At 47.8% G+C, this 64,617-nt stretch overlaps 1 protein-coding gene across 3 annotated transcripts; it reads left to right on the forward strand.

The window, feature by feature from the left end:
• The first annotated feature begins 10,630 nt into the window (after positions 1 to 10,630).
• Positions 10,631 to 41,044, forward strand: KCNJ1 (potassium inwardly rectifying channel subfamily J member 1). Of its 3 annotated transcripts, none has more exons than XR_011075480.1 (2): positions 10,631 to 10,743; positions 29,500 to 29,583. XR_011075480.1 is itself a non-coding variant. In XM_068556424.1 (2 exons), exon 2 carries the CDS (start codon positions 38,680 to 38,682, stop codon positions 39,796 to 39,798), a length of 1,119 nt encoding a protein of 372 aa, XP_068412525.1. In that variant the 5' UTR covers positions 10,632 to 10,743; positions 38,660 to 38,679; the 3' UTR covers positions 39,799 to 41,044. The 3 variants fall into 3 exon arrangements, 2 of the variants coding, with proteins under 2 accessions (XP_068412525.1, XP_068412526.1); XM_068556424.1 differs by lacking the exon at positions 29,500 to 29,583 and adding an exon at positions 38,660 to 41,044 and having other exon boundaries at positions 10,632 to 10,743; XM_068556425.1 differs by lacking the exons at positions 10,631 to 10,743; positions 29,500 to 29,583 and adding exons at positions 24,938 to 25,056; positions 38,660 to 41,044.
• The last annotated feature ends 23,573 nt before the right edge of the window (positions 41,045 to 64,617 follow it).

The raw sequence follows: 64,617 nt of genomic DNA on the forward strand, positions 1-64,617 counted from the left end.
GCTTAGTGAGCCGGGAGGATGGGTGAGGTCAGGACGGGAGGGGGCTTGCACAGATGGGGGTGGGGATGGGAATAGCCCGTATCACCTCTGCTCCAGGGCAGCTGGGGTAACAAGGACAAGACTATTAACCGGACACGGAGGCACGAGGCCAGGAGCATTACCCACCTTCTTCTGCAGCTACTCTCCCTTGTTTAAGTGATCACATAAGGTCATGTTAACAAAAGTGCTTTGCAAAGGACCAGACAGAAAAAGGGAGGCTACTGTGATGGTTGTTTTATAGGCAGTGCTGAGACCCTTTTAAAGAGCAGAGTTCACCCTCGGGATTCTTTCGCAGGAAGGTAGGAACAGCCCTGCATCATGGTCCCCAAGCCTAGGTCAGGCCCTATCTGTGCTCTCCGATCTCCAAAGAGTGTCCCAGCCGCCCGGCACCTCCAATTCCGCAGCCCACGCAGCCCCCCGGGGCCACTGGAGACAGCTGACTCTATTCCCACGGCACAGTCTGGGGAGCACGGCGTGGCCTCTGCTGTGCATTCGTTGGTGCAGGACTTAGAACTAAACCCAGGATTCCCAGTCTCTGGTTCTATTTGACCTTGGTATTCCGCATGATGATAAAACAGCAAGTGATGTTCATATAGCGTTTAGCAATAACAAGACACTGTCACACAATACCGTGTAAGGCAAGTGTAATTTGTCCTTTTTCAGATGAGGAAGCTGAGACTCAGAGAGGTTATGTAACTAACCCAAAGTGACACTGCCACGAAGGGGCAAAGGCACACATCAAACCCAGATTTTTCTGACTGCAAGTTCAGTGTTTTTCCTACTAACTCGAGCTCCCTGAGGCTGTCGCCCTGAACTTGAGGCCCTTATTCTAAAGCATGTTTCCTCCCCCTGAATGAAATCTTCATGACCTTGCACCCAAAGTCACTGAGGGGCCCGAGAGACAGCAGGGACCCAGGCCGGAAGGCCAGTGAGACCTGCTCTCTGGAATCCAAGTTCTTAATATTCTGGGACGGCCTGGGCGTCGTGGCTTGTTCTGTAGGCACCGCGAGCTCTGACGATTGTCCTAGGGCATTCCTTGTGGGTGGATCTTTGAGCAACCAGGTGCAGGGCTGGTCACCGCGGTAGGAAATGATTGTCACATCGGCTAATTTGGCTGCAAAAGCATCAACTTCAAGGTCACTGGACTGGCCCAGGGCACCTGTGCTTCGTCACTGTAGAAGTTGGCAATTTCCAGAGCCTGGGTTTGCATGCCCGAGTCGAGAAGCTGACCCCCATAAATACGTGAGCCTGGGCCAAAGTGCCTGCCAAGTACCGGCTCGAGGGGCGTCTGGTCCCTGCCCAGCCCTCCCTGCTTCCCGGGGCATTCAACGAACAGAGGGGTGACTAGCTGGGACCGTGTGAACTTACTTGTCTTGACTTTTGATTTTATGGGGACACATGTGAGCAACTGAGAATCTGGAACAAAGTGTCTGAGACACTGAACTGAAACTCTACAAAACCACAGGCCAGTGTTGCTCCCACCCTTCCCTCTACCTTCCAAAGGATCCCAGCAGGACCCCCTGGTCCTATGTCCACCCATGTCCCCACCTCACACCTGCTCCCCAAACAGACGAGCATGAAGGGCAGGCATCCACCATCCCTTCCTGCTCTGGTCTGCTGTCCTGGCTGGACCTGCATGCTCTGTGGGCTTCCGGTGAGTCTGGGCATGCCTGAGGGAGTTATGGGTGGTCCTCTGAGAATCTGTTGGTTGCCACAGGGATTGTAGCTCTAAGAGAAAAGCATCGGCCAGACTACGTGACCAGGGAGCCACCCTTGGTCTTCAGAGTGGAGGCATGATTATGACCACCACGTGGCAGGGACCGCTCAGCCCCGTCCTTCGCTCAGGCCCCATGGATGTGTGGCTGGGTCCTGGCAAGGCTGTCTTGGTAGCTTTCCAGCAAACAGAAGTCCCCACCCCTACCCCAAATGAAAATTGCCTCCTCTGCTCACTTGGCCATAGCATGGCGCAGAATAGGGACCCCTGTCTGAGTGGCCCCGAGGGAAGGAAGGCACAGGCTGCTCTGTGGATATGATGTCACCACTGGGTGCCAGGGCAGCAAACAAAGAAAAACCACAGGATGCCCGTACCAGCTGGGAACTCCAAGAAGTAAATGTCTTTTGTGGGATGGCGGTGATTTGCAGGGGAACAGGCATCCTGTGTTCGCAGGCTGTGCACAGCAAAGGGGAGGGAACTCCATTGCGGTCGTTCATTCATTCTTTGGACAAGGTTTCAAGCTTGGGAGCTTGGGAGCTCAGAGAACTCGGGGGATCAGGAACCCGTTTCCTGGGAACATCAAATCAGCGACAGAGAAAGCCATGCTGAGGCATAAAAGCGGCAAGAAAAGTTCCCCAGAGACTGCGCAAGTTAGGGGAGAAAGACTTGGCCGCTGACTGGGGTCTGGGATTCTTCGTGGAGATGCCCAGGGAGACAGCCTGGAGGCAGCGCCCTGTCTTCCCTGCGGCCCCCTGGGGACAGGAGCCAGGGAAGCGGTGAGGCTTCAGAACGCAGGGCAGGGTTTCTGTGAAGCCACCCCTGGACCTCTTGGGCTGTCTTCCTGCCCTGTTTGTATTCACCACTTCAGTCCACGAGACAACCTCTCTCTCCCAAGTGCTAGGATGACCTATATATTTCATCCTTTCCCAAAGATTTATTTATTTTTTATGATTTTTTAAAATTGAAGTATAGTTAATTTACTGTGTTAAGTTACTTAGTTAATCTACTAAGTATGTTAATTTACTAACAAACTAATGTTGTGTTAGTTTCAGGTGTACAGCAAAGTGATTGAGCTTTATGTATATTTAATATGTATATATGTGTGTGTATACATAAATATACACACATATATACGTTCTCTTTCAGATTCTTTTCCCTTATAGGTTATTACAACATAATGAGTATAGTTCCCTGTACTATACAATAGGTCCTTGTTGTTTACCTGTTTTATAAATAGTAGTGTGTATATGGTAATTGCATACTCCTAATTTATCTCCCCCTCCCCTCCCCTTTGGTAGTCATGTTTATTTTCTATGTCTGTGAGTCTATTTCTGTTTTGTAAATAAGTTCATTTGTATCATTTTCTTTAGATTCCACATATAAGTGATATCATCTGCAAAGATTTATTTTTATATGCTTATTCTTTTAAACTTATAGTAAGTTACTCAGGTTTGTTTTCTTCCAGGAATTCTCCCATTAAACAAGCACACACTGCAAAAAGAAGAGAAATGTGAAAGAAATTTAAAAAAAGAAAGAGGGCGCTGTCTATAACCTGCGTTTGCAATTTCACCATCAAGCCCAGGGCGGTCTCCCCCAGGCACTGGGAGAGGGAGTCTGGGATCCTCCTTGAGTGTTACCGTGTTCTCTGCCCGGTTCCTGGATCCTCAAAGACAGGAAGGACACTGGGGATGGGGGGGGAATTCTGTTGATGAGATTTGCTCGGTATTTACACCTCCACAGCACCATGGAGTTAGTCTTGGATTTGAGTTCCGCTTCCCTGGAACTCATGGTCTGTGCAAGCCAACCCCAACTGAGCCATTCCTGTGCAGGCTGGGGGGATGAATGGATTATTTCCATTTGAAGACAAAACAAAAGTCAGCTGTAGCTCACCAGGAATCACCCTGTGAGTGCAGAGGGACATTGAGAAGAGCATCACTTTCCAGGCTAAACTGGCTTCCTCTCCTCCTTTCCCCAGCCCCACCACTGTTAAGTATTGAATGTACTTTGTATAATTTTAGTGGAATTATTACTGTTATTAAAGAGAATAAAATTTTTACAATCCCAACTGGCTTTTTCCAAGTAACTAGCTGCAGACTGAAAGGAACAAGTCCCCGGCACATACTGTGTGGTAGCCTGCCCCTAATTCCTGCTCTGATTTTTTGTACTGTGACCATGTTCTATTTGCTATACCCAGGGTAATAAAGAAGAGCATCACATCTAGAATGACAGAGGTGATGGTCCTGTCCCACGTGGGCTGGCTGGAGGGCAGCTCTGCAGAGCTGGGCTCCAAGGGCCAGGTTCTTAAGAAGACTACGGGCAGGCTGGAGAGTCTGGGTGGAAGTGGTTGAGGAAGGAAGCTTGGAAAATGTGGGCAACAAGGAGGTGACCTCTAGGTTCCCTTTCAGTGCGGGAGGTTTGCGAATCTATGAACCTCTCTTTCCATTCCAAGAAGGCAGCTGCCCCGGGAGATGGGGGTACAACATCTTTCAGATTGATGGTCTGGTGTCTAGTGATCAAAAATACGGGGCCAGCCAAGTTCACGTAGGAGCTGAGCCTGGTCTCAACCCCAGTCTATCCTGGGTCCCTTTAGGAAGGGCATTTGAGGCCCTGTGGGAACTGATCTTGCTAAGCCTCTGTGTCCTCTTCTCTAAAATGAGGGTTAGAAAGATACATCTCTGCCTCCTTCACAGAGACACAGACAAGACCAAACAGCAAAGTGCCTTGAACTGCAGATCAGAAGAGATTACAGTAAGTCCCCTACATAGAACGAGTTCCGTTCTGAGAGCGCGTTTGTAAGTCCAACAAGGTTAGCCTAGGTACCCAACTAACACAGTCGGCTATAGAGTACCATACTGTAATAGGTTTATAATACTTTTCACACAAATAATACATAAAAAACAAACACAACAAATAAAACGTTTTTAATCTTACAGTACAGTACCTTGAAAAGTACAGTAGTACCAGCTACATCACTGCTGCTTTTACGCTTGCTTCTCGACATCCTGGGCTTGAAATAGAGATACTGTACTACTGTACTCTACACAGTACTGTACAGTAAAGTACACAAAAGCACAACCACTTGTAGAGGATGCACGCACGTGAAAATGTATGCCAGACACGTGAACTAACTTACGTGATTGGACATGTGAACACATGTTCGCATCTTTGAAAGTTTGCAACCTGAAGGTTCGTATGTAGGGGACTTACTGTGTTACCTTTACCCAAGTGCTCCCTGCCACACCTCTCTCTTGGGCTCGTCCCGAGTAACAGCTGTCACAGAGCAACCCCTCCACCATGGGACCAGGGACCCCGACTCCAGCCTGCTGATGGAAGACATGGGGACCCACAGGGTTCAAAGCACACGGCCCTGGGGAGGCGTCCATTCTCAGGGGAGGGACAATCCAGTCCTGGGCGTTACAGGGAGCCCACCTGAAGGAACCCCCTGCAGCTGTGCTCTATGTATCTCAGGGGTTGGGAGATGGAAAAATACATTGCTGCTGAGTATTGAAGTAGCACTTGCTTCAGGGGAACTAACATCTATTTATTCTTGGGAGCTTTCCTGAGGGGCAAGAAGGCCTCGGGGCACGGCTGAAGGCTGGCTCCTTTTCTAGAAAGCCTGGCAGAAACAGAAACAGGGCAAATCTGCAGCCTCTGGGTATCTTTTCTTCCTCGTTTAATGGTATGAGTGGCAGGGCTCTACAAGGAACACGAGTGAGACTCTGTGTGTGAGATTTGGGTTTCCAGGATGTGTCCCCACTATGTCTTAGAGGAGGAAACATTTTACATTTGTCAGAAATGTGCTAGAGATGTCAAAATAGGCAGCAATATACATAAATACAAAAGTCTGGATAAAACATGGCAAAATTCCTCAAGATAGAAAATACAAAACAAAGAAGAACTCTCAGCATCATCTTACGTTGAGACCCATGGCTCTTGCATTCTGAGTGTCCGTCCCCTCACCCTAGAGCCAGGTGACTCCCATGGAAACGTGGAAAAAGGTCAAATCCAAGCACAGCCTCTCCCTCTGCCATCTTGTCCCCATCTGCCCCTCTTCTGCCTCATCCGCCAAGACGTCTGTTCTTAAACCAACGTGTCTCCCCTCGAGTCCTCCAAGTGCTCCAAACTCACTGTTGTTCTCCAGCCTCCAAGCTACTTCTCCTTCATCCACTTCCCACCTTCCACCAGCTAGTTGCCAAGTAGCTAGCTGCAGACTCCAAGGAGTGAGTGTAATTCTACCCTCCTGATAGCATCCAGCTATACATCGCCATCTATATGAGGCTCCCCCAATTCCTCCAGCCAGAAGTAACCTCTTCTTCCATTTATTCATGACACTTCCCATGAATTTATGCCTTATTGTGTCTGTGATGTCTTCTCCCCTACAAAGCATTAAACTCTTGAAGGGCAGGGACCATGTTTTATTCATGTTGTAACTTCCCCAAGTGCCTGGCGCTGTGGCTTTTACAGGAAGGCCCTCGACAAGATTTTAGTGAATTAAACGGAATCATCAAAATCCTCCCTTTGTTCAATCCTATTTTTTTTTTTAAATGTCCCTTGACCTGGAATTTCTCACAGAGCCATGGATGCACTACCATCTTCAAAGGCAGTAAATGTTTCAGAGGGAAGCATTTCATCTCTTGCACACAGATTTCTCAAAACCTTTCCATTGTGAAGCCCTTGTAACGGTGTTCTTTCCTTTTTGTCACCTCAGTGGGATTACCTAGTTCCCCTCTGAAGCAAACATGTTCAGACTGTACCACATCTCTTTCACCAGACACTTGTTCTCCGAAAAAATCGAGGCACAAAGATGAAAGAACACGTTCCCGCAAAGAGTCCCTCTGTCTTTCCCCATTTAGGAACTGGAGGCCTGTCTGAGGGGCCATGTGTTCGCTTGTCAGGGAATCACCTTTGCTGCCCTTCCTAAACCAGAGGACACAGCTCACATCTGTAGGAAGGCGGTGGCCTGGGACACAGGAGATCTCTCCCCTTATGTGCAGAGGGGCGACAGCTTGTAGATTAGTGGCTAGAAAAGTAGATTTCAACTCTGTGTTAGAATAACATGTCCATGTGCTTGTTTTGCAAAAAGGACGTGTGCAGGAAGGGACTCATGGTCTCCCACTCAGTGCAAAGATCTTCCCACAATCCCCCTTCTGTCTCCAGTACAGGGCTTCACCCCCATCCTCAGCTACATTTGAAGAACCCCAGTCTACACTCTCCCTGGCTTTCTCAAATCCTAGGAGTGGGGATTTTGTTCCTGATAAGGAATTTCAACCGGTTTTCCTGTCTTCCGCCCCAACATGAGCACTGCCTCCAGGGGTGCCTGGGCTCCCACGCCCTGGGCTTTGAGAGCTCAGCTTGCCCCTAGACGCCGGCTGACTTGTCCCTCGGTGGGTACTTGTGTTCAGCCCTTGCTGCTCTACCCTGTTCATATATTCTCCAGCTTCTTGAATTCTGTACAACTCTCTTGACCACCTTTGTTCCCTTTCCTGTGCTCTTTGTCTTTGGGGATTTTCACCTTTTAAAATTCCTTTACCCCCATTTTTGTTGAGTTCAGGAGGGAGCAAAAATAAACATTTGTTTCATCTACCGCATTTTCATCTTACAATTCTTTAAAATTTCCTTTCCTGATTCCCAAAATGATGAGTTCAGTGCTCTGCGAAGAATATATGCTCTACCCAAAGTGTGCAGTTAGAACTGCTTTTTAACTAACCAGAGCAGAGGCAGGACAAAGACTCGCACCTCTGTTTCCCCCTATGGGAAACTGTGTCCGCCTCGTGGTCGATCATCTCAACAAGGCAGTGGTTGTCAGGGCCTGAGCTTCTCATATAGGCGTGAATTTAACCTCCACCTGGTCACATACTTAATGTGTCCCCAGAGACGAGTCTTTCCCTCTTTATCTGTGTGTTGATTAAAACGACACTTTCCCAAACGTTGTTAGGATGACGTGAAGTGACACGGCACAGACTGGGAGCCCACCCCGGGTCAGGTTCCCCCTTGCTCCGCGCAGACCAGGAAGAATTCGTCTTGGCAGTGTTGCTGTGATTTGCTGCTCTCACCTGCTATTCATCGCATACCCACTCCTGGGACCCAGAACTGGCTCCGTTTTGCAAGGCCTGCCTGCCTTCCCTGCTGTGTGCTCTGCACCTGGTCCCAGCCTTGCAGAACTCGCTGTGAGCTGCCCTTCGTTGTGTGAGTGGAATGCCGCACATCCCCTAACCAGACGGGCACCTCTAAAGACCGACTGTTTATCCAAATTGCTCCCATTGGAATATTAGTTGTGAATGGGATAATATCTTTGAAATGTTCCAATTGTCTTTAAAGAAAAGAAAAAGAAAACCAGTCCGTCGACTCTGGTCCCCCAGCTCAGGTGCAGAGGTTGGGGCTCCTGGCTGTGTCTGAGGAATAAATGCCTGTGAACACCAGCGGGGTCAGCGCAGCGGGACCAAGGCAAAGCCCGGGGAAAAGGCACTCTGCTCACTGTCACAGGCTGCCAGGCCCAGGAGGATTGTCTCTGTGACTGCAGAGGTGGGAGAAGCAACGGACAGTGGAACAGGAGCAGAATTTCTCCATGAAGACCGTGGGTAGGAGGAGAGACTGAGAAAACGAATCATGTTGGTTTCATGCAAGATGCAGCGTTCTATCAGATCAGGCGCCTTCACTGGCACCTTATAACCAAGGCTCCTGGAGCTGGGGGAAGCAGCCGCCCTGCCCTCCCTGTTGCTTAGCAACAGACTCTTTCTTATTCCCAGATGGTCCCCAGGGGCTGTTCTGATTTGGGGGGCAAGGAGAGGGAGGACGGAGGTAAGATAACTACCTGGTCTCCATAATAATGAGACGCCTGGCTCCATCCTGCGAGGGACCTGACTTGCAAATGAATGAGGCACTTAAGAAAATGTTTATTTTCCTCATTTTGGGTCTGTTCTGCGCTGACTCCGAGAATTAATGCTTTCCAGTTGTCTGGAGACTGATTGGAGAATGAAAGGCACATCTGTGGCTCACACTGGCCCGGAGACCCACCGTGGCTCTTCGGGCCCCTGCTCTGAAATTGAAGATGAGAGCCCTTTTCCTGGATTGCCCTGTGTGAACCCGGTGCCTGCCCTGCAGTGGCCCTGACAGCTCCCGTCCTGTCTGAACAGCCCAGGAGAGAGGGAGGGGAGGTGGAAGCACCCTAGGCTGCCCTGGAGTCTAAGGAAGGTTCCAGTGGCCATAGGCGAGTCCTCCAGCCACGGCTGCTCTGGAGGAGCCCCCTCTCCACCACCAGCTCCCTGGGTGTGTCCTGTGCTCAGCCTTTATGGGGCACAACTGCTAGGGCCCCCGGTCGCCCACTCTCCCTGCACTGGGCGTCTGCAGGCTGCATTCCTATGCTCCCCACACCCAGACTTGGGGCGATGTGCTGCTCAGGGGTGGGGAGGGGGAACCTGGGGTGGGAGGTTATCCCCCGGGTGGGGTAGGGATGCCAGAGAAGGTAGGTGGAGGACCACACAGTGGGGGATTGAGAAAGGAGGTAACTTTGGAGAGAGGGCTGAGCCTAGGGAGAGGGGGCAGGGACTGCTTGCCCACAGGGGACCTTCTGTGAAGGGAAGAAGTCGTATTTAGCGCAAGCTTTGGAACTCTCCTCTTGTTCTGTTTCCCGTGGCACTGCTGCGCCCTAGAATAGGTCTCCTACAATCAAACTTCACATGGGAAATGCTCCTATAAGTTCTTTTACTTACACCTACTCTATTCTTTTTGCTTTATTATAAAACTGATGATACTTACACAGGTTTGAAAACACAATTTCCTTTCCTCATGTAATTATCAGTTTCTATTTTATCGTCTTTACGAAAATCAAAATGTATACCTTCTCCTGGTATTCCTGTGTCAGAATCACTGGAACGTGGCCTCCAAACTACAGTCCAGCTCTGCAGCTTCTCCTGTTCTTTGAGTCACTTAGACTGGAGTGAAATCTGATACTTAAGATCATCTCGTGAGGTGCCGAGTGGAGACCCGCAAGAAGGTGAAGGTGAAGGGTGCCTGCATTCACCCTCCAGCCCCGCGCGGCCCCCCGACCGCTACTCCACGAGCACACAGTGACAGCTTACTAGGGGAACTGTTTTCTGACGCTCCAGTGGTGACTAGCAGTGAAATGAGTGAGGGTCCACAGGGGCCACTAGGACAGGGAGGAACCCTGACACCAGAACGGCCCAAGAGGGCGTAAGACACCAAGTATGAACCAGAGGGAGATGACCCTAAGGGGTGGGGTGGGGTTGGAAGGAGGAAAGAAAGCAGATACTCGGGTGTGTTGATTTCCCGAGCCTTCACTCAATGCCAAGTACGTGCCAAGTCCATTCCATCCATCCCCTCACTACCCACGGCAGACCTTGAGTGAGAGAAGCTAGGACCTTACCCCCAGTGAGACGCTAGTGCCGCTGGGCTTCCTTGCCTTTACAGGGCTCTTCTGTAAAGTCTCGGCTGCAGAGCTCTGCACTGAACTGGGACCAGAGTGGCAGATAATGGCCGAGGGAAGGTCAGGCCAGCCTGACCTGTGGTCACTGAGGAGCGTCCCTGAGCAGGAGACATTTTGGAAGGGCTCCTCGGGGACCCCGGTGTCCCCATCCGGGAGCATCCAACCTTCACGCATGTATTTGGCTGGGACCCTCAGCAGGTACACACTGGTTCCAGCACGGCTCCATAAACAAATCCCTCATAATTAGCCCTGGCGGCTCAACACCTCTGCTGTATCCGGCCCACTTACCTGCCACGCCTCCTCTTATTGGAACCGGTTCTAAGTAAACTGTGTTCTCTGAGAGCCGTTGCATACAGATGAGTCGGCAGCCGGTCTGAGCTGACCCACAGACTCATAAAAACGAACAGGGCCCCGGGCCCCGTCACCTGGGCCATCCAAACTCTTGAACCAAAGGTGCAAGGACTCGCTCACGTCAAGGACCCGGCTGCCTTCTCGGGGACCAAGAAACTGGGCTTTTGTGTCTGTGTTCACGCTGGCAATCCATGAGGTAAGGGGAGAAATGCCACACTGCTCCTTTGGGGAGTTAATGAGAAAGGAGTTAATTCTGGTGGAAATTTAGCCTTCTTTTCCCCACCTCAAATCTAGACAGACTGTCCACTGTTCCCAGGGGATAAAAGTGTGCTTTTAACTCCCTTGCTTGATGCTCTGTATCTTTTGGTTGCATGTGGATGACAAGCCATGAGCTTCCTCCTGGCCACCCTTGGCCATTCCATAGCCCTGAGCATCACGCCTGGTGCCACCACCTTCTCCTCGTGGTGGTGGAGACAGACGTGCGTGGACTTCTGTTCCTGATGGCTTCAGCTCCTGCAAGGGCAGACCTCTCTCTGCCTTTGCCGTCATTCAGGTAGAGGGTAAGGGTGCTAGTGAGGTCCACCGTGGAAAACGCTGAAGGCTCGACTGGGTGGAATGCGTTAGGAAGACTCTTTGCTTACCTGCACCAAAGTACCCTTCCTTCATTTGACGCAATGCTGCGTGATTCCGAGTGGATGCATCTGGACTCCTCACTGTTTGTTCAGCTCCCTAAATACAGCTTTGACAGATGCTCTGCACAGTGAATGGCAGTGTTCCCTGTGTTCCGCTTCGTACGAGCCCGAGAATGAACAGGCGTGGAGCCCCCTTCTCCAAACATCCATGTCGTATAGATGCTATGCATAGTTGCTCAAAAGATGTCTGTCTTTTGCGATTGGCAAGCTTTAGGAAAATTGTGTTTGCTTTTTTCTGTAGTTGGGCGAACAAAATGAAGCCAAGCATCGTGATGGGAAGGACAACATTGTCAACAAGGACTTACCCAGCCCACTGGCAGGTGCCCTTCAGTCATACACTTAGCTTGAGTTGTCTTAATCTGCCCTGTTTTGTGAAAATGTATCCCCACTAAGTTAGCTTCAGTTTTTGAAAACACAGTGGAGTGGAGTGTCTGGGAAGGTGTGAACCATCAGAAAAGATTTTTTTGAATACATAAGGCATGAAGATGGCTTTTCTCCTGGGTAAGAAGGACATCAAATCAGCTCAGGTGCAGGGCTGAATTTGCAAATCAGCACAGGGAGCAGATGATTTGTGAATGGTTCTTGGAGCTTTGATGCTGTTGGTGGCTTTGGTTTTCCGTGATTTTTTCCCAAATACATAAGATGCTGTCATTGCCAAGAAACACCCTGCAGAGTTGAGACTCAGGATTTCTCAGGCATGTCTTTTTTCCTTTTCCCAGCAATTCATTTTTTCTGTGCTGGGTTACAAATCTACCCTGGACCTTTTCACAGCTCAGTGATTTTCCAAGGATTCAGCTTTGATCACGTGCTTTGCCTCTTACCTGGCATGTGGCTTCCGTGGAACGAATGCTTCTGAATTCCTCCGCTTACAGTTCTCACTGGGATTGCTTATATGTCCTGAGGCTGATCCAAATTTCACGCCTCCTGGTTCTACAATTTAAGATGCTAATCATGACCACTGCGTTCTTCTCTGCATTATTGCCCTTTCCATTAATATTATCATTAGGCATCCAGGTTTTTTTCCCCATTTGCCTTGCAACAAGCTTATAATGAGCACCCACTGTCTTCTGGGAACTCTCTGAAGTCCTGGGAAATTACTGAACGGCCCCTGTCCGCGTGGAAGTTACAGTCTTGGGGGGGTGGGTTGTGCACACGGAGGTAGACTGTTCCACTCCAGCAGGATAAATGCCGCAGTGCAGTCGTGATGTAATCGTTGCCTGCACGGGAAAGACTGCCCAGTTTGCCTGTGGAAGGCCTCCTCGTGGAACTGTGACCCTCAGCTCGCGGGGTGGGCAGGATGGGGCCGCTGGAGACGGGAGGAAGGGCATTCCAGAGTAAGGAAACAGCATTTATAAAACCGCAGAGGCATGAGAGGACATGGCGTATGCAGGGAATACTGAGCTGGCACGGCTGGGGTGGGTGGACGGGGAGGGGAGAAGAAGGACGGAGCTGCGGCGGGAGAGCTCACCGCGAGGGACCTCGTGCGCGATGCCCAGGAGCGTGGCGGTATCTTGAAGGTAGTGGGAGGCCACGTGAGGTCATATGTACAATTTAGAAAGGCTGCTCTGTCTGCAAAGTGCAAAGTGGGTTGAGCTGGGGTACGACCATTGCCAGGAAACCAGTTAGGAAATTACTAAAAGGCAGAACACACGAGATCTAGGACAGACTGGCTGTGACAATGAAGCATAGCCCTGACACGGGAAACTGAGGGTTGGCTGGTCTCATTCTGGAAATTTCCCCAAAGTCCAAACGATGAGCAAACTTTGAATGGAAAAGAGCGTTTTCTCTACACTGAGCCTCACGCACCCACCACGGCTTCCTGGGCCCAGAGAAATGAGTTAATGGGCCCGGATGTTACAGGAGGCCGGTGCTGTGTAGGGCAGAGGGCTGGCCTTGCAGGGGTCCCCTCCTCAGAAATGTAGCCTCCGGTCATTTGCTTTCCTCCGGCACTGAAGTAAGTGCCTGCCTGTCTGCGGTGAAGGTGTATCTCTTTCTCCTTCTCTCCTTGTTCACCCGGCCTAGATGATGTGTCGCCCTGGATCTCTGCTGAGCCCCAGTGTCACCCCTTAGGAGGCAGGGCAGAAAATGTGTCTTTCCCGGCGGCGGAGCTTAAAGTGGAGACAATATCAGAAATAATAACAGAATTGCTGAGCGTTAGAGGCCCTTGTCACTGTTAGAAGTACCGGTTACAAGTACCGTTACAAGCACCATTAATTGCCCCAAAGTATTCCCTACTCACACTGAGCAGATACTGAGCTGAATCTTCCTTGTGGGTCATTCCTATGAGTAGGTGCTCTTTTCTTTTTTTCTTTTTTTTTAAATATAGAATAATCTTTCTTTTTCTTTTCTTTTTTTTATTGGAGTAAAATTACAATGTTGTGTTAGTTTCTGCCGTGCAATGAAGCGAATCAGCTGCATACATACCTATATCCCCTCCCTCTTGGACCTCCTTCCCACCCCCCTATCCCACCCATCTAGGTGGTCACAGAGCACCGAGCTGAGCTCCCTGTGCTATACAGCAGGGTCCCACTAGCTATCTATTTTACACATGGTAGTGTATTTATGTCAAACCTAATCTCCCAATTCATCCCACCCTCTCCTTCCCCCCTCTGTGTCCACATGTCCGTTCTCTACGTCTACGTCTCTATTCCTGCCCTGCAAATAGGTTCATCCGTACTCTTTTCCTAGATTCCACATACATTCATTAATATACGATGTTTGTTTTTCTCTTTCTGGCTTACTGCACTCTGTATGACAGACTCTAGGTCCATCCACGTCTCGAGTAGGTGCTCTTTTCAGCCCCATTTTGCAGGGAGGTAAAGATGACAGGGACAAAGGGAAGGGAACTTAAGTCCGTGTCTCCTGAGTTTTTTCTAGGGGGCCACACGGAATAGGATGACGTTGATAAGACAATCACCCCGTGCTGGGGTCAGTGGAGAGGCTGCCATCTCAGGCCTGGTCACTCACTCCAGCCCCACCCCAGGGCAAGGGGACAGCATCTGGGTCCACGTGACCCCTGTCCAGTCACAGCGTGTGAGACGCTCTGGGCAGGTCCCACAGGCAGAGAGTGACAGAGCTGGGATTCAGACCCGTGTCTATCTGACCCCAGCATCCACCGTATATCCCTCCTCCTTCCACTTGGCAGGCGGGTGACAGGTCCCGGATAGTGAGATCTCACAGTTCAGAGGATCTGGAAAAAGCAGCCCGCTGGGGTTTAAGTGAGGATAGACTCATGTCAGACTAGCCAACTTCGGGTGCCCCTAGGACTTTTCTGCCTGGACCTGAAGTAACTCCTGGGATCCAGACAGGACTCAAAGTGTTCCAGTTTAGTTTCTGCCAGGCCCGAGAAGAAGAATATGCCAGAATATGTATCGTGTTGCAAGTTCAAGTCACAGCCGAATGAATTTATTGGCACAGAAATCAAAGTTTGCCCAATAATTAATTGAGGATAGTTGAATATATTAATTAGTTTTAAAGACTCTGCTTCCCACTGTCTCTTTTCCCCACATCAGCTCGCCGTCTTCAGAGGTGGAGGTGATGGTCAGCCTGATAAGGGGGTCAAGAGACAGCTCCAAGGGACCATCCATCTACCTTCATCTCAAGGTCAATAAAATCATTAAAATTTCATAGGTTGAGAAAAGAAAGTACAGGGCAGTGATGACTTAGGCTAAAGCCAAAAGTAAAGAAAAAAGGACCAGACCTTCCCAGTCTGTTCTGTCTCCTGGATTATATATGATTCATGAGTAATATTAGCTCTGCTCCAGACAGCAAAAGTGGTTGGCTTGATTATGTAGTTCATAATCTTCATGAACAAGCAGGGAGTGTGTATGGAAATGGGAGAAACAAAACAGAATAAAAACAAACAACTTCAAAAAAAGAAAAAAGATGAAAGAAAAATTCCTGGGGAGACATATAGGAGGTAGACCTAGAAAAGTCAACAATAAGCAAAAAATAACCTAAGGTCAAGGGGCTCAGAAAAGTCCATTCTCTGCTCCAGATGGAATGATCCTAAGCCATCCTCGCTGGTTTTGTTATGAAGGATGTTCAGAGAACTTTCCCCATCCTCGCTGCTGCCTTGTCAGAATCCACGAGCAGACAAAGGGAGCGATGCCCTCGCCCCTGAAACTCCCTGGGTCTGTTTGAAAAACAGCACAAAGGAACCAAGAATAATGCAGACAATGGGCAACTTCAAGACTGCTGAGAATCCAAAGATGTTCTACCCCAAGTAGTTCCTTCTCGAAAACTCTAACTAAGGGCTTTAGCTGTTAAAATAAAACTTAACCCAATACCATCCCATTAAAAAACAGAGCATTGAAACGAATTCTTTTTTTGGCAGATTTTTACAAGATTTTAATTTTATACTGGAGTAGTATAGTTGATTCACAATGTTGTGTTAGTTTCATGTGTGATTCAGTTATACATATACATATATCTACTATTTTTCAGATTCTTTTCCCATATAGGTTATTACAGAGTATTGAGTGGAGTTCCCTGTGCTATATACCGTAGGTCCTTGTTGATTATTTTATATATAGTAGTGTGCACAACTAATTTTAAACAATCATTCTAAGGGTTCATTAGAACCCTCGCTCACTCATCGTAGGAAAGAAGAAACTAAGGGCTAGAAGGGTCCAAGACTTTCCAGTGTCCCCAGGTAAAGCAGGAACCTGAATTCACCCAACAGGGCTTTGGATCTGTAACTTCCTCACTCAAGGAAGCCTGTTGTTTGTTCCCTGTTCCTGTTGTTTGTTCCTAACTCAAGGAAACCTGTTGTTTGTTCCCCAGTGTGTGGTCTGCCCCGGTGGGCATGTGTCTGCCCAGGTTCCGACCTGCAGTCATTCAGCCTTGTAAACATTCATAGAGGTAGGTGACCCATTTAGGCTTTAAGAGAACATTCTTTTTGAATACTCTGAAATATACAAGCCAGAAATCTCCATGTATTCAGAATTTTCCAATGTCCATCCGTGGCCTTCCCTCTCTTCCAATTGCACAAACACCTATGTTTTTTAGCTCAGGTTCAGGAATTGCATCTACCAGGGGGTATAAATGTGCCACCGTATCCCCAGGCAGCAGATTTAAATATGCAACACAACACGGTTGAAAGCAACAGGTTGGTACGTCTTTGCAGCGGGAACCACCACAGCTCTCTCAGGTGACTACCCTAGGGGAAGACTCATGATTCACTGCCCTTGATTAAACGCTCGGGAGCTTTCTGGCTCCGTCCAGATCTGCCATTTGTCCTTGAGGAGCTTGACAGAGCTTGGAAACTATGAATAACTGTTGCTAGATTCTCGCAGGCAAAGACTCCCCGAAATGTGGCCTTTTGGGGTCCGAGTCACTGATAAGATGTTGGGAGAGATAAGAGTAATCCCTGGCTTGCGTTGGAAGGCAATCAACCGTGTCGGGGATCAGGGGATTCAGAGGTTCTGAGGGGTTGGACCTCTGATGAACTATGCATGGGGTGGAGAGGGCAGGAATCGGATTCAGAGAGAAGTCACAGGAGTGGTCAGGGGATCAGCCGGAAGACCTCTGGGGAAGCCCATGCTGTGCTGGGCTTTCCAAAGTGGGAGGTCCCTGTCCCTACCTTGCAGAAATTTCAGGCCCCTGGGAGGACAGACAGGTGGGAATGAGAGAGGCTTGGGAGGGGCACATTCTACCCGACGGGGCTGGGCTCTCCCCTCCCACCCAGTCTGCTCCCAGAGTGGCCCCAGTGGGATGGGTGGGGGGGTGTCGAGGAGAGAAGGCTCGTCCCCTCTCCCAACTGCTCCATCCCCTTAGATGGAGAGGAGAGGGCAGCTCTGAGAGATCCTAACTCAGACTGCTTACCTGGACCATTCCGAGCATCCCTTTAGAGCCTGGGGCTCTTGCGCTCCTTTATCCAAAACCATTGTGAGTGAGAGCACGGGGTTTCCTTCAGGCGGTGCGGGCGCTCACCGCTGTCAAGACACGGACAGGATGGAGTCCCCTGGGGCAGGAGTCCAGCTGAGAAGTGGAGAGAACTGTGTCCAAGATTTGGATTTTATTCACCTTTTTATTAATACATGATTTCCTTTGGCCTGTGGTGCTATTTGCAGTTTTGGACTTCTACAGACAAGGATGTTTCTTTAAGGACCTGGTGGCAGTGAGAGGGGGGTGTGGGGAGGGTAGGGAAGGGGGCCCAGGCCAGGCTTGTGCCTGGAGCCATGTGAGCGGAGAGATTCGTCACTCAGGGCATGAAGTGGGCAAATTCCTTCCCGGGAGTTGACTCTCGTGACAGGGAAGGGAGGCTGAGAAACAGGCTGTCATTTGAGAAGGTCGCCGAGGGATGTGGGCTAAAATTGCTCCCTAACATGGGAAGGGCTGGTTTTCTCATACCTGCTGAAGGCAAGAGGAGAGTAGATTCAAATCTCAGCCTGAGGATGTGGGTTAGGTATCAGGGGGAATCTGGGTGCTGAGAGGCAGGAATGGGTTTCAGAGCGTCCGTCTCTCTGGGGGAGGGGTTCAGGGGCTGCCTGCCCACAGGCAGGGTGGACTTGGAGTCTTTTCCCACCCCAGGTCCTGGAGGGAGCAACCATGAGCCCCTCACTCTTGGTCTTGTGTTCTGGCAGCAAGGAGGCGAGTCCCCAGCGATCCCACTGCCTTTGGTGGCTCGAAGGGGCAGGTATCTGATTCTTAGCTTAAGTGTGGACCCGGGACAGACACTTCCGGCCACCTCCCCTGGCTAAGCCTTTCTTCAGGCCGCCTGGAAGCACCCCATAAACCAGCCGCCTGGAAGCTTCCTTCCTGCCCAGGCCCCAGAGACCCCAGAGGTACCATAACCCTGGCAACCAAGGGGTCAAGGCCCCATCTCTTCCAAGCATCCCCTCCTCTCCCTGCTGACTCCTTACTTGTACTCTTGTTCTTTCCCCACCCCCTGCCTGATCCCTGGTCCCCACCTGCAGCTACCAGACAGAGCTGCTTGGGGAAGCAGGCCTCTTTAATCCCCTCGGCCGCCTGCTTTACTCGGGACAGAGCCTGGGCGGAAGCTGGTGGTGCAGGGGGTCCTGTCTCTGCCGGCTTAGCCCTGTGGGTGAGGGGCCGCAGGGACTCCAGCAGCCAGACCGCAGGCAGGCCAAGCTCCCAAGACAGACACAGTAAACGCCATGCATCTGGTGACTAGCGACCAGATGCTGAGCCATTTCCAGGCCCAGCTGTGACGGGGGATGGAGAGAAGGCACGACACCCACAGAAAGATGCTGGTTTTGCCTGTGCACTGTGGACGCTCCCTGGTCCCCGGCCCGGAGTTAATGAGAGTAATCCCGGGCAGGGTGTGCAGTGGGATTGCGGCGCAGGTGCGGGGAGGGCTGGGGAGGGGCGCAGTCGCAGGAGCTGGGTCAGCTGGTCTCCAGGGTCCTGTGTGCATGGGGTCCAATGGGCGGTGCCTTCACTTTTGTTCAGAGAGAAGCTTCTGGAATCCCTGACTTAGAACTAGCAAAGAGACTTCTTGAGTTCTTTAAGCTGCCTCTTCCTGCATTTAAAAATTCATCCGTTTCTACATTTATTCACTCCACACAACGAAGCCTATGGAGGGTCAGGCACTTATCTGAGACAGATAGTTATCACTTCTATTTTATTTTTTAACTTTTTAAAAATTATTTTTATTTTAATTTTTAAATTGAAGTATAGGGGATTTACAATGTTGTGTTAATTTCTGCTGTACAACAAAGTGCTTCGGTTATACATATATATACACTCGTTTTTCCATATTCTTTTCCATGATGGTTTATCCCAGGATATTGAATATAGTTCCCTGTGCTATACAGTAGGACCTTGTTGTTTATGCATCCTGTATATAATAGCTTACATCTGCTAACCCTATTGCTTCTATTTTAGATGGTCAATATAGATAAGATCCTTCATTGGAAACCTGCTGTGCATCATATCATCCTTTCCATCAGAAATTTCTTCCTTGTGTCTAGCTGAACTCCCTCTTGCTACGATTCCAGCTCACTTTTCTATAGTGTGTCACTCATTCGTCTGAAATCTCCCAAACGCTCCGTCATTTAATTTGTATGATGGCCTCGGGAGGTAGATATGTTATTATTGTCATCTGACAAATGGGAAGACTGCAGCTGGCTTTGTGCCCAGCCGGGGGTGCAGGCAGGGCAGGTTTCCTAGGTCTGCCTGAAGTGCTAAAACTCTCTGAGCAACGCCCTGGGTAGGAGCCAGCAGGTGCGGCTTGGGAGGAGGCCGAGTTCGGCTCGCCTCGGGCCTGGGGGAGGACCTGCCCTCTCTCATCGTGGCATTGCTTCCCCCCACCATCTTTAGCTCCTGGTGCCCTCTACTCACTGCCACTTGTCAAGGTCACCCCTTGTTGCCATGGCTTTCTCAGCCCTTATCGCCATCTATAATTACCCTGTTTATTTGGTTCCTTTTTGTTATCTGTCCTGTTCTCTCCACCTCCCTGAATACCAATCTCGTTCCTGCTCTATCCCCAGCTCGCAGCACGGAGCTGGGCATGTGATAGACTCTCAGTAAATATTTATTGACAGAAGGAAAACAAGGAAGGAACAAGCAGAGAAAGAGCAAGCAAGGAAGGAAAGAAAGAGGGAAACAGAGGAGGGCCTGTCTTTCCCCAAGGCCTTCCTGCCTTTCCTCCCTGACCCTAGACCAGAATTGATTCAATCTTTATGGAGCTTCTGGTAGAAGGATCCAAGAAGACTTGGGTTCCCATCCCAGCTCTGCCTCATCTGAGCTGTTTAACCTCTCCATACCTCAGTGCCCTTCCTTGTAAAATAGAGATAATTATACCTACTTCATGGGGTCGCTGTGAGGATTGAATGGACTAATTTCTGCAAAGCCCGCAACACAGTCTCTGGCATGTGCAGACATGCAATAAGCGTTCATTCTTTTTCCTCCACAATGATTTCAACCCTTCCGCCCCAATCCTGTAAAGCAAAATCAAACCCTGCAGCGTCCCTCCAGCCACGTGTGAGAGGTGCTCTGCCTGGCTGGAAGGGGATCTTTTAGGGAACACACCGCCCGCCTTCCGTCTGTGCCAAAGAAAGTCACATTGGAAGGGATGCATTTTAATGAGTTTCTTCCAATAACTAAGCGGAAGGTGGACACATATCCCACCAGAGGAAGCTACAGTAGGCTGAATTCTAACTTCCTAGCTCCGGGAACATGGGTCAATAACTTGGCTTCTCTGACCTCTGATTTTCTCCTCTATACCCTGGGAATAATGATGATACTGTGTAAGTCACAGAGCAGCTGTAACTGTTGAGTTTACACATGGAGAGTGCCCAGAACATAAATGTTCGCTATTGTTGATCTGTGGGTTAGAGGAAAAACTACCCTCACACTAAACTAGATTCAAGAAAGCTTGATAGAACTTTCTTTCTTTCTTTCTTCCTTTCTTTCTGTCTCTCTCTCTCTCTTCCTTCCTTCCTTCTTTGTGCGAGATCTTAGTTGCAGCAGTCGTGCTCCTTAGTTGCGGCACGTGGGCTCCTTCGTTGTGGCATTAGAACCCTTGGTTGCGGCACGCATGTAGGATCTAGTTCCCTGACAAGGGATTGAACCCGGGTCCCCTGCATTGGGAGCACGGAGTCTTAACCACTGCGCCATCAGGGAAGTCCCTGATGGAACTTTCATTAATCGCCAGTTACTTTTGTACATCTTATCTCCTTTTCTCTTCAGATAACACGGGAAGATTGACCCGCTTCCCATTCTTCATTCATTCATCAGTTCACTCATTCAACAAACACTAACTGTAGCCAGAGAGACAGATAGCTTTCTGACAGTGGTTAACTATCCATAAAACATGGTGGTGTGCAGATGTAGAAAACAAACTTATGGTTACCAAAGGGGAAGGGTGGGGGAGGGATAAATTAGGCGGTTGAGATTAACAGATACACACTGCTATATATAAAATAGTTAAACAACAATGACCTACCATATAGCAGAAGGAACTGTATTCAATACCTTGTAATAACCTATAATGGAAAAGAATAAAATATTTAGATATATACATATATACGTATAACTGAATCACTTTGCTGTACACCTGAAACTAACATGATACTGCAAATCAACTACACTTTAATTAAAACAAACAAGCAAACATGGTGGTGTGTAGGTGACTTCTTTAACAGCCATTCTCCTGTGTCTTTTTTTTTTAAAATTTTTATTTATTTATATTTTATTTTTGGCTGTGTTGGGTCTTCATTTCTGTGCGAGGGCTTTCTCTAGTTGCGGCAAGCGGGGGCCACTCTTCATCGCGGTGCGCGGGCCTCTCACTGTCGCGGCCTCTCTTGTTGCGGAGCACAGGCTCCAGACGCGCAGGCCCAGTAGTTGTGGCTCGTGGGCCTAGTCGCTCCGTGGCATGTGGGATCTTCCCAGACCAGGGCTCGAACCCACGTCCCCTGCATTGGCAGGCAGATTCTCAACCGCTGCGCCACCAGGGAAGCCCTTTCCTATGTCCTTTATTTCAGGACTCACCACTGTATTGCTTGTTCCCTCGGAGCGGGGGTTTTCCACTGGGTACCCCTGCTTGGTCAAGTGTCCCCTCATTTCCAGCTGCTCTTGCTGGCCAGGGCTCCCTACCGTCCTCTCCATCACCCAGACTCCCTGAGCCTTGCACTTCATTGGATCTATCTCATTCACATTTTCGTCAGAGCCTCTGAGCTTTGAATATATTTCAGCTGCTTCTACACTTTTAAAAACTTTAAAACCCTTGACCAAGTAAATAAACGCTAAAAATGGTAAAAAAAAAATTTTTTTTTTTTTTTGGCCACGCCATGTGGCATACAGGATCTTAGTTCCCCGACCAGGGATGGAACCCACGCCCCCTGCATTGGGAGCACAAAGTCTTAACCTCGCAACTTCCAGGGAAGTCTCCAAAATGGGTAGTTTTTTGATCATGGAAACGAACACTCAGAAACACATCTATTTCTTACACACATTTCCATGCACAATATTGAGTTCAAAATACATGAAGTTTATGTGCCACCGCACACTGTAGAAAACCTAAACTTAACTTTAAAAGATTAGGGGGGAAATGCCCACAAATGCATATGATAGGAGCATGCACTATCTCCCTGTCACCTCTTAGACTTGGCATTTATGAATTCACCACGAGTTGTTTTCATACCATCATTGGATGTTTACTTCGTCATTAGTTGCATGAACAAGTAAAAATCATGTTCAGCTGCATCTTGGAGGAAAATAGCTTCTCTCTCTCTTTCTCTCTCTCTCTCTCTCTCTCTCTCCCCCCTCTCTCTCTAGAGGGGCAATGGAGTCCAGTGGGTGGCACTGGATATAAAGTTGTGAACAGATCACACCACGTCCCCGTGCTTGTGCACTTCCAGCCAGAGGAGGGCATGAACTTTTACTCTTTTGAGAACTATTTGTAGAGTTTCTCTAATGGTGGATCTGGGAGCTGAGAATTCAGAGGAAAGCAAGACAGGCTGCTTTCGTGGAGTGGATATATTCGACTAGAGGGGAGCTAGACAAGAAGTGAGCACATAATAAATTGGCAGATAAATGAGATGACATCTGATATTGATGAGATGCGAGCAGCGGGGTTGACTGAGGCCACGGTGCTACCTGGGATTGGATGCTGAACGGCCCTCAGAGGAGGTGACCACGGAACTGAGTCCTGACGGACGGAAAGGAGCCAGGACAGCCCCAAAGGAGGGAACAGCAGGTGCGAAAGACCAGGGCAGGGGTAGTGTGGCACGTGGTCTGAGCAGCACCGTTGGTGGAAGCACAGTGACGTGAGGTAGGTCTGGGCAGAGCCCGGGTTATACAGGACCTTGTGGTGGTTAGGACGAGGGGATGCCAAGGAAGGCTTCCGCCAGGCAGCAACACGATCTGATTTACACCAGAAATACCTGCCTCTGACCTGGCGAGTGTGTCCGGGTGAGGAGAGAGAGACAGCAGAGACATGAGTGAGCAGGTGGTTTCTGCAGCTAAAGCAGGAGTGATGGTGGTTTGGACAGCAGTGGCAGTGATGGAGATGGAGCCAAGGGGACAAAGAGCTTCTGAATATACTTTGTAGGAAGAGCAGAGAAGACTTGCTGATGGATTGGATGTAGGGATGAGAGACAGAAAAGAAACAAGATTGAATCAAGTTTTCCTCAAATGTTTTGCCATTGACAGAGCTGAGGAAGGCACGAATTCAACAAAATAAATATATAATAAACTCTATTTGGTGCTAAGAAAGAAAAGAAGAGGGTGCTAGGGACATTTTTTAAGAGTAGAATCTCAGCCACAGATGCCCGGTGGAGATGCACCTCTCAACCCCACCCAGGGCTCTTGGGGTCTGAACTCCTGCTAAGAGCTTTTGGAGAAAGGATTGTGCCAGGTGCCAATCACAAGCCCTGTGCTCCAGCAGCCTCTGCTTCTGGAAGGCTGGTCATGCTAACCTCAGAGGAAATTCAATTGGTCTGGCATAATTGGATCTTCGTGGTCTAATCTAATCTGGTCGTTTTATGGGCAATCTTTTTCTTTTTGATCGTCAATCTTTCCCCCCAGCTTTGTTATTTTTCCCTAGCAGCCAGATAAACAAAGTCTTCACCCTTTGGGCTTCATGTTTGCAAACACGCTCCTTACAGGCCCCCTTAAAGCAACCAGGAGCCCGCTGCCTTCCCCTCCCAGAGGTTCTGGGGGGAGAGCCTTCTTGAAGAGCCAGGCAGGACAGGGCTAACAGAGGCAGAAGAATACTGCCCATGGCCTGGCATCTCCCCCCGCGGGGCCACACGCCCGCCCCTGCATTTTCTCTGCAGCTCACGTGGGCCCTTCCGAGTCTGTCCTTGGATCTGGCAGGCGAGCCAGCCGCCTCCTCCAAACCAGACCCGGGAGTTCAAATTATTCCTCAAATGCCAAATCAACACTGGCTGTCTCTTCATGAAGGCTCCTCAACTCTGCCAAGCACGGAAGGAAGCTGACCTCACTGAAGTCCCCACGTGCTGGACTCTCTGCTGTGTGTTCTTACACTGAAGCCCGTCTCAGCTTGTGAAACAGGCATTCTTATCTCCATGTTCATGGAGAACACTCAGGTTCAGAGAAGCAAAGTCATTTATCCTGTTGACAAGTGGAAGGAGTGGGGTTTAAACGGAGTCCACACCACCTTCCAGCCTGACCTTCACTACCTTTATGACACCTGCTGAACCCCCTCTTTGCTTTGCCAGCCCCACCTACTGGCCTTCTGCAGTGATGTTCTCAGTCTTAGCGCCCACAGCTCGGACCCCACACCCCACAGGCACCGGGGAGCCAGCATTTCGGTCAGTGCTAAGCCCACTGGTCTTTGCAATTCCTAGTGGCCTTCCTTCCATCCTTGCTTCTCCATCTGGCCCAGGGGAGCCCGAGCAAAGGGGACCAAGCCAGGACTAGGGTGATGCTGTGAAAAACCCATTGCTGAAAATGGGTTCAGTTATTGGGAGTGTGGATGGACTGGAAAAATGAACCAGGAAACAGTGGCTTTGGCTCTGCAATTTAGGGCTGTGCAGAGCAGCAAGATACACAGACAGAAAAAGAAAGGAAGGAAGGAAGGGAGGAGGGAAGGAAGGAAGGAAGGAAGGAAGGAGGGAAGGAAGGAAGGAAGGAAGGAAGAAGCAAACATAACTCACCACAAACTCCAGGGTCTTTATTGATCCTAAGCTTTTCTTAGTGACTTTCCGTTTTGTCTTGTTTATTTCCAGGTTTAATAGATTACATTGGGAAATTAGGTCTGTGAAAACGCAGGCAGTCAGCTCAGACGGGCATCAGTCAGCAGCAGAGCTGGAATTCAAGTCTGACTCCAGACCACGTGTTTCAAGGCCAGCAGAGACTCCGGGGAGGCTGTACAGGCCCTCCAGGTAGACTGGCCTCTTCTTCTTTTTGTAGGAAGTAGTTCTCACCACGGGACAAGGGCCATACTTTAGTTTCTTTGCCCCCAAAATGTCATTTATTTGTCATGATCCAGGATTGGTCCTGATGGTGTGTCATCAAACAGGTCATTGTGATACATGTTAATGCAGGTGAGGTTTTTTTTTTTTTTTTAAGGTTGGCAACTGAAAATAGAGAGGGGTGACCCGTGTTCAGGAAGCGTACATGGAAATCCAGCCCTGCCCTTGAGAAAGGGGCCGGGCCAACCTCCGGGAATGCACAGTGGGTGGTTTTCTGTCCCTCCTTTGAGAGGCCCTGAATTTGGCCTCCACACAGCTCCTCCCCCCAGCTGTCACCAAGGAGGCAGCCAAGACCCCCCCTCCCATCCTAAGCTGCTCCACGCCCCCTCCTCCCTCCTCCGTGTGTGTGGGCAGGCGGAAGGACGTGGGGGAATGTGGCCTCACGAGTGGTTTCAGTGATGCGATGGGACTCTGGCTCATCTGTCAGGTAGCTGAGTGTCCACAGCGGTCGGTCTAAGAATGGATAACTAATGTCACTGACTCCAGGAATACAACAAGGGCCATGGGCAAGGAACAAAGGTCAAGAAAAAATGAAGATTAAAAAATGTACTGAGTAAAGGGGACTGCCCTGGCGGTCCAGCGGTTAAGACTGCACCTTCCGATGCAGGGGGTGCGGTTCTATCCCTGGTCGGGGAGCTACGATCCCAAGAGCCTCGCAGCCAAAAAAACCCGAAACATAAAACAGAAGCAATATTGTAACAGATTCAATAAAGACTTCAAAAATGGTGCAGATCAAAAAAAATATTAAAAAAAAAAAAATGTCCTGCGTGAAGGAAAGAGCAGGAGAGAATGGAACTGAGCTCCCACGAGGGTGAAAGAGGGTGAGGGAGTGTGGGCAGGCGTGGCCAGCACAGTGGACCGAGGGGCAACCTGACGAGGCCAAGGCCACATGAATTCCCGTCTGCCTCCGGGCGACCCATCAGATGGCGCGTGGGTCCGCAGGCCTGTGGTGCTTGGGGGACAGTAGACCTGCTCCCAAGCTCAGGACCTTGGCCCGACCTCCTTCCCTGGGAGCTGTGAGGGGCGAGTGGGCAGAGCTGACCCGGGGCTAAACCCTGAGCTGCCAGGTCAGGGTCACGGCGTGTGGGACCCAGGCCAGGGTGGATGGCGGGGCGGCACCACGCTCTGCCTCGGCTGCTCTCCCAGTCACTGCCGGCCGGGCTGGAGGAGAAGGGCTTGTCCCATGGATGCCGGGAGAGGCGCAGTCTCTCCTTTGCAGGCAGAGTGCATGTTGAGGGTGAGGATGGACAGAAGCATCTTTGGGCGCCTCCAGACTCTTATGACCAAGGAAATAATTTGGATGTGGTGCCTCCAGAATCACGGTGGCACTTGCTATAGGAGGAGGGGGCCAAGGTCAGCCGAGGGCCCTACAAGGGCCGAGGGTGGTGTTTCCGGCTGGCGCTGGGAGAGAAGGGAGGAGAAGAGATGGAGAGGAAGGAATTGGAGAGGCAGGACACAGATGGGGGCAGTTTGCCAAGTCCTGCCGTGCAAGAGGTACTTGATGTGGATTTTTCCTGTACCGGCTCTATTGAAATAGTACAATATGATACGACACAATACAATATTGATATAATATAATATAAAATAATATATAATTCCTATACCATGAAATCCACCCATTTAAAGCTACAATAGTGGATTTTGGGTATAGTCACAAAATTGGACAACCATCACCACCATCAATATTAGAACTGTTTCATCACTTCAAAAAAGACACTCCGTACCCATTACAGTCACTCCCCACTTCCCTCTCCCCCCACCACTGGGAACTACTGATCTAACTTTCTCTCTATGTAGATTTGTCCATTCTACACATTTGTACAAATGGAAAAACTCCATATCTGGCCCCTTTCACTTAGCATAATGCTTTCAAAAATTCACCACTTTGTAGCATGTATCAGTACTTCATTCCTTTTTTATGGTCGAATAATATTCCATTGTATGGACAAACCCCATTTATTTATTGATTCATCGGTGGATGGACATTTGAGCTGTTTCTAATTTCTGGCTGTTACGAACAATGCCGCTATCAACATTTGTGCACAGGTTTTTGTGTGGACATGTATATTTTCCAGTGAATCCCCTTGGCAACAAATAGGCGTTATAATCACCAATTTATTAGGAAAAACTGCGGAGAGGTTAAGTAACGTTTCTGAGACGGAAAAACTTCTTGTGATTCAGTTTGATTACGACTAGAAGGGCAAATAAGAGGAAGTGAAGTGGAATTTCACTTCACATTTTCCAGGACACTGTACACACCAGTGAGTAAAAAGAGAGGAGAGGAATGAGGAAAAGTGCGTCAGCAGGGCTGCCGTGGGCTCCGTGGACCCTCTCGGGGGCAGGTCTCGGCGAGGCCTCAGGTTTGCCCACCCTGACCCGGCTCTGAGTCTGGGGGAGGCCCTCCTCCTGCTCGCTCTCTTGTTTCAGGGGCAGACACTTGCCAAGAGCCGCGCAAGACAGTTGCTGGCGTAGCTCGTCAAACTGTGAGGAGGCGGGTGGGACGTCTCTGCAGCAATGTCCCCACTCTGAGAGGATCCCCTGGGGTGGGCCCTGCCCGGTGACAAGAAGAGCCCCAAATAGAGGAATTCAGCACAGGCCCAAGGACGGCTCTAGGACACGGAACTACAGGGTCATGGGGGCTGCTGAGTCTGCCTCCCTCTGCCTCCAGGGCTTTCCCAGAAAGTTCTTGGACGTGGGAGGGTGGGTGACGTGCCGCCCCATTAATGCAACTCCCTTGGCTCGGCGGAACCCAAGCCAAAGCTGGTAATCATTGACCCTCAGAAGCTCCCGGGGCAGAGCAGCAGAATCCACAGGAGGGTGGGCTCTGCAGCTAATCCCCTGCCCTGTGGTTAGAGCCTTGCCCTTCTCATTACCTTTCTGGGAAGCATGCTGCTATTGCAGCACGGACACTGGTGAAGAGAAGCCCAGAATTTAAAGGCATCACAGATAATGACACGGTTGGATCTTTCATTCAATGTATGGCTGTAACTTGACAGAGAAATTAGAGCTGGAGGTTGCATTCCTGAAGGTGTTAATGGCTGGATCACTTTCCATGCCTAAGTGCTGCCTGAGCTCTTTCTATCCATCTGTAATAGATATGAATGGGCCCATTTTTCAGATGAGGAAATCGACACACTGAGAGATTGGATGGTACCCCGAGTTAGGGCTAGTGAGTGACTGACTCCAGATTCAAACCCCACACACCCACCTCTTAAATCCTGCCCCGTAGACCCGTTGCTGGGACAGTGACAGGAAACAAAAGCTAGGATATAGGACTGAAAGGCCCCCAGGGGTCCCCTCCAAACTCAGGAACCTGGGGTTCTGCACCTTCTCTTTGCATGTCTCTTGGAGCGGGGATGGACCAACACGACACCCTTCACCTGTGGGCACAGCATCATGACTAATAGCCCCCCAGTGCCAAACTTGAGGCGTCAGAATGATTCCTCTATATTATAAATCTTCAAGGTTTGGGATTCTATATGTTTTCTTAAAAATCATGTGTGCTTTCTGGTTGCAGACACTCAGGAAAGCATGTTCAGGGTCTCTAGTCCACATGGAATTCATTCCTTTTTGGGGCTGGAAAGACTGAATTGATGTAATACCAACCCAAACCACAGAGAGCTAGAAGGGTCAGACTAATAACGGGGTCTCTGCACACATATAAATACAACTTTTGGTAAACATTAAACTCTTTTATTAAACGTCAGTGCCATTTGAGGCGGGTGCTTGAGAGAGATTTAAAAATTATTTTATTACATATGTGTCCAGTTTTCAGAAAAACAAACTACACTCATCCCCCAATACACATACTTTTACAAGCCAAACAAGTGAGAAAATGATTTTTTTATTTGAAAAAATGATTCTTTGCTTTATAAACTTATTCAGTAAAGGATTCCTTTAAATATCTAATATTCTAGTGCATATGTCATACAACTTACTATACACAAGCAATTTCTGTTTATATACTATCTTTCGAGAACACAATTTATTGGTTTTGGTTTCAGCATAAGGTTTATATCTAGACTTGTATAATGATCTTTTCATTGTAATGGATTTCTTTTGAATAGAAATGAGAATAAAAGGCCATGAGACTAGAAATGCCTTTGGGTCCTTGTGTTAATTTAATTCTCAGCTATAGGTTCATCAGAAACTAGAATTCAACGGTTAGTGCAGTGACCCTCAGGAGGTCTGGCCTGAGTGCGTGGTGGAGGCCTGAGAACTGACCCTCCCACCCTTTCCATGGCGGAGGGTTCCATCTGGTCCTGGGACAGACTGAATGGAATTTCACCCAGGATTCTCTAGGGACCTGTCATCTCTCTCCAGGTGATAACCATATTTGTTGTGTTTTACTAGGTATCTTCCATACTGTGTTTTCACCCCCAATCTTGAGCCCAGCAAAGGCAACTTGGCAAATTCCAAGCCCAACAACTGGAATCCCAAAGCCAGCAGCTCTTGGGTCACTGCAAATTCCAGTCATACATGAAGCTTTGAAAATCATCTCCTGCAGCTCTTCAGACAGAGGCAAGTGACTTCATGTCCACACTGGACTCTCAGTAAACAAGCCAGTGGACAACCCAGGTTGCAGGAGATTTCACACTTGTGGCTGGGCAGACACTGTGGGCTTCTTGCCCCAGAAGGTCCCTGCTTCAGGGCACCATTGCACTGTGCTCTAGAGGGCGCTGTTCACAAAGGATACAGCTGGGAGGCCCTCCACCCAGGTCTTAATGACCATTTCACAGTCTGCTGAGGCTTTTCTCAGCCCTGGGCTTCCCTTCCTTCACTTTGAGCTGTGCATCCTCACGTTTCCCTTGGTTTATCCTCTTCACTTTGGCTCAATCCACGCATAGCCAACAAAGCCATGCCTTCTTTTGGTAAAGTACAGAACTCCCTGAAGTTGAGAAGATAGACTCCTTAGAAAATCTTTAGAATAAAAGCCGAGAAGACCCAACTCTGTGACTGTGAGTTTCTCTCATCCTCTAGGGTTCTCTCACTCTGTGGTCACCACCCACAGCCCCCAGGGATGTGTGACTGTCCCTTCAAAACTCTGAATCAGGCAGAGATGAAGGGACCCCCCTAACGGGGGTCCCTTTGCAGAACCGAGACATGCTAACATTTCCAAAATACTTTAAAAAACAACTTTGAAGAACAACAAGGAAACAAAATTGAAAATACACATAAAATTAGTGTCAACTTCCAAAGCACAGGTTTCCTACTCCACAGCAAAGGCATGCTGCCACCAAAGACTGGTGAGACCCTACGGACACCTGGCTTGGGGCCAGCCTCACAGACTCCCAGGCTGGCTGTCCTGGTGGGAATATCACATCTCTTGATGCTTCCTGCTGGGTCCCAATCCAGGTGCCAGGAAGTGATACAGGTCTTTGTGGGGAGAGTAGAATTATCTTAGGATGACCAACGGCCCTTGTAAACTAGTTAGCTAGATAGAACTTTAAAACTGAACTTGAACATTTTAACTTCTTTTGGTGACTTTGTATACTTAAATTTGTTCCTTCATTTTCACATCCTGATACAAAAGCCTGCAAATATACATATGCGAGTGTGACTTCTGGAAGCAATGGTATGGAATCGTCAATTGGTTATGAAACGGCTTTATGACCTCTTAGTTACACCTCTTCCGTGTGCTCTTCTGCCTTTTGGGGTGTCAGTGCCTTCCAGCCAAAGAACACCAGGAGCACCCCAGCAGCTGAACAAGTTGGCTTGTTGCAGCTAGTACGCACCTGCACCCTGAGGAATTGTGGGGGCCTCGCTTGAGAGAGTGTTAGGAAGCACATAAATAAGATTTGGGCTTGTTCTAGGTGATTTGGGAGAGTTAAGGAAGCAATACGCTACTCTGGGTTAGATGTCAAGAAATAGGGGTAATTCTGTGATCGAATATGTTAATAAATCTTATTATCTAGAAGCAGAGAAGACCCGTGTAAGGCTAAAGCTGTTATTGGTAAAGAAGCAGGGATCACTCACAGTGCCAGCACAGGGGGACATTTGGTCATTTTCATGGTTTGGACAATGTTCATGTTTCTGTCTGTGTTCAGACATGATTCTGATGTTGATATCCTGTGAAACTGGGTTCAACAAGAGAACACCAAGACCCAGCTGTGAGCCCCAGGACAGCTCGCGACAACACCGAGACCCAGATGTAGTGCCAGGCTGGCTCCCAGCCGTCTGGAGCTGCTTTCTCCTTTTCAACGGCGTCTGTAGATTGTCAGTGATACAATCATATGCTACTTAATGTCTGTGGTAAGAGAAGAAGGGCATCACCCCTGGTAGTGCACCAAGGAAAATTCTCTCCCTCTATCCTGTTCTCACCTCTCCAGGATAAGGCTTCTGCCCTGATGATGGACAAATCCTTTATACAAATGTGTTTGGCTTTCTCAGGTCTTCTATTCCACAGGTCAGGATGGGCTCTGAAGCCAGTACAGTTCACAGACATCGACGTGTTGTCAGAACCTTTGTCACCCTCTCTCTCAGGAGCCTTGTCCCTCACCTGGGTGTCATTTCCCCACACAGCCCCTGTGACTCTGCAGAGCAGACCCTCAGTGGCCTGGGTCGGTGATGCCTGGTTAAGCTGCTGCACAGGTTTAAATTTCTGAACTAATAATAACAGTTGCTACTATTTATTGTTACTACTATTTATACATTTATTGTGTAATAGCTGTGTTCTAGGAACTTTGCATATGCGATTGCATTTAAAACACACTACAGCCTTTGAGAGCACATTCTTACAGTCATTTCACAGGCGAGGAAGCTGAGGCTCAGTTAGCCTAAGTGGCTTTTGCTCAGGTCACCTGGCCATCAAGTGACAGAACTGGGATTCAAGTCCATGTCTGTGCTCAGCCCAGCTGGACTTCCTCCAGTCTACCCGCTGCCTTGGTTCTTACCTGTGCCATGAACATCCTGCGCCAGGGCTCCCACCCCCTCTTGATCCCCATGCATGGCAGATCTCTATAGTTATTCGGGTGATACTTCTGGACCGGCAGCCTCCGGAGATGCCTACAGAAGCCGGTGTGCCTTAGGAGAGCACCAACACCCCCAGACCTTATGATTCACTGGCTCTTGTTCCCAAACTCTCTTCTCTGGAAGGAACCGGGCACCTAGGAAAGTCTGTGCTGCATTCCCACCCTGGACACAAGCAACTTGTGGCTTCACAGGGGAGGGGGCCTGTGAGGACACTCGGCCCCAGGGAAAGGTGGGGTATTACTGAGGTGCAGTCCCAAATCTAGCCTGGAAGGGTCCTGATGCTCATGCCCTTTCACATGCCCATGAGGCCAGGAAAAATTATTTCCACCAGCCTTGCCAAGTTCTATGTAAGAACCCAGGCTGAGCCCAAGGGAGCAGGCTGGTAGCGCTAAAGACATCAGAGGTGATTTCTCTGGGAATATGGAACAAAGAGGAAATAATGCCCTCTGTTGACAATAGGTCTCCATATAAGTATCCCCAGGAGCTGGCTGACTGTATGCTCCTGGGCACTGAGGGTTTGCAAATCCAGCTGGGTGGCCATCCTCCAATAGCTTGAGGCCGTTTTCATAGAAAACAGGAAGTCCTCTGCGGTATCAGTTAGATGCATTTGTTTTAGCTCCTCTGCAAAGGTGTGTTAAAGAGTGTAAGCTTGACCTTCAGCCTGTTGCGTCTCCTCTCTGGTGGATGCTTGAAAACCCTGTGCTCGACCCCTTCCGGGCAGCAAACCTGCCGCATTGCAATTACTGGATAATGACTGAATTACTACTCATCCTTGAGCAGCTTGACAGCAGGGAGTTACCTCTTTTGCTTCCTAGTGTAGCACCTGGCCTGTAGTAAGTTCAATCAGTAGAGAGTTTGCTTGATTTCACTGATTAAGAAGGCAGAGGCCTTGGGCCATGATCCCATTGCATGCCTTGCTACGGTAGGCCCTCAGGAAATGTTGGTTAATGGCCTGAAACAAAGCCATCAATTTTCATGGAAGCTTGAATTTCTCCTCCAGCACCCTTGCAAAGGGACTACAGAAAGTCATTTGACTTCTGCTCTCAGGCTCAATAACTCCTATTTTCTACCTCTGACAGACAATCTTGACTCTCAGAAATGTCCCGAGCGAATTCAGGCTGTGTGTGAGCTGTGAGAGGTTGGACTAAAAGGCAGACTACAGCAACTGTTTTTTCATCTATAGAGAGGAACGATAGCCTTTGTGATTCTAAATAAGAGATAAAAGCAACATCTATGGGCTTCCCTGGTGGCGCAGTGGTTGAGAGTCTGCCTGCTAATGCAGGGGACGTGGGTTCGAGCCCTGGTCTGGGAAGATCCCACATGCTGCGGAGCAACTAGGCCTGTGAGCCACAACTACTGAGCCTGCGCATCTGGAGCCTGTGCTCCGCAACAAGAGAGGCCACGATAGTGAGAGGCCCGCGCACCGCGATGAAGAGTGGCCCCCACTTGCCACAACTAGAGAAAGCCCTCGCACAGAAACGAAGACCCAACACAGCCAAAAATAAATAAATAAATAAATTAATTAAAAAAAAAATAGGAGGGTCATTAAAAAAAAAAGTACCTATTTAAAAAAAAAAAAAAGCAACATCTATTTGCCGTCTTTTCTCTGCTACAGTGGTTGCTGCGTGCTGGGGTGGGAAGAAGGCAGTGTGATATTGGCCACGGGAAACCCCAAGTTCCCAATTACTTGTTCTCAGGGGGTTGCCTGCAAAAGAACGACCTCTGTCCTGGTTCTTTAAATACCATCAAGGAGTACAAACTGTAGGTACCTCACTTAAAATGCAGAGGGGTTTGGTTGCCATAGGTATTGTATGCAAATAAAGCATGCATTTTTATGGAGAAAAGGAGATTCAGGAGGAAAATGTTTATTTTCAAGAATTTGAAAGGCTGATCACTGGAAGAGAGTTCAGACTTCTTTAGAAGTATCATGAGTTGTCCCTGAGGCAGAACTAGACCGGGTGTTGTTGGTATCAGTTTCTCCTCTAGGTCTAGATGAGAACATCTCGCAGGGCACACAGACGCTAAGTGAGCTGGCCCTTGCTAGTGCTGGCCCTTGCTGGTTCCAGCCGGTGTCTCGCGATGTCCCCCAGCACTGTCACCTATTTACTCAGCAATTCTTTCAGTTCCTCTGTGCCCCTGCCTCTGTCACATACACAATTTACAGTTTCAGTGCCGCACAAAAATGTCTCTTCCAAAATATCTCTATTGGATGGGGAGCCATGTAAGTGATAGCAGACTCTTTGCTTTCATGCATGCTTTGTTTAATTGATTGATCGTCATTCAGCAAACAGTTACAGAGTTCCCACCATGTGTGACTCTAATGCCAGCTCCAGGCCTTGGTCTCCATAGCACTTCTCTGCTCCTCAAATAAGATGCTCCCAGAGCACTTCCATGGTTTTCTACCCTGGCAGGTATCATACTGCGTTTGACGGTTTATCAGCTCGTTTGCATCTCCCACCCAGACTAGAAGCTTTTTCACAATGACAGGGACTGTACCCATTTGGTAAATGATTACTTCCGTGATGTCTAACACATGTTAGAATCCACACATTGCTTAATGATGGATAAATAAATTAATCGACACAAAAGTTGAGTTTTCTGTCAGTTGAGGTGTTTTCGCAGGGGGTTGGGGGATGCCTGTCTAATAGAGATCTTTGAGCAGAGACGTGTCCTTTGGGTATTATACAAACCACACCACATTGTAATTGCTGATTTACTGAGCTCACTTCCCCCTTCGACTGTGAGCTCCTTGAGAACAGGAACAGAGTTCTATTTGTCTTTGAAATCCTACACAATACACTCAGTGTTTGGAAAGTTCATACAAAGTCTATTTTTTGAGAATGGACTGTTTACAGAAAAAAAGAATGCTGGAGCACTGAAGAAAAAAGATGGCAATAATATAATCCACTTGCTTTGCCAGGCCATTAAGAAGACTTTGGTAAATATTAGCTAATGTCCAGCCCTATGCTTGCTATTAAGATTTACTGATTTCAATAGAAAGTGACCTAAAAACTGTGCATGTTACATAATCCAGGGCCAATTTCTAATCGCCCAATAGTTCCAAAAATACGTATTGTATCTGTCTGTGGTAGGATTAAATGCCATTGTCTAAGCAAAGTCGGATATAGGCTGTGTATAATGGGACTGCCATGTGACTGATGGGTTTGGTCAGAGGATGAATTTATCCTGTATTCTTGCATTCTCTAGGTATAAATCTTCACACTGTCTGAGTAAATAAATCAACAGCATTGGTTAACCCAGTGCATATAGAAAGTACCTTCAGTAAATGCCAGAGTTTACAAAATAAATCCAACAATAAAGGCTGCTTTTAAATCTCAATTTCTTAAACAACAGTGACTGCTGTGTACAGAGATTAACATGGTATCTTGTTTCTTCCTGGTGTGATCTTATTTTTGTCTTACAAATATGTACTTACCTACGTCTGTATCATTCACCTGTATCTTTGTGAACGCTTAGAAATCTGAGTATCTCAGTGTGTTTCAGGGAATATGCTGGGAGATTGATGATAACTAATGTTTCTGGTGAAAGGTATTGGGCACAAACTAGGAGAAAGAGCGAGAGAGCTATAGAGCATGGTAAAGGAGAGGAGGAAGATGCCAGAACAGAACCTGTGCCTGCTGCCCAGGGACCTTAGCTGGTGGCTTATCAAGTCTTAGCATGATGGTATTCAAGCCATGTGGGGTTTGGGAAAAAAATACATACCCAGCTTGGGGCTTGGTCTGAGAAAGACCAATTACCTTGGTTTAAAACACACAACTCCACTATCAAATTAATGTTTTCAGGCTAATACAAATTAGCATCAGTCCACTGGCCAAAGCCTACCATTAATTAGGCTGGGTTTAAAAGAAATCAGCCTGCCTACAGAGACCAACTCCCAACACTACCTCCTTGCTTTCCCCAGCCGTGGATGCTGCGGGTCGGAATATGTTTAAGATGTTGGTAAGTGTGGGCGATCTGGGGAAAGCTCTTTTTAAGCTGGTTGCTTTCGTTCCTTCTCTTTCCAAGGCCAGGCAGATAATATTTTCTTAGTAGTCCAGGCATGGAAACCCACACTCATCCAAGAGATAAATCAGGGGGGACAGGCATGGAAACCCACACTCATCCAAGAGATAAATCAGGGGGGACTCATTTACTCTACAGAAGTACTCTTTCTCTTCAAAAGTGAAATGAATTTAGGTGGTACTACAAGAATAGTGGGGGAGAAAAGCTTAGAGGTTGGTGTGTTAGGAGCTACGTCTGGAATTATAATGTATGACAAAGAGGATGTGGATTCGACTGATGAATGTTGGCTTTAGAAGTTATTGTTTTAGGTGAGATCCACCCTAGGAAGAGCTTTGTAAACAGTATGAGCTTCCACGAACCTGGGAAAGGGAGAGAGTCCCCAGTGGATGGACACAAGGTTAGGGGAGATGTGAGCAGAGAAAAGGGAGAGATTGGGGAAGGAAGAGACCACTTCCCTTGGTGAGCCACACTTGGGACCATCCCCTCATATTCTTTGGGACTTGAGGTCAATGAGGGTTGGGTGAGATGAGGGGCAGGCCCTTCTTAGTGCACTGCTGTCTGCTCTCCTGGTTACATTTTCTTTTTTTTAATATCTTTAGAACCTGTCCTTCCAATCACCACAGCCGTGGTTTTCTCATCACCACTTCTACCTGGGGTCTTCTTGTGTTTTCACCTGGTTTAAGGCCATGAGCAAGACGTGGTAGGATATCACTTTTGTTTAAAATTTATCACTAAGTTGGTTTCGCTTCCTAGTTTGTATGAATAAACACATTTTTGAAGGGGGATTTTGAAATCTATTTTAGAAACATGTTTGCATTTGATTAAAAATACCACGAAGACAACCATAACAGGCACACCTTGGGAGTTGGGGTGGGCACAGCTAGGGGAGGAGACCATCTAGTGTTTATGACCCCGGGGGTTCATCAATGCTGTCTGTTTGGGGGAAATCCTTTCAGTTTTGTGCTGTAAGATGGAAGTTACAATAATGTCATCAATGAGACCTTTGACCAGATGGTATTTTGAAGTGCTTAATTCATTCACGGAATGATTCCATTTATGCTTATTGAATAAATAGTAAGTGCCCATGGTCTGTGCTAACAGCTGGGATAGAGGAGTGAATAAAACATGGTTCTACCTTTGTGCAGGATTCTTTAAATCAGAGTGCCACATCCTTCAGCTTGTGGGCAAGGAAGGAAGTAGGAGATACCGATGGTGAGCATCTTACTATTCCTTTTGGGAATCTTGGCATCCCAGGCTTGTGATCCACTGAGAAAACTTCCGAGATCTTATGATATAACTTGACCAAACAGTATTGAGGAACTCGGTTCTAAATAGTGTCGAGCAAAAAAAAAAAAAAGGAAGTTGACCAATGCTTCTCTTGAAATGTTTCAGAGAAATCTGGTGTTAGAATATAAAATGCTATAACTGAGACACAGTGAGGTAGAGATTCCTCTGACCTGGAAGCAGGGAGCCTTATGCTCTAGTTGTCATCTTGCCATGGTTAGGTCCCTGACTTTGCTGTTGTCCTAATTTTATTGAAGTATAGTTGATTTGCAATGTTGTGTTAATTTCTGCTGCGGGACCTGACTTTGGAAATGTCATTAAAATTTTCTCAATTCCTTCACTAGATAAATGAGAGAACTGAACTGTATTATAATTTCTCTTGCTATGTGAGTATCCACAGCAGTACACAAGATGATTTAGGTAGTATACTGATGAGCCTTTTTTTCATGGTTATTTATTTCTATATATTAACAAAAATGTAAATAGTGTATCAAGCTTCTGCCTTCACAGATATTTTTGCTTAGCTTAAGACTAAATTTATTAAAGAAGAAAGGAGAATTCATTTAAAGAATGCTATCAAATAAATAATAGTACAGGTCATAATTTGTTATCATAAACATTTTAAAAAATTTATTTTATTGAAGCATAGTGGATTTACAATGTTGTGTTAATTTCTATTGTTCAGCAAAGTGATTCAGTTATACATATATATACATTCTTTTTCCTCTTCTTTTCCATTATGGTTTATCACAGGATACTGAATATAGTTCCCTGTGCTATACAGTAGGACCTTGTTGTTTATCCATCCTATGCATAATAGTTTGCATCTGCCAACCCCAAACTCCCAATCCATCCCTCCCCCACTTCCCTTCCCCTTGGCAACCACAAGTCTGTTCTCTGTGTCTGCGTTATCACAAACATTTTTAAGGTTGGGTGTGACTAAGGTCAGAAAACACATGGATGTATGCTATCTCAGGTTCCTTTACATTTCTATCTCCCTGTAATTATTTTTTCTCTTTATCTTTAAGCAATATGGTCTTGTAGCAGAAATTTTCTACTGACAATAGCATTATGGTATCCAGAACAAGGTTGTCAGCTTGCCCAAGCGATCATTCACCCAGATTGTATTGAATGGCCGTTTCATTGGCAGTTAGCTCTTTAAGTGAGTCACTTAGTGCCCTAGTGTTACACACATAATTTTGTTCTGTTTTGTTCTTCTTTGATGTGATTTCAGGCCGGGTGTTGACAGAAAGAATGTTCAAACATCTTCAGAAATGGTTTGTCACTCACTTTCTTGGTCATTCTCAGCGAAGAGCAAGGCTGGTCTCCAAAGATGGAAGGTGTAACATTGAATTTGGCAACGTAGAGGCACAGTCGAGGCTGATATTCTTTGTGGATATCTGGACGACTGTGCTGGACCTCAAGTGGAGATACAAAATGACCATCTTCATCACAGCCTTCTTGGGGAGCTGGTTCTTCTTTGGCCTCCTGTGGTATGCGGTCGCCTACATTCACAAAGATCTCCCTGAGTTCCACCCTTCCGCCAACCACACGCCTTGCGTGGAGCACATTAATGGCCTGACCTCAGCTTTTCTGTTTTCTCTGGAAACGCAAGTGACCATTGGCTATGGATTCAGGTGTGTGACGGAACAGTGCGGCACTGCCATTTTTCTGCTTATCTTCCAGTCTATTCTTGGAGTCATCATCAATTCTTTCATGTGTGGCGCCATTTTAGCCAAGATCTCCAGACCCAAAAAACGTGCCAAGACCATTACTTTCAGCAAGAACGCAGTGATCAGTAAGCGGGGCGGGAAGCTCTGTCTCTTGATCCGAGTGGCTAATCTTCGGAAGAGCCTCCTTATCGGCAGTCACATATACGGAAAGCTTCTGAAGACCACCATCACTCCTGAAGGAGAGACCATTATTTTGGACCAGATCAATATCAACTTTGTGGTTGACGCGGGGAATGAAAATTTATTTTTCATCTCCCCACTGACAATTTACCATGTCATTGACCACACTAGCCCCTTCTTCCACATGGCAGCAGAAACCCTTCCCCAGCAGGACTTTGAATTAGTGGTGTTTTTAGATGGCACGGTGGAATCAACCAGTGCTACCTGCCAAGTCCGGACATCCTACGTCCCGGAAGAGGTGCTCTGGGGCTATCGTTTTGCTCCCATGGTGTCCAAGACCAAGGAAGGGAAATACCGAGTAGATTTCCATAACTTTGGCAAAACAGTGGAAGTGGAGACGCCTCATTGTGCCATGTGCCTTTATAACGAGAAAGATGCTCAAGCCAGGATGAAGAGAGGCTATGACAACCCCAATTTCATCTTGTCCGAAGTCAGCGAAACAGACGACACCAAAATGTAACAGTGGCTTTTCAACACGAGTAAAGCAACATCTCGAAGATACCTAGTGACTAGAAACATTATGGAGCAATCAACAATTTGGGGGTATGACAGTGGGACAAGAGCCTTTAAAATCTCCCTGCACAATGTCCCTGAACCCCATAACCATGATCCTACAAGACATATAGCTCTACAAGGCAACTGCATGAGAACATGCAATGGGTTTATAGGAAACTGGAATATGGGGGCCATAGGAGCTCACATAAAGTCTTGAATAGGATTATTTGAAATCACGCAGTGTTGATGGGAACAGACAAAAATCATTGAAAGCCTCATGGACAGACCAAATGAGATCTTTTTAAGAGTCTTCCCAAAGAAGATATAAGCTTTAGAAAGGATCAGGGAAAAACGATATTCTTATTTTGGTTCTACTGATAAGAAAGAAGCCACGTTTATTTTAACATTGGCTTGTATCAAAGGAAAAATTGTCTTCTGAGTTGGGGGAGATGAACCAATCAAAGTAATAAGAAAAGACGGATGCACAGTGAACATTTGTGAGGCACTGGCCTTCTCCAGCCCTGGTTGTTGGCCCTTTCATCTAAATCTGGGTCATGCTGTGTTTCCAGAGGAGCAAGGGGTAGGCTTGGCCCATGGACTCCGCATCTCTACGTACAGGAGAGGAGCACAGGGCCCAGCCTGCTCGATGGCACCTCCAGACCCTGTGGCCAAGCTGGGTGTTGCCCCAAGGACATTTAGACAGAGGCTAAATCACCACTCTAGAATCTCAATGAACACTTTGCTGCAAGAAAGAATGTTTGATTTGAAAATGAGGGTGATATTTCTTCCAATTTGTGTTAGATGGGATAAGGGGCTTCAAATCTGTTAAAACAGTATTTCCTGATCTTCCAAGAAGGCAGTGAGGAGTTTGAAGGAGCAAAGACAGTTTAGAAGGGAAAATACTGCTAATGCTTCTGAGAAAAATATATCTTGTGTTTGTCACCTGAGGGTTTGTAACTGAAATGCTGTTTCTAAAGGAGAAGAAGTATGAAAGGGAAGGGAATGGGATATGACCCCACAGTAAGGAAAGTGCTAGGTCTTCCTTCCTCTGAGGGCCAACACCACATCTTCATCAAAGAGACCAATGTAATATAAAGATTGATCTGCAGGGGAAGGTTTTACTGTGAATGTCTTGTTCAGTTTCCTACTTACGTTATTTTGAATGTATACTGGAAAAGATGGTACCCAAAGCTGCTTAGGAATCAAAATGTTTTCAGTGTGTTGATTAATACATTAAATCTCTGAAACTGTGATGTACTTTCCCCAAGTGTCAGTCATTGCACATTAATTGTGACAGACCACTTGGTAACAATCCTCCTGCGGAGGGTGGGCTTTCTTCTGGGAGAGGCAAGAGTGGTGGCCCGTTTTGTCTTGAATCCAGCGTGCCCAGGAGGACACGACCTCAGGTGCAGATGTGCCCCATCCCATGCAGCCCCATCAAAACACTCCGGTGTGAGTCTAGGCACATAGTCATGGATACCAGTGACTTTGTTTTTGCAGGCCTGGGGTTGAGGTTGTACAGATACACACACACACTCTGGTCCTTCCGACAAAAACGAGTGAGGAGTCTGATGGGTTCAGAGTTGCGCACTTTGTCCGTGGCCATAACGGTGGACACGATGGGATCACGTGGGAGATTACTCTGTGCCTGTAAGTGTGTTGGCATCGCCATTTAATCTGCTGACAAAGCTAAAGGAAATCAGGTGTCACAAGCTCGAGGGAGCTGGAATTCTCTGCTGGCCCACTGTCATGAGGGTTTATGACTCTGTAGTGTCTTTATAGACGGAAGGGTCAGAAGACATGCCTTCTAGTCTGTTCTGCTCCTTTTAGCAGATGTTGGGGGATGCTGGTAGCGAAGTGATCATAGGCAATCCATTCCTCTTGATCGTTAAGAGAGCAGAACAACCGGAATCTTTGCGAATGGCCTTTCTTTCTGGGTTATTCGATGGAAGACGTCTGCTTTCAAATATTCTTTTATTAGGATTGAGGCATTCTGCCCTTTGAAGTCTACTTTTTAATGCAAACTCCCATTGAACCTTTAGTAACTGTTAACATACTTACATCCAACAAAGCCCCGAGGAAATGAGGCCCTGCAGGCACCATCCAATGGTCCTAAGGGATGGCTGGAACCCCAAAGCAGCATAAGAACTCTGGACATTTGGAGAGAAAGGGTTACCACAGGCATAGGAACTCAGTGAGTAAATAAGTTCAATGGAAAACAGAAGGTTCCAGAAGGCCAACTTGCCCATAGTTGAGTGCCAGTGCTAAAGGCAGGCTTTTTATTCCAATGTGGTAACAGCGTTCCCACCAGGACCTGATCACATAGGCACTGCTACTGCTACAGGCGTGCCATATAAATCTATTTACTGATTTACCCATTTTTAAAAGCAATTCAACATTTCTTTTTCCTTTCAAGAAAAACTGCATCTCATGATGCATCACCATATTCAGAGTTTCCCTTGGTACTGATTCCTCTTGAACGGGCTGTTTAACTCTGTTGCTCTGAGGTTTTGACTTGGAGAGTCTGATCCTGGTTTAAACTTCCAGGACTTCGGTTGGCTCAAGCTCCAGTATTTAGAGTTAAGATGTGGGACACTGTCTAAAAATTTATTCCTCAAGACAGAAAGGGTGGAAGGAAAAGATCCTAAGTTGCCAGGTCTAAGGAGTGAGATGCTCAGCTCATCTGTCTGTTTTCACGGACAGCAAAGAGCTTCCCTGGTAGATCGTGGGGACCGCCGAGGAGGTGTCTTCCCTCGAGATTTTTCATAAAACGGGAGATGGGTCCTCCACAGGGTGACTGTGAGTAGCGCGGGGGCTTGTCCCCTGTCCAGAGCAAACGTGATGAAAACCTCGGATGCCCAGAATGCAAATGAAGCCCTGGCCCCGCCCCCGGGCCGCTGTCCTCCCCATTCCAGGAAGTGTATGTCAATCAAAGCTTGACAGGGGAGATAGAGCATTTTATTTTGGAAGCCAGAAGTTTGAGAACAATGACTGGAATTTCCTCTTTCTGTCCAGCAAGGGCTGTTTGTCACTGGGGAGATAAAAGTCCAGGGGTAGGGAATAAAGGTTATCGGGATCTGCGCCACACAGAGCCGCGCTGGGGGGCGCCGCGGGAGGAGGGGTTACGGAGGAAATCTATTTCAATGCCTGTCATTAAGTTTCCATTAAAAGAACATTCAGTTAGGAATTCAAAAATAATTTAATCTCCCCAGCCAGATGCACCCAGCTGGACTCCTTGGAGCTGAGCCCTGCAGAGAGGGAGACCTTGCATGGGGGCTGCGGGGGCGAGGGACGGGTGTGGGCCCTTGTGCATCTCCATCCCAAGCATCCTCCGCCGCCCTGGATGTCCTAGAGGCCGGGAGCATCTTTCAGGCGAGTGGGGAACCCCAAGTTTCTCTTGTGCTATAGTAGGAGAAACTTACTCTCGGGCTACTTACTGACTTCTTACTATGTCTGAAGTTCTGTTTAAAGCATTTCGTATACACTACCTAATTTTATTTTCCCAATGATCCTGTGAGGAACTATCATGCCACCTATTTTTCACCCGAGGCAGCTCAGGTAATGATGAGAGCCTGCTTATTGTTTTCACTGTTTTCTTTGGTTAGTCGTGCAAAGAACGGTTCTATGGTTTCAAAATCATAGAACCGGATTTAGAAAACTCATTTCTATTCCTGTGGCCTCTCCTTTCCCTTCCTCTTAGATCAAGGTAGCCATTCTCATTAGTTTTATCATGATGCTATTTCTTTTTGAAAACTATAAGCACTATACATATATTTATATCCCCCCATTCTTACACAAAAGGTAGCATTCTAGAAACACCGTTCACTTAGTGATACCTCCTGCAGATTACTGTGTACCTATTGTTGGTAGATAATTCCAGCACCTGTGGGCTCCCCAGCCCGCTTGCCGTCGCTGGCTTTGCTGTGGTTGCTGGGACCATGCTCCGGAGGCCCCTGCTCCGCTGTTATGAGCCTGAGAGATCGGGGCTGTGCTTGTTTTGCATTCCTCTCCCATTGCAGAGCGCCTGCAGGGCTTACCCTGCTCGGGACTGAGCTGGATTCTCAGAACCAGGGTTCTCAGTGGGAGTCGATCTGCCTGGGCTAGCACCTCTTTAAGGATCAAACCTTCCTGGAAGTTTGGCTGGTGAGAAAGTCAGAACAGGTGCCCTCAGGAGAAACAACGCCACTCCGGAACCTGGTCTAGGGTCTCTGCTAGGAAGAGGGGGGCTTCATTCCCGGGGCTTCTGGGTCATCAGCTTTTGATGAGAATCCAGGCACCCTTTGGGAGATGGAGGTCACAGAACCCACCACTGTATGTGAAAGTTCGTGCATGGGTATTCAAATTGAATTCAATGAATTAAGTAAATACGATGCTACAATTGAAGTATGAAGAAAATGTTGAGGGGGCCAGAGGAAGGGGAAGGCTTCCCGGAGGAGGTGGCAGCCGAGCTGGGCTTAGTGGATGGGTAAGACTGAAAATAGGGAAAGGGGTAGGCTAGAGAGCTGAGCACCAGCTGATGCACACACGTCCCAGACCAATGGAAGAACAGGATGTACATTTGCTTGGGTCTCCTGGGAGGTGATGTGGTGTTTCCATGGCCACAGCATTGGCACAGGAGGGAAGCATCACTCTGTGGTCAGAGGAGCCGGAGGCTTGGTGCTGACCTGAGGTCGCATCCTGGATCTATCAGTCAACCACTGGAGTCCTTGCAGGGCGAAGACATGATTAAATGTGTGTTTTAGGTATCTATCTCTGGTGTTGGTGTTGAGGGTGGAGTGGAGAAATTAGAAGCAGAAGCTCGCTTTTGGGGGCTGGGGAGGAAAGTGTTAGCATTCCCATTTTCCAGGAGGGGAAACCTGCTCAGAGACCACATGACTTGCCCAGGTCACTACTGATGCAGCGGGAAGGCGGGGTGAGGGCCCTGGGCTTCTGCTTTCGAGTCGGTCAGGGCTCTTTCCTGGGGCCACCCACAAACCTCACGCCTGGGGGGTCACCTTTCCTGAAGGAAAGCTCACCAGGAAGGTGGCAGCCAAGGTCAGCGGGACTGCTCACCAGGACCAGAGGGAGTGAGTCTGGGGAACGGAGAAGCACATCCTTGAACTGGTTCCTTGGGGACACAGAGGTCACATGCATCTACCATGGCACTGAGCAGCCAAGGAGTCTGGGAAGGTGAGGGGCTTGTCCACGTCCCAGAGGTGACTTTCTTTGTCCCAGTGACATGAAAAGTAAGCGATTCACTGATGTGTGGGCTCTGGACCACCGGCACTGTTGGTTTGAGTTGAACTCAAAGTGGCGGTGAGAGACCACAACGATCCTGACGGCTTTCTCACTTCCCCATGTCGCTGGTGGTGGCCACACACGACCTGAGCCTGGGACCGCCTCTGAAGGACACGCCCTGCTGGCAGCATGGAAGAAAAGACGGAGGTGAGGAAGAGCAGAAGTGAAGGCAGGCAGCCCAGTGTGAAGTTCAGGGCCTTGGGAGACAGACACACTTGGGCAAATGCAGCTTTCCCCCTTGGCTGTGCTGTCTAAAACTAGTTCTTAACCTTTCTGAACCACTTTTAAAGAGTTAAAAATTTTTCTATTTTTAAAAAATTAATTTTCATTGGAGTATAGTTGATTTACATGAACCGCTTTTTAAAAAATCGTAAATAACAATAATCCCTCTTTTACAGGGTCAATGAAAGGACAACAGTATGAAATAATACATAATGAAGTAGTAGGTAAAGCACCCAGCACAGAGCCTGGTACAGCCTCCCAGTAGATGGTAGTTTGAGTGATGCTACAGCCAAGGAGATGATTCTGATGATGAAGGCAAGGTGGGAAGGTGAGTCTGGCCCTGTGGTTGGTCCCATACTGTGCCTTATCCCCTCAGCCTGAGCCCCACCAATTCCCTTTGCTTTCTAGTCCCAGCCTTGATCTCAACCTGAGACAAAATAACTCACCTTCCTCCCATCACTGCTTCTGCTTCTGCTGCAAATGCACCAAATCCTAGAAGCTTAGCGGTGAAAAAGCCCTATGAAAACCCTGACCAACCCTGTCACCTTACAAGTGGAGAGACTCAGGGTCTTGGAAGGAGATGGCTTATTCGGTGTGTCTTCATGAAAGCACTGGTTGCTGACCTGGTCTGTGCTTTAGACACTCCATCAGGTGACCAGGGGAGTAGAAACAGGTGATATTACGGCCCTACCTGGAGAGGAAGGGGAGAGGGCGGGGAATCAACACAAGCCATCAGTCGTAAGCAAGCTGGCACCTTACGTTAGCGCCTCTGGCCAGCAGGTGGCGCCATCCACTGCCAGATCACGAAAGTGAAAGTGGTCTGAAGTCCGCCTCCAACTGTTAGGCAGGCGGTGGAGAGAGGGCTTTCGCAGACCCGGCAAGCTCTTTAATAGCCATTATGTTGTTTAAATATTTAACAGAGAGACGTAAAATATCTGGGTCATCTGATCATTACTGGGCTGATAAAACAACGGTGAAAGACTTTGGAAAAATAAATATGATATCAATGTAGAAGTTTATAATTCTAGAGAGGGTATGGTAGCAGAAGAGACAGTTGTTACTGTTTATTAAGAGGCCCCTAGAGTGCAGGAGCTTTCCATTTTGTCTACAACAAGCTGAAATAATATTATTATCCCCATCTTATGGGTGAGAAGACTGAGGCTCAGAGAGGTTAAGACACTTGCCCAAGGTGGCGAGCGAGGGCAGAGCTGGTATATATCTACATAGTCAACATTTAGAGCTTTCTCATTTAATCCTCATAACTACCCTAGGAGGGGTAGGAACAACCCGCGCATGCAAGCACAGGTCATGCTGTGTCAAAATTCACGGCTTTCCACCAGAAACAGGCCAACTCCTGTCTCCCGGTCAGGGCCCAATCCTGGCCCTTCTAGTTGCTTCCTTATGAATTTGGTGCGTCACTTACTCTCGCTGAGCCTCAGCTTTGCCATCTGTAAGATGTGGATTATAACTGCACAAGCCTATGGAGATCAAGTGGGGAGACACAGGGTTCATTTTAAAGCAAAATTCTATTTTATGGCATTATCTGTACTGCAGACACCTAATGGCTCAATTCACATAAAGACGTACACAAGGCCATTTGTCACAGGATTATTTGTAGTGAAGAAAGGCCTCCGCGTACCACAACAGGGAGATGGCGTTAGTGCTGTGTGGACCAGAATAAGGTGAGATGCTATGCTGCTTTCAACAAACGTTTGGGCACACAGCAGCGTCCTGGGACATGCTGGAAGACGAAATGCACCGGGAGCGCCGTGGAGCTCAGATTCCAGAGACAGCTGACAGGAGACACAGTTGTCAAAGGAGAGGCCAGGCACAAGGGGTCCTAACCTTGTCAGGGGCACCAAGGAGGGCTGCCTGAGGAGCAGACATCAAGGTGAAGCCTGAGGCATAAGGAAGAGTTAGTCAGATGATGGGGGCGGGGTAAGGAAGGATCATGGGGCGGGCCGTGCTCCAGGAATACACCACTACGCGTTACAAATCACATTTAACAAGTGTAATGATTATAGACAATGGTCTCAAAAATGTCACATGAAAGAAGTATGAACCAAAAATGATAAAATTCAATTTTATAAAAATTGTTTAATTAAATTAAAAAAATAAAACTTGAAATATTTTAAAAAAACATACAATTTTGTTGCATATATATACATATGTGTACATACACACGAAAGAAGATTCAGAAGTAACCGCAAATCCATTCACTCACTCATTCATTCACTCATCCAATGTGTTTGGAGGGCCTGCAGTTCTGAGACTGCTGAGGGCAGGGGGGATACACAGCGAGGAAGATGGTCAAGGGCTTCACCTTTACGGACCTACTTTCTAATGGAGGGAGGCGGAAAATAACAGTACATGCATAGCTTTAAGAAAATTTCACATAATGATACAGGTCACAAGGAACATTCAGGAGGGTCAGGACTCAGAATGACTGGATGGGAGGAAAATGCTTTAGACAGAGTGGGGACGGAAGACCTCTCCCAGGAGCTAACACTGAGAAATGGCCAATGGTAAGGAGCCAGCTACGCAAAGATATGGGAGGAGAATATTCTAGGCCAGTGGTCCTCAGCCTGTGGCACCCAGGCATCACATGGGGAGCTTCAAAAAATACCAATGCTCGCCACCACCAACCCCCAGATTCTGACTTAATTCCTTAAGGGTACAGCCTGGGCGTTAGGACTTTTCAATCCTTCACAGGGAGTTTTACAAGCTTTCCTGGTGACACTAATATACGCTGAGGCCGAGACCCACTAGACTAGGTGGAAGCAAGTATAAGTGATGCACGTGATTATCTGATCATCTTTGGGTGGTAACATAATGGTCATTTTCATTGTCATTTTTTAATATTCTGTATCCTACAGATTTTCTTTTAAGCCATGCATTTCTTTCATGATAATTTTAAACAAAAGATAACTTAGACAACAAACTAGTGAATCTAACAAAAAAAGAGAAGCAGACTCACAGATATAGAGGACAAACTAGTGGTTGCCAGTGGGGCGAGGGAAGGGGGGAGGGGCAAGATAGGGGTAGGGGATTGAGACGCACAAGCTATTATGGATAAAATAAGCTACAGGGAAGTACTGTGCAGCGCAGGGAATATAGCCAATATTTTATAATAACTATAAGTGGAGTATAACCTTTAAAAATTGTGAATCACTGTGCTGTACACCTGTAACTTATATAATATGGCACATCAACTATACTTCAATTAAAAAAAGATAACTTAGAGATAATACATTGTAGTATCTAGGAATCTAGGTAAAGATCTAGGCCTGGACTGGATCTAGGAAATTTGAATTCTAGCTGCCGCTGAACGAGTAAATAGCAGTACGGTCTTGGGCAAATTCTGTTACCCCTCTGTGCCTCCGGTTTTGCTCATCTCTAGAATGAATGCTGTAATTTCATGATTCTAGGAACTGGAGTTCTGAATGAGGAAGAACTAGCAGACACCTGAACAATTATAAACCTGACTTCATGTGAGGGAAGGTCTCCAAATAAGAGCCAACTCTAAACTTCCAGCTTTGGAGAATCTTATCAGATGCTTCTTTTGTGCTTTCATGTAGTTTTCATGCGAACTTCATTTCTTATGTCGGCTCTTAAGGAAGCACAAAAGGATGAACCACGCCCTTCTCTTCATCCCGTTTCTCCCGGCATGACCTCACTCTGCTACCCACCCCGTCACAACTCCGCCCCAGTGCTTTTGAGGCCCTGGTTAGAATCGTCCAAGGCCAGCTGGCAAAGTGCCTTCTCTTCGGCCTCCCATCTTTGGCAAGACTCTAGCCCATTTCCCAGGATCATTCTCTTGCTTCTTTTACTTTCCCCCCCCCCCCCCAAGAACACAAGCCTCAGGAGTCGGGCACTCAGGCTCTTCCCCAGACACGCCACATCTTTAAGAACTTCATCATGGCAAGGTGAAGAGGAAGGAAAGGCAGGCGACGTTGTTTGTTTACTGTTCTGCTTCCTGGTTTCGTTCTGGTTGTGGTCAAAGTCACCAGGGTGTGGGGCTCACCCCCCGGCTGTGTGGTCATGATTTCTGCTAACTAAGAGGACGGCCAGGCTCTGCCGTGGGCAGAGCCCTGAATTCACGTTCCTCTCCTGACTCTGGCCCCAAGGAACCGTCGCTTCATTGCTGTGGGTCTCAGGGGAGGTCCAAGTGACGAGAGCCGATGGAGCGCATCTCTTCCCGGCTCTGAGTTCAGAGCTTTCACAGTGGTTGCCTGAAGTCGGCCACGTGGAAGTCTTTATACTCTGGAAACCAACAAATGCTACAAATCAGGCCCCCTGCTGCCACCCCATCTCAAGAGCCGGTGATTAAACATTTACCAGCATACCACTGAGGCTGTCTGCCAGGCGGGGCTGTGTCCACATCACCTGAGAGGGCTTGTTATAAACGCAGAATCCCTGGGTCCCACTGCACACCTCTGGAATCAGGACATTCAGATGCCCTAGGTGATTCCAAAGACCTGTACACTGGACACTGGTTTTCTAATGACATGTCCTTAAAGGTTATTTTTAGCTCTAAAAAACTCTGCTTCTGGTTGTCACCTGCTCATAAGTTGGTGACTGTGGCTGCTTTGCCTCAGTGGCCAAGCCTGCTGACATCTTCACCTGGAGCAGATAATTCCTGCTCTTTGGTCTTAAGTCGGCCTGATCCCGGGATGGGAGGACTTGTAACTAGCCCGTCCTCGCTAGGCTTGGAGGGAAAGCAGGCGAGGTTGCCAAGATTTCCTTCGGAAGAGGCTTCCCGAGGGAAAGTTGAAGGGCACAAGGCACAGCGAGGCCCCCAGGGCATCCTTCCTGGCCCTGGTTTCCTCCTGGGTCTCGAAGCCACCCTAGCTCTACAGGGGCTGGCCTGCGGCCTGCTGCTGATGCCACGTCGGCCTTAATGGTAGCTCTTGCTTTGATCTGGGGAGGAGAGGAAATCACTGCCAAAGAGAGAGATGTTCTGAAGCAGACACCACTGTCTTTTTTTTTTTTTTGACACCACTGTCTTAAAATTCTACCTGAGCACGCCTAGCGTCCTGCCAGCAAACAGACCACCAGCTCAACAGCAGGCCCCAGAAAGGTCTTCTCCAGCGAAGTGAGGGCCTGCCCGGGTTGGGGAAGGGTCTGTGGTTGAGCAGGAGGGCGGTACCAAGTCTGTTCCCGCCTCCATAGCTGTGGAGTTCTTTCTGGATCCCCTCTTGCCTGTGTCAGGACAGCAGCCTGCCCTCCTGTGATCTGACCTGGACAGGAAAGGTTTACTGCATCTCTTTTCTGTGTCCTTAGGTTATTCCCTTGCCTCTCATTTTCTGCCCCCAGCCGTTCTGTCTTCCAGAATCCCTCTGAGTTAGGCGGTTCCTGCTTCCTAGGTCCCATACCTTTTTCAGGCCCCAGCCTTCCACCCTTGGCTTTGGATAACCCCCTCTGGCTGCCAGGGGCGGCCTCCTCAAAGCCTCTTTCAGATGTTGGTTATGGCCGTAGGCTCCGGTCTCCCCACATTGACTCAGCAGCGGCCGCCGCTTTCCTCCATAGCTCCCCTCACCCACCCCGCCGCCCCGCCGCTGGCCTTGGGAAGAAGGTGAGCTTTTCGATCTGTAGATGCACCTGAAGGCTTCTCGGAGGCTGGGGGAGGGAGTGGGAACGCGCGGGAGCGCCCCTGAGGGCATGTCAGTGCTGACCCTGGGCGGGAGGCCGGGCAGCGTTTGCGCGTAGACTGGGCGAGAGGGGACCCACGAAGGGCCAGCCGAGGTTTCGGCTTCCTCCTGATTTGCGCCCCGCCCCCAGGTCTCCCCTCGAATCAACATCATCTTTCTAAGAAAGCCACTTTATCACTGCCAGGTCACATGGGGCTGGACCGGGGAGGGCCTCACGGTGGAGCCGGCTCCCCGCTGCCCCGCCGGGCAGGGGCACAGCCTGGCACCCACGCGGCCCCCGGCGCCTCCCGGAGCGGCTCCGGCTGTCTGCCCGCCCGCGCTCCAAGGCAGCGGGGTAGATGGCCAGCATCCAGCCCGGCCGGCGACTTGAAAATACAAATGAAACAGAGGGAAAAGAGAGAAAGAATAAGGAGCGCACCGGCAAGCCAAAGGAAATATAATTCCCAGGCCCGGGCAGGCTTGGGGCCTGCAGCCGGCCCGGGCCGCGAGCCTTTGGCACGGGAACCGGCGGCCCTTTGTGCTGCCCTCGGCCCCCACCCCCGCCGCGCGGCCCCGTCCTAATTGGAGAAACACAATCCGGGTTTGCGCCCGACGCGCCCGCGGCCGTGGAGGCCGGAGAGGCCGGCAGCGCCCTGCCCTCAACAGGGCCCGGCTTGTTCTTTGTGCGGCAAATATTTATTTTGGTTCAAGTGGACCCCTTTCCACAAAGACCACCTGGTTGTGGTCAATAACACCTATTTTCAGATAATCTGCCGCTCTCTAGGCAGAGCCCAAGGAACTCACCCAAACAGAGACCTTTTCAAAGGGAATTGTAAATGGGCTGGATTCACGGCGGGCCGGAGGGGGACCGGGTAGGGGCAGGGGGGAGAGGAGGGGGAGCCCGCGGGCCTGGGTGGTCAGGCCAGAGCTGGGCGAGGCTGCCAGGTGGCCGGCTCCGCTCAGACCTGGCTCTCTACGCTGGCTGGGGGTGGGGCTGCCCGGGGGGCGCGGGGAGGGCTTCCAGGGACCTTTCTCAAAACAAATTCCAAATCTTTCTTCTGTGGCCAAGTCTCGCTGCGGAGGTAAACTTCTAGAAACTCCGAGAGCAGCTTCCTCTTCCGCCCCAAAGAGCATCTAACTTGTCAGATGAGGATTCGGGGATGCCGCAGCTGTGAGCCTTCCCGTACCTTACTCGCAAAGTGAGCACCGACCCCGGGTCTCTCTTGGGACAGCTCTTGAGGCAGGGGTGCACGCTGAGCACCCAGGGGTTCCCAGCGCTGGGATGCAGCAGGGCACAAAACACAGGGACCCTGCCCTCAGGGAGCTGACATTCCAGCGCGGGGAGCCAGACAAATCAACAGGTAAAACACTTAGTGATGTACAGGAAGAAGGAAGCATGTGAATAGGTATTTTGAAAGCTGTAAAGTGCTTCGTGTGTCAGCTCTGAGATGGAAGCAGCGCTCCCGCCGGGCCAGTTTGTCCCCTCCACGGCAGGTGTCAGGAGATGAGTTCACGCAGGTGGAAAACCCCAAGGAGACTCAGAAGGTGCTGTGAGCTCCAGACATGTCAGGGGCGGACCCAGCAGGCCGGAGTCCACGTCCACCTACGGACGAATTTCAGAGCCTCGGAATCCCTGAGAAGGAATTGGGCTGGATAACGTCCATCTCTTGGGTTGTCATGAGGACTAAATAAAAACTGAGACCACACATCCATCAGTGTTAGTTCCTCCCTGCCCCAAATGCCATGGAATCATGGCATGTAACCATGTAACCAGACTTAACAGTCTGGGCCCAGTGGAGGTGCAGTCTCTTTCTGTAATATGACAGTTTTAGGGTTTCCATAACATAATTTAAGATTTGGGGGCACAGACTGGAGACCAAATAATTTCTGGAAGCTGGGGCTTGGGATTCCTTCCACAGGAGATGCTACTTAGGGTGGTCCCACACTCGGGGTCATCCTCACTCTGTCGGTAGGGGTGGTCTAGGCTGGCCAGTCTGGGTGCCTGCCGTGCCCTCAGCCCCACTGGGGAGAAGCTGGGCTGATCTGGAGTAGGTGACACCCCCCACCCCCTCCCGGCTGTCGCCCCTGAGCCCTGAGTTGAGGATAGCCAGTCCACGAACTTCAACTGGATGGACCTCGAGGTGTCAGAGTTAGGTGACAGTAATTCGCTCGGCAAACCTTCTCTCTCAAACGTTTTAACTGGGTTAAAGGTAGGGTTTGAGGCCCGTGGTAGTGGGAGGACGGATGGGAAGATGTGGGGAGTGTGCCTGAGTCGTAGGGACATAGGTGCGCTCTCCCTCACACCCCTGGGTCCCCAGGAGCTTTCCTGTTCCGGCTCCAGGAGGCTGTCTGTCCATTTTTTTTATAAAGATAATCTTTAAAGACTGTTGCTTTTTATTTATTTATTTATTTATTTATTTATTTATTTATTTATTTATTTATGTATGTATGTATGTATGTATGTATGTATGGCTGCGTTGGGTCTTTGTTTCTGTGCGAGGGCTTTCTCCAGTTGCGGCGAGCGGGGGCCACTCTTCATCGCGGTGCGCGGGCCTCTCACTATCGCGGCCTCTCTCGTTGCGGAGCACAGGCTCCAGACGCGCAGGCTCAGTAGTTGTGGCGCGCACGGGCCCAGTTGCTCCGCGGCATGTGGGATCTTCCCAGACCAGGGCTCGAACCCGTGTCCCCTGCATCGGCAGGCAGATTCTCAACCACTGCGCCACCAGGGAAGCCCCCGTCTGTCCATTTTTAAGAGGTCTCCATCTCCCCCATCGCCCATGGGTGTTTTACAGTCAATTCCCAGTTCTCCAGGAAGCCGGAGTGGGTGCCTGCCCCTTACAACTCACAGAGCCCACCTTCCCTGCAGTCTGTCTAAACAATGCAGGAGGCTCTTCAGCCACATGTGGCCAGGCTGGGGAGAGGGGAAGGGCAGACCAAGGGTAGGATGGGCGTGCACGATAGTGTTAAAACCTCAGCAGGTAAAAACTGTTTCAAGAGTTTTCCCTCTTTGTCAGTTAGTAAGGGCCTCCATGCTGTCAGAGGACCTGCTGTAAAATCTTGAAAAGGAGCTTCTCGCATCCTGATGCTGCTTTCTCCGCACTCGGATGTGGCTGGAAAGAGGGGATAGACTGGTTTACTTCATCTTTGCACTGGTTGGGCCAGGCGGGGGCTGCATTTATGTCACTACTCGTCATCAAGAATGTGGCCTTCTCCCTCTGATGAGATGTCCTCAGTGTTGGTTCCTAGCTCCGAGTTTGCTGAGCTTAAACTTGGATTCAGACAAGCTGGTGGGGGGTTGATGGCCCAGGAAAGATTATGATAAGAAAGGGGCTAGGGACAGGAAAGAGGCTGGTGTGTCGGAATTCGGGATAATTGAATTTGCGGTGCAGCCAGCAGTTATGACCTGGGTCATCCACTGAAGCTTTGGTTGTAAATCCGCTAAGACCAGGAAATTCCATGATTAGGCCAATCTTTCCATTTTTTCTCAAGATGGCTGAAGATTTAGCTAGGGACGGTTTTCACCTTCTAAAGATACTGACTCTGAGTAAACTAGTATTTTTGCATTAAGATTGTTTAACTTATGTCCTGGAAACCACGCATCGGTCCCTCTGTCTTTTTGTCACAGTTTCTCCCAGGAAATCCAGCAAGCCCTCATACTTAAAGGACATCTATCCATCTGCCCTGATTACCCAAAATGCTGGAGGCGGAAAGGGTTTCCTCCAGGGACCTACTGCATGTGAGTTATGAGACCGTAGTTTTGACTCCCGTTTTCCCTCCATTGCCTTTTGGGCATTTGCTAATGCAAAGCTGTGGGGCCGTTTGTAATGAACTCTCAACAGACTGAAAAACTGATGTCCTGAAAACGAGTATTTCTTGCCAAGTAAGATATAACCTAAGTGCACACTGAATGCAAATGTGATGTTTATGGAACCTTGAGAGTTTTCTGGAAGCTCTACAAATACTCAGGATTTCCCTCTTGGACTTAGGCAAATCCCCTCGAGGTGAGGGGCTTGCTTCTTTAGGGACACAGTCTCCTGAGCATGCAGAGCAGCTTAGGGGATGACTGTCTTTGGCCACGAGGCTCATTGTGGGGATGGAAACTCCTGCTCTGCTCCACTGCTCCGTCTTCGCTCCCCTTTGCCCCAGACCTTCCAGGGTTGGCTTTGAGCCCAAGTGGCAGCCCTCTACTTGAAAAATTGGATCCATCGGAGTTTTGTGCCTTGGATTCTGATCAGGTAATCAGTGAAGTTTGTAAAGATTCAATGCGAAGGGAAAAGACTGCAGATCATCAGAAATACTCTTTTAAAAGCAGGTTTAAGCTACAATTTGATTAGCTTTGCTTTTCAGAAATGAGTGGCAAGCTCATATTTCTTCCTCACACACTAAGTATCTGTGGATAGAAAATTCATATTCTCCACTTTTTAAAGTTCTCAGATAGAGGTCTGGTGCAAACTGGTTTCTTAGTGGTCATATGTTCTATTATTATTTTTTTAAGACAAAACTTTGAGTTACTCAGAAAAATGCTAGATAAGTAGAAGGTCCTAAAAAGACAGAGAAAGAGCAAAAGAAGGGAAGTTTTCAGGAAGAGCTGGGATGTCTGGAAAGTATTCCTAGAATATATGTGATGCTTGACTAGACGTTTCTGAAAACCAGGGCCTCCAGGCACCGTAATAATCAATGGGGAAAGAAATACTGCATCTTCTGGGGAAACCAATTGGCACCAAACACTGACTCGGTAGAAATTACCAGCAAATTATAACAGTGCTCTGGTCTTATACTTTAACTGTGTCTTCCATGTTTTTTATTTTATACATGTATCTCTGGGGTTAACTGTAACAAAGCAGAGCAGAGGCTCCCACCCTGCCTCTCAGAATTGCTGGGCAAGTGGGCCTCGACAATTTCTGTCCAGCAGGTGCAGTTTGACAAACAACAGACATGTATCGGATCCTTCTATAAAGGCAGGCACTTGCTAGGTGCTAGGAATAAAAAGAAAGAATTCGACACAGTTCCTGCCCTTCATGTCTTTATAGTCTAATGAAGGACACAGATCTTCAAACACAAATAGAGTCTGGGGTCTCAAATTGCTGTGTCTTAGCACTGCCCCAACACCAAAATTAATAAAAAGTCATGCCATTTTTGCCTCCGTTTCTATCAGAAAACATTAACGGCATATCCCAGAGCATTGCTTTTCCACACTCACCAGCCATATCCTGTCCCTCCTCCTGCTTCCAATTGTTCCCCTGGATACCCAGCACAAAATTTAAAAAAAAAATTTATTGAAGTGTAGTTGATTTATAATGTTGCATTAATTTCTGCTATATAACAAAGTGACTCAGTCATATATATACACACATATATATGTGTATATATATATATATATATACACACATATATATGTGTGTATATATATATATACACACATATATATATATGTATATATATATATTCTTTTTCATGTTCTTTTCCATTCTGGTTTATCATAGGCTATTGAATATAGTTCCCTGTGCTGTACAGTAGGACCTTGTTGTTTATCCATCCTATATATACTAGTTTGCAACCGCTAATCCCAAACTCCTAATCCTTCCCTCCCCCACCTCCTCCCCCTTGGCAACCACAGGTCTGTTCTCTATGATTGTGAGTCTGTTTCTGTTTCATGTTTCATGTTCATCTGTGTTGTATTGTAGATTCCACATATAAGCGATATCATATGATATTTCTCTTTCTCTGTCTGACTTACTTCACTTAGAATGATAACCTCTAGGTCCATCCATGTTGCTGCAAACGGCATTATTTCATTCTCTTTGATGGCTGAGTAATATTCCGTTGTATAGATGTACTACGTCTTCTTTATCCATTCATCTGTCACTGGACACTTAGGTTGTTTCCATGTCTTAGGTATGGTAAATAGCTAGCACACAATTTTAAAATGTCATTTTCTCCATCTATCCCCCATTCCCAACTAGCTCCTAACTTGTAGTCTCTCTAGTTAATTTCCATCCCTTTCTCTCCTTTCTCTAACTGTTCTCCAATTCTGCACCGTGAAAAGTGCAGGGGTGTGTGTGTGTGTGTGTGTGCATCCCCTTTTGTGCGCACACACACACACGCACACATTTGGATGCGAGAATGCAGAGACAGGCACAAACCACAAGTTAATGACTCTTGTAATCCCTTGTCCCCACCCACGTCCACCACATGCACATATCAATGAGATACATGCAGTCTTCACTGTGTGTTCATGGAGCTTCCCTTTTTCCACTTTCCTTCCTTTCCCTCTTTCCTTTTCCTTTCTTCCCCTTTCCTTCCCACCCTGAAGTATTTATTCCTGAGGCCACAAGTGGAGCAGAGCAAGGTAAGTATCAGTGCAGTGGTGTCAGGGCCTGAACGGGGCACCAGATGGAGTGTCCTGGAGTGTGATGTTTGTGCCCAAGCGGAGTAAAGAGAGCATCCATGGGGGGGACAGGGGTGCAGCTGTCACAGCAGTCAGGTTTGAGCGGGTTGAGGGTGGAGTCCCAGATAGGAGGGAGTCCCAGCCAGACAGTCCCAGGCCTGTCCCAGGATGTCAGAGCTTGAATGGGGAGAGGAAGGCATCCATATGGAGGCGTGGCCTGGTGTAGGGTAAGGAGGGTGCCCATGCAGTGGGGTGGCCAGGATGGGAATTGAGAACCACAGCAGGGTTCACGTGGGGAAGGGGTGGGGTGCAGCAGAGATAGGAGACTGGTTACATGCAGAAAGATTGATACGTAAGTGTATATATCATGGGTAATGGAAACCATGTTTCTCGTCGAACAAGAGAATAGCAAATGTGGGAAGGGAGGAAAACTGGGGTGGGTCTTGTGGTGTTAGATTGGAAATAGATGAATCTGAGTCAACTCCAGGCTTTCGAGATATGTGTATAGATATAGAAATAACTATAGATATAAATGTCTATGCATATGAGACGGTTAATTTCACGTGTCATCTTTTTTTTTAATAAATTTATTTATTTTATTTATTTATTTTTTGGCTGCGTTGGGTCCTCATTGCTGCACACAGGTTTTCTCTAGTTGCGGTGAGCAGGGGCTACTCTTCGTTGTGGTGCATGGGCTTCTCATCACGGTGGCTTCTCTTGTTGAGGAGCACGGGCTCTAGGCATGCACGCTTCAGTAGTTGTGGCGCTCGGGCTTAGTAGTTGTGGCTCACGGGCTCTAGAGTGCAGGCTCAGTAGTTGTGGCGCATGGGCTTAGTTGCTCCACGGCATGTGGGATCTTCCCGGACCAGGGCTTGAACCTGTGTCGCCTGCATTGGCAGGCGGATTCTTAACCACTGCGCCACCAGGGAAGACCCACGTGTCATCTTGATTGGGCTAAGAAATGCCCAGATAGCTGGCAAAATATTATTTCCAGGTGTGAATGTGAGGGTGTTTCTGGGAGAGATTTGCATTTGAAACAATAAACTGAGTAAAGAAGATCCCCCCACGCCAAGGTGGGTGGGCACCATCCAATCCAGAGACGGACTGAGTGAAACCAAAAGGGGGAGGAAGGGTGAATTCTTTCTCTACTTGAGCTGAGATGTCCACCTTCTTCTGCCCTCAGATGTTGGTGCTCCTTGTTCTTGGGTTTCCACAGTCAGACTGGGAGTTACACCATTGGCCTCACCCACCCCTCATTCTCAAGCCTTTAGACTCACTTGGACTGAATTACACTATGGGTTCTTGAGCTTGCAGACAGCAGACTGTGGGTCTTCTTGGCCTCCGTAATTGTGTGAGCCAATTCCTATAATTAATCTCTTCTTATATCTATCTATCTATCTATCATCTATCTATCTATCTATCTATCTATCTATCTATCTATCTATCTATCATCTATCTATCTTTTCTTGGTTCTGTTTCTCTGGAGAACTCTGATTCACACAACGCATGTATGTATATAAAAGTCTATGTGTGTATACATGATGTATATGCATATATACACATAGGCTTCCTAGCTCTGTCCACTTGAGAGGTCTTGGGAGCAAAAACATTGCAGTAGCAATGAGCACACCCAGCACCCTGATATTGGCTTCTAAATATCATTTTCCACTAAACAGAACCAGTGATCTTTGGAGAAATGAATGACTCCAGAGCTGAAACAGGGAGCCCCAAATATGTAACTGGGGGAGAAAGCAAGAAAGTGCTCAAAGACTGAGGGGAACACGTCAAAGGACATGGAGGCCAGCTTGAATGACCTCCCATGGGGACAATGTAATCATCAAAATAAATAACTGTAAGAACTGTCATACCCACTGAATAAAATAGGAAAACACCAGTCTTTGGAGATATAAAATGAATGAATGAATTCATTGAAATCTGATGATGAATGGAATATTTACTTAATTTCAAAGTACCTCCCCACAAAATACTTATTAATTACAAAGGGGAAAAGAGTAACTTCACAGTGGAGAAGGCTGGCAGACACCATACCCTAATCACATCATCAGAATGGACATCATCAATCCTGGGGTTCACTGCAATTGTCAGAGGCAAGGAGAAGGCAGCAGCACCAACTCTGTGATGTCAGAGATGCCTAGGCTACGTCTAACCATGGAACACCAGACAGCCCCAGATTGAGGGCCATTCTGCAAAATAACTGGCCTATAATATTCAAAGTTGTCAAGAGTCCTGGAAGTTAAGGAAAGTTGGGAGTGTCCCAGACTAAAGGTATGTGACAATTAAATGCAATATGTGATTCTGGATGAGATCCTTTTGCAAAAGACAAGACATAACGTGGCCACTAGTGAAGCGTGAGTGGTGCCTGAGGATTATGTGGTTGTTTGTCCATCTTTATTTTCTTATTGTCATGATTGTCCCAGATTACGTGGGAGAACGTTGTTGTTTATAGGAAATACACACTCAAATATTTGGTGGTGATAGAGCATCAGGTTGGCAACTCACTCTCAAATGGTTCCCTAAAAACGTTCTTTGTGCAGTTCCAACTTTTCTATACGTTTGTGACTGTCTCAAGCTTTTGTAACTTTTTAAGTTAAAAAGGTATATTTGTAATATGTGAAAGAATGGAGGAGTACGATTTACTCCTCTGTCTTAGGATGAGAGAGAAGAGACCAGGACAGAGTCTTGAATGATAAAGAGGGACTGCTCATCAACCAAGACAGTATCTGGCATTTCTGTTGTTCTTTTCAACATACACAGCGTTTTTACTTACAGTCTCATACTTAACTCCTGTCGTAACATTGTGCGGTTGTGACTATAATCCTCATTTTACAGATGGGAGTCAAGCTCAAAGACACTAGTTATAATTTGGGAGGTGGAAATGCTGGGCTTATGTCCAGACCTCGCTGACTGCATCCCTGTTCTTTACGTATCCACTCAGCATATAGTTACTGACTAACTGCTGTGTGGCCAGGAAGGCAGCAAACAAAACAGAGGCTCTTCTCTCCTGGAGCTTACAGGCTCTTTGGGTCTGCAAAAAAAAATCTGGATTCAAGCTTACTAGGCATAAAATCCCAGCTCCCAGCCTCTATTTCTTAGCTGATTTGAAAACCCAACACAGCATTTCTGACAAAAGTGCATTTTTAGCATTCCTTCACAACAATCTCATTTCCAAGCGTTCTGCAGCTTGGAAGCCTGGTCTGCTGGGCTTTAGGGGTACACAGAACCAGTGAAAGGCAGGAGGCCAAGTGGGGTGTGGCGAGAGCCGGGGTTGGGGAAAATCCAATGTACTCCCACTTTTCACTCATTTGGAAAATGCCTTTCTGACTGTAAAACAAAACCTACACTGTATTGCACCCCCCAGAGTGCTCTCTGGTTACCAAGGACTGAATAAAAGTTCCTGGAGAAACCTAACAAATACTAACAGGTAACAGTGATTTTATATATATATATATATATATTATATATATATATATATATATATATATATATATATATATATATATATATATTATATATATATATATATATAATATATATATATTATATATATATATATTATATATTATATATATATATATATACATTTTATATTATATACATGATTTAATTTATGCATATATATTGCCTGTACAGTACTTTGTAAAGGGTTTTCCATGTGTGTCATCTAATATCTCACAGGAACTCTTGCGGGAGGTATTACTCAGCTGCCCAGTTCATAGGTGCAGATAAGTTGCCCAGTAGGTGGAAGGGCCAGAATTTGAACCCAGGGCCTCTGGAGTTACATCCCTGCTCATTTATCTGCCTAAATTGCCTCTCTCCTCCCACTAAGAAAACACATGAGGTAACAGTTAAAGTCCAGAGGGTTAGTTGAGCAATGGTAGGTGAGTGGTCTCCCTGGAAACTTTTTCTGTTTCTCCCTAGAGCTTTTAAGCTAAGTGTAAATTGACTATGAGCTTAGGAATTTACCAGCTCAGACAGACTGAAACAATTAGAGAGGAGGCCAAGTAAGAGTGAGAGAGGGAGACAGACCCCAGGCGTGTGAGCTGAGCAGACATTCCTTTTAAAAGCTTCCCTCCATCCCCTTTCTCAATTGGCTGAAACCCTAGAGGTTTGACTGGCTAAATCACTTCCTCTCAGAAGTGTCCGTCCCCCAAGGGAGGCTGGGATTTGTAGTCTTGAAATCAGCCGACCTTTCAGAAGCCTTCAGCCAGACTCCCTGGGTGAAGGAATGCAGTGTCGATTTCAGTAGCTTTTCTGTAGAATGAAGTGGCCAGTGTGCTTTTTGCAAAACTCAAAGTCCTTCTTGGATAAGAAGAGTTGAAGCCTCTGTTTGTGCACCAGGACCCCGTCTCCTGCCCCCCATTCCAGTTCTTTATTGTCTCCCCTCTCCTTCCAAAGAGACTAAGCACCATTTATTGCCTCATCACTGCTGTTGATGAAAGAGAGACCTGGGGGGTGGGGGGTGGGGAGCAGCTCCCCCGCTAGGTATGGAGCAGGGCTCAGCAGCAGAAGAGCCTTGCCCAAGGGTTGCTTCCCAAAGTGGTACCTCTTCAATAGTTTCTAAGGTAACATGTTTACATAATGGGTGTTAATAATAGATTTTAGAGGAAGTAGAGTGTGAAACCAAGCCCCCAGACCACTTAAGGAAAGCACTACATGTTGTTTTGTTTTGCTTTTTTCTAATTTCTTCACCAACCATTGCCTTGGCCTGGCAGCCCCTTGGCTTAGGGCAGTCAAATGTTCTTTTCCACCTGGGAGTTCTGGAACCTCATGTTCTCGTTTGGTCTAAACTAGTGATAACCTGTGTGAGGGCCCACACTTTATGCATTACTCATGGCCTAAATAAACATTGTACACATAGATGGTTCAGTTGCATGTACATGTCATTGGTTTAATAAAATAGTGATCATTTTAGGTGTTATTACATTCCTAGTGGTCATTGACCATTAACAATGTTGTAAAACAACAGATTTGAAAATATAGCTTCCCTTGGGCTTCCCTGGTGGCGCAGTGGTTGGGAGTCTGCCTGCCGGTGCAGGGGACGCGGGTTCGAGCCCTGGTCTGGGAGAATCCCACGTGCCCCGGAGCAACTGGGCCCGTGAGCCACAACTACTGAGCCTACGCATCTGGAGCCTGTGCCCCGCAACAAGAGAGGCCGCGATAGTGAGAGGCCCGCGCACCGCGATGAAGAGTGGCCCCTGCTTGCCGCAACTAGAGAAAGCCCTCGCACGAAACGAAGACCCAACACAGCCAAAAATAAATAAATAAATTAATTAAAAATCCTTCCCTCTACTTAAAAAAAAAAAAAGAAAATATAGCTTCCCTTGCATGGGAGTCAACAATATTTTTTGGCACACACACACACACACACACACACACACAAAATGACTGCCTGCTCAAAAGGGCTGTTGAGTAGCATCTTAAACTGTGGGGAGGACGATTTCCATTAGACCCGCCCACAGGTTTGCCATGCTCTGCTCTGCTTGGCGTGCCCTGTTTGTTAGACTGAATGCACTTCATGGCCTCGGTACAGAATGGTTGAGTGGGGGAAAGATTGGGCTGGCAGCCAGGATGGCGAACATCCTGTTTGTCCTCTGTGACGAGTCAGCTGGCTGCCTTGGAGTAAGTTAGCAAACCCTAAATCTGAGTATTACAGGGATTAACTGCCAGCCCTCACTCCATACGAATGCTTCTAAGGAGGAAATGGTGTCCTGGTCCTGTTATGAGTGGACCAGCTTCCTAAATGTGGAATAAATCATGGGGAGATGAATTCTAGGGGCAATATTTGGTCAAAGTTCTAAGACCTTGTAAAGGTCTTAGCCAGTGCTTGAATAGGGCATATTGAGAAAACCTCTTAAAAGGGTGACCTCCCCAGGGTCTCAGCATCCCATCCTTCTCACAGCAGTCAGAAGTTCCCATCCTTCTCACAGCAGTCAGAAGTATGTGCCTCTGTTTCCCCAAATGACTACTTAGCAGATTTCAAAATTGATGGGAAAATTACTTGGCTGAGAAAAAGATTTGCAAAAGAATTCAGCTAGACAATTCTTAAACATCCCTGGCCTTTATCATTTCTCTTTCTATGCCTAGGCCACTTATATCAAATTTTTATTTTCTTCTTTCTTAGAAGTCCACTAGAAAACCCATACAGGTGTATACATACATACTTATTCCTCTAAAGACTAACATTCTTATTGAGTGTTGACAGTGGGAGATATGCAATACAATGAAAATAGGAAGAAACCATTAGAATTTCAGTTACAATTTATTTTTATATCACTCTTTAAACTTTTTTGTTTTGTGTTTGTTTTATAAGGTAGATAATAATAATGTAACAGTTTTATATATCTTTATAAATTAATGTGCATACATTGAGAATATTTGCTTACATTTTTTAATGGCAGGGTGCAAGTTAAAAAATGTAACTGGAACATGTCTCCTTTCGTTTAGGTAGACAAATTGTCTAGAAGGTACTCACTGTCACCCAGGGAAGATTACAGGGTGACCAATGTTGTGAGTCTAATTTCTCACAACATCAAGGACTTTCCAAACCTCGTTGATTTTCATTATAAAATAGAGGAAATGAAAATGAGCTAACTAACAGTGAAACGATTTGAGGCAGGTTTCTTCCTTGGGAAGAAAAGAGATCTTAAAAATCCGCATGGGCCATAAGCTCCTGGTACAGGACCAGAGGCAGCTGGGCCATCTGATTCTCTGCTGGAGTATCAGGGGGATGGCCACTTGGGTTTGAGGTGCTCAGTGGATGCAAGAGTGAAGTCCAACGCACGACGTCTATCCTGGATGGACCTGATTGCTTTGTTCTGGTTCTTGGACACAGACTATCCACGGCCTTGGCTGTCATCCTATAAAACCCTTTTAGGCTGGAGGGAGATTTAAATAATATTTTTAAAAAGAAACATTATCCACAACGGGAAGGTTAATTTTAAGTATCAATTTGACGGTGGCCAAGATTACGCAGTATTTCCGGGTATGTAAGTGAGGGTGTTTCGGAATGAGATTAGCATTGAACGTGTGGACTCAGTGAAGAGGACTCCCTTCTCCAACGCCGGCCAGAGCACCTCCTCCAGTCACGGAGGGTCTGAGCACAGAGCAGAGGAAAGAGGAATTCACCCCTGGCTCCCTGCTTGAGCTGGGACTTCTCTCCTGCCCTTGAACTGGGATTTACACCATCAGCTAGCTTCCCTGGGTTGCCTAGAATTACACACCACTGGCTTTCCTGGGTGCCCAGCTT

This window comes from Eschrichtius robustus, chromosome 11, assembly GCF_028021215.1.
Source record: "Eschrichtius robustus isolate mEscRob2 chromosome 11, mEscRob2.pri, whole genome shotgun sequence".
In the NCBI taxonomy this organism is placed as follows: Eukaryota; Metazoa; Chordata; class Mammalia; order Artiodactyla; family Eschrichtiidae; genus Eschrichtius; species Eschrichtius robustus.

Coding starts and splice junctions, on each gene's coding strand:
- KCNJ1 (XM_068556424.1), top strand. CDS start 38,680: ATGTTCAAACATCTTCAGAAATGGTTTGTCACTCACTTTCTTGGTCAT.